The 71,679-nt window shown below is 44.4% G+C and overlaps 3 protein-coding genes and 1 long non-coding RNA gene across 7 annotated transcripts in view; all 4 read left to right on the forward strand.

Moving 5' to 3' along the window:
• The window catches only part of LOC144542422 (uncharacterized), a 3,480-nt gene extending 1,884 nt beyond the window's left edge, over positions 1 to 1,596 (forward strand). Inside the window, exon 3 of the long non-coding RNA XR_013507243.1 lies at positions 1,111 to 1,596. This is a non-coding gene — a long non-coding RNA (uncharacterized LOC144542422). The remainder of the gene's footprint in view (positions 1 to 1,110) is intronic.
• Positions 1,597 to 13,652: 12,056 nt separating this feature from the next.
• On the forward strand, positions 13,653 to 24,263 carry LOC139925542 (SLAIN motif-containing protein-like). Of its 2 annotated transcripts, none has more exons than XM_078289248.1 (9): positions 13,653 to 13,886; positions 14,444 to 15,108; positions 18,129 to 18,265; positions 19,536 to 19,658; positions 20,490 to 20,630; positions 20,898 to 21,227; positions 22,008 to 22,151; positions 22,691 to 22,988; positions 23,220 to 24,263. In XM_078289248.1, exons 2-9 carry the CDS (start codon positions 14,456 to 14,458, stop codon positions 23,272 to 23,274), a joined length of 1,881 nt encoding a protein of 626 aa, XP_078145374.1. In that variant the 5' UTR covers positions 13,653 to 13,886; positions 14,444 to 14,455; the 3' UTR covers positions 23,275 to 24,263. The 2 variants fall into 2 exon arrangements, with proteins under 2 accessions (XP_078145374.1, XP_071773066.1); XM_071916965.2 differs by having other exon boundaries at positions 14,447 to 15,108.
• Positions 24,264 to 24,729: 466 nt separating this feature from the next.
• On the forward strand, positions 24,730 to 31,773 carry znf711 (zinc finger protein 711). Of its 3 annotated transcripts, none has more exons than XM_071916942.2 (9): positions 24,730 to 24,869; positions 26,158 to 26,240; positions 26,371 to 26,468; positions 26,651 to 27,508; positions 27,649 to 27,795; positions 27,962 to 28,144; positions 28,271 to 28,408; positions 28,541 to 28,675; positions 28,927 to 31,773. In XM_071916942.2, the coding sequence occupies exons 3-9, from the start codon at positions 26,390 to 26,392 to the stop codon at positions 30,105 to 30,107; spliced, it is 2,721 nt and encodes a 906-aa protein (XP_071773043.1). In that variant the 5' UTR covers positions 24,730 to 24,869; positions 26,158 to 26,240; positions 26,371 to 26,389; the 3' UTR covers positions 30,108 to 31,773. The 3 variants fall into 3 exon arrangements, with proteins under 3 accessions (XP_071773043.1, XP_071773045.1, XP_071773044.1); XM_071916943.2 differs by having other exon boundaries at positions 24,761 to 24,869; positions 26,161 to 26,240; XM_071916944.2 differs by lacking the exon at positions 28,271 to 28,408.
• Positions 31,774 to 35,139: 3,366 nt separating this feature from the next.
• Positions 35,140 to 38,679, forward strand: kctd12b (potassium channel tetramerisation domain containing 12b). Its single transcript, XM_071916946.2, has one exon. It carries the CDS (start codon positions 35,810 to 35,812, stop codon positions 36,662 to 36,664), a length of 855 nt encoding a protein of 284 aa, XP_071773047.1. The 5' UTR covers positions 35,140 to 35,809; the 3' UTR covers positions 36,665 to 38,679.
• Positions 38,680 to 71,679: the final 33,000 nt, after the last annotated feature.

Genomic DNA, 71,679 nt, shown 5'->3' on the forward strand with positions numbered 1-71,679 from the left:
GCCTAGACGAGAAAGGAGAAAGTACAGCCTCAGTTGGGATACAGTTTGACATGAAGCAGCAGGAAGGGGAGAGTTTAACTTAAATCCTGATCCTTTCCCTCCAGAGGCCGAGAGGCTCCCTGCTGACTAATTCCTGCTCTCTTCCTGTTCTCAATCTGACAGCAACCCTGACTTGTAGTACATTGTCAGTGGGAAAGCACCCCAGGTATTAGCGCAGAAGTAGCGAGCGCTGCTGGTGCCTGCCAGTTTATTGACGAGACTTCAGCCGCAATCTGTGCCAGGAAAGCTGCGTTCATGCTGCAGTGGAGGGAAGAGCTCATGTTAAAGAAATGAAGATCCTGGGAGCAGACTGTTAGTCTTTTGCTGTGCAGTTTGTACCTGACTTTCAGGCATTAATGAATGTGATGTAATGACCAAATTGTAATTGTTTTACTGCAACCATTTGACACTTAAATACATATCTATTTCCAAACTGATTTTCACTCCCAAGCCAAACACTGGTTTCAAACACTGCTGCCGAAATCATACTGTAAAGTCAGACATTGTATATTAATCGTTGGCATTCCAGCCATTACACAGCTGATTCTCTAGACAGGCTTCTAAAACTGTGTGAAGAGCTTTGTTTAGAGCAGAGAGACACTTGACCGTTGACTGGAAGTTCTGGCAGATTAATAGTGACAGAGCCAAACTCAGGATTGGAACCATCTGTCGCACCAGCTGCTTCGGCCCTGCTTCGCCAGATCATACTCACCATCTATGTTTGATGCTGATGCCTCAGAGAATTATACCGCAAATGGATCAAATCAGCGACCTTTTAAATGTCAATAAAATAAATTATTGGTTGTCTCTATAAACCTGTTAAGTGTGATACTGAGTGTGATACTGATCCGGCCACTTATAAGTATCAGAAATTCAGTTTGTTAGTATCTTATCCCTTGAATAAGTAGACTAATCACAATATTCAGATGTGTCACTCTAGCAGAAATTCCCCAGATTCACATTTTTACAAGAACTTTGGGCGTGTTTCTGTGTTGCAAACCACACTATATTGATCATCTCATCTCTGTCTCTGTCTGTCCCTCTGTCCTCCTCTCTTTTGCTCACACACAGATATTGATGATGAGAAGAAACAGGAGAAGGCTCCACAACCTGAAACATAACGGCCATGATTCCTCTCTTCCAGTCCCGCTCTGTTACCTGCTCCTCTTCCACTTGGGGAAATGTGTCCATCATCTTCTGCCTCTGCTTTCCATACCACCATGTTTAACTGAAATGGAATTTAATGGATGCTTTATGGGCAAAGATCTGGGTGTCATGCCATGTAAAATTATCGCAACGGATGTATTTTATTGTGCTTTTCAATGCAGTCTAGAAAGGGGTGAACAGAGAAACATAAAGATGTAAGTGGAGGTAAAAAAAATAAAAATAAAAATAAAAAAAAGAAAATAAAAATCATAAATATCTGTGTCAATTGAATTCTGTCAAAAAATATTCTACTGTTGACAACATGCCTGTAATTGGTGCCATTCAGGAAATATTCTTTAAAATACCACAAAGGAAGATATTTTTGTTTTAATAAAAATCAATGTGTCAAAATGCCCTGCCTGGGTTGCTCTTATTTAGTTTTTGTCAAACTTCCTTGTTAAATGGTCTTGTTTGTTTTAGGTTTATTCAAAGCATATTTGAACAGGTCAAGTCAGGACAAGACTGTGTGTAATGTGAGAAGAATACGACCTAAACACGTGACAATCATGAGTGAAAATGAAAATATTTACATGCAACACATGTATTGCAACACATTTTCTTCCCAGAGTTCAGGCCAGGTGTAACATTTCTTATTTGCGTAATGGAGAGGTTGCATTTCCATGAAACTGGTATTTATTTCATAAGAAAAGAATTCTAACAGGTAGTAAGCACCACTATCCAGTTTGCATGCAAGTTGTACTTGAGTTGTGTATGGTTCAGTGAGACCCAGTCAGCATGCAGGACGACTTCTGGTCTTACAGCAGGTCTGGGCCTGCAGGTATTAATCATACATACCTGGTTGGAGCAAGGAGTTTTAATATCTGAATTTATCCTTTATGGATGGGGGCCTTGCATTTACTTTTATTAATGAGGAACATGCGTGTAAAATGCATGGTGATATGTTCACATGAATCTCAAGCCTTCGCAGTGTGTTTTTGAAAGCCCATTTTGAGAAAGGAAAATTGAGTATAATGCATCTGTGCTTGAGCATGTCTGTTTTTTTTCTGTGAATTTATTAAGACGGGGCCGGCTGTGTTTTTCCACTACAGGCCTGCTTGAACATGCTCGCACTGCAGCGTGCGACTACTTGAGCGCAAAGACATACTGTCTACTATCTTAATACCTATGTAAAGAGGTAGGTAGATTTCCACTTTTCCTTCAGTTGAAATGATGCCTGTCAGAAGATCTTGTCATGAAAAATATACTTTCATATCAAAGGGATAATGATTTCAGTAATAATTTCCTGAAGGCTCCAAAAACAGAAGGAATGTAGGATATGTTGTCTTCTTCTTCTGTGGTCTCTGAGGATCAGGCTTGGCTGTGCAAAGTCACTACATGCTAGACATAGCAGTAAAAGACAGGGGGTACAGACGAGGACACAAGTAAATGGAGGAAGAAATAGCCATACTATCAGATGTAATGCATCCAAAACAAGACAATAAAGTAAGTCATGGAGCCCTAAACACAAAATAAACTTTCACACTGTCTACTGGCCTAATGCCTGTCCCATTTGTTCTTCTAATTGCATCCACGTGTTGTGCTTCTGTCAATAGTGTGATAAAGCGCTATAGTCTCACCCAAAACAAGTTATACAGGAACGTTTGGTGTCGTCACTGCTTCCTTGCAAGTTCAGATTGTGTAACAAAAACAGAAAGAAATTTTTCCAAAATCTGTCCACATGTTGCCCATGATAGAGACAATGACACAAAGACACTGAAGACTAATCAGTCTTCAGACCATAGACTATTATGTGCAGTTGATAATACGATAAACTTTATAAACTAATTTCCATAACTTGATATCCATTTCTCCAGGCTATACACCATGAGTTGTTTTGGTTGTATTAATTCAGACCACACTTTAGTATTCTCTCCTGGGCTGTTCTGCCTGTATTGAGCAGTTCAGCGGCGGAGAGGGCCGAGATGGCGTATGCCCCACAACTGACTGCCCGCCCCCTGACAGAATTTATCAGGAGTGGCGGAACCGTATTCACTCCAGTTTAAATGCGTACCACCTCTGTTCACAGGTGTGACAGAGTCTGTCATGACTTCTGAGGAAGACATGGACGCTCTCTCCAGGGAGATTGAGGAATTGCTCTAGTAGGCAATTTCTGTGGTTCCCCAGGGAGACAGGGAGAGAGGTCTCTATTCTGGTTATTTTCTTGTTCCCGGAAAAACTGGAGATATGAGGCCTATTCTAGATCTCCGCCAGCTCAACACATGTATCACTCAGAGACCATTCCGCATATTTACAGCAAAAAGATGGTGGAACTGGTACAGCCAGGCGGTTGGTTCACCACAGTGGATTTGAAAGATGCTTACTTTTATGTCGCAGTGGCTCCAAGACACAGAAAATTTCTGCGTTTTGCCTTTCAGGGAGTAGCCTACAAGTACAACAGACTACCGTTTGGCTACTCTCTGGCACCCCGCACCTTCTCAAAGTGTGTGGACACAGCTCTCAAACCGTAACGACAGGGAATACGGGTCTTCTTCTATCTGGACGACCTGATTCTGAGAATCAGGGCGACCTGGGGCAGGCAGTAGGTGGTGTGTGGCCTTCAGGGGTAAACCGTCACATCAACCTTCTGGAACTGACCGTGGTTGTGTTGGTCCGGCAGCACTTTGCACCTGTTACAGGGGAAAGATGTGCTAGTGAGGATCGACAACTGGTCGACAGTGGCCTACATCACCAGACAGGGTGGCGTTGATCCGCACCTTTGTTGAGGGCCGCGGAGAACCTGTGGCGATGGGCCACTGATCACCTCTTTTCCCTCAAGGCGCTACACATTCCAGGCCTGGAGAATACAAGGGCCGACCTCATGTCGAGGGGCAGGCCCTTAGAGGACGAATGGAGGTTACACCCCGAGGTTGTGCACCAGGTTTGGTCCGGGAGGGCGGAAGTGGGCCTGTTTGTCACAAGGCAAAACACCCACTGCCCACTGTTTCCCCAAGATTCCCCCAAGATGGACACGTTCGGATACGTGCGATGGCCAAGAAAGCTGTTGTATGCTTTCCCTCCCCTCCATCTCATTCCCCCTCTGCTGGTGAGAGTGAGGCAGGAGATGTTGTCAGTCATTCTGGTAGCCCCGGATCGCACGTGGCGCCGTGGTACGCAGAAATGACACAGCTGGTGGCGGCTCCACCCTGGACAGTTCCTCAGTTTTGGGGAGCACTGTCTCAGGCGAACGGAATGATACGCGCGATGCCCAGTCTGGGTCAGCCTCTCAAGGTTTGGCTCCTGAGAGGGACAGACTGATGCGTGCTGGATTGGCTGCCAATGTGGTGCAGACCATCCAGGGCATGAGGGCTCAATCCACCATTGATAGCTACAAAACTAAATGGTTGGGTTTCCAGAAGTGGTGCAGGGAGCAGAACATTGATCCTTTGAATTGCTCAAATGGATCCGTTCTCTCTTTTCTCCAGCACCTGCTGGAGAGGGGATTGGCACATTCTACTATCAAAGTATATGCATCGGCAATCTCTTCCTGTCATGAGGGTTTTGGAGAGAGGTCAGTTTTTGGCCACCTCCTCTTGAAACATTTCCTACAGGGGTCTATAGCTACAGCGGCATCTACGCCATGTCCATTTATCAGATTTTATCTGTTGGATCTGTCTGGGTCTTTCTTGGGCTCTGTGCTCAGTGGTGGGACACAAGACCTGTGAGACAATGACCTAGTAGGCTTGAGTCTCTCGTGCTGCGGCAAAATGGAGACAAGCCCCTGTATTGGTCGGCGCTACATCACTCTTGTGTCAACATGTAGTGTGTAGCCTTGTTTTTTTTTTTCCGCCCCCACTCTACTGTTAGGTGGAGTGATAGGGACCATATCTGGCTGACCTGTAGCACTTGTGACTGTCAATTCAGGCTATGGCACAGCATGTTGTTCATGTTGGTGTCACAGCAGGGAGTGAAGTCATTGAGCTTCGCCCCCTAAGCCAATAGAGTCCCGTTAGAGGGCGAAGCCTGTGTGAAATAGAGCGATAGTTACGTATTGTAACTCTAGTTCTATGATACCCCATATGGTTGTATAGGCTCATCCTGATTGGCTGAGCACGTGCATGCAAAGTTTTGAGTGGCTAAGCCAATAGAGCCCCATTAGAGGGCAAAGCCTGTGAGTTACAATACGTAACTATCTTTATTTTGTTTGGCAATATGCTTATCGGATGCCTTCACTAAGGTTGGTTTGAAATTCTTGTCTCTGAAGACAACCGTACTGGTAGCGCTAGTTTCAGCAAAGCGTTATAGGTTATAAAGGCCAGATTTAAATCTATGGTCATTGGCCTCTCCGCTTTTCATCCTCCTCCTTTTCAGTCAGATGAGGAGGAGTGTGTCCTGTACATGTGCTCTCCATTTACTTGGAGCGCATGTGGGCGCTGCGGCGTTCTAATCAGCTATTAATTTGTTATGGGTCTCAGGCAATTGGTAAGGCTCTGTCTAAAGACCATTTATTACACGGGATAGTGTAGGCTATTGCTTTGACTTATTCCTCCGCAGGGCAGGTGCCTCCAGAGGGTCTTAGGGCGCATTCTTTCAGGGGTGTGGCTGCTTCTTGGGCATTGTTACAAGGTGTTTCAATGGAGGATGTGTGTGCTGCTGCCTCTTGGGCTACCCACACACAAGGGCACATTCGGTTCTGAATGCTGTCTACTCAGGTAATACATTAGCCCTGTTTTCTTCTTACATCAGTAACAAACTACCAGATATTCTGCATATGCTCTGACTACTAGACTACTCTATATAGTTTTACCAGTAGGGCGGTGAGCCTCTGGGTGGTCTGCTTTGCTACTGTCATTCATATGGTCAGGTAGTTTTCAACCTGTGCAGTAATACCCGTATGCTATGAGGGTGGATTGTTAATGTTTGTCAAATCGAGATCACAGCCTGTTAAGGCCAAGTTGAGACTTGATTGGGTGAAAAGGGCTTATGGTAAAACCTGTTTTCTGTTGGTACACCAATTCCACACCTTAAGGCTGCCATGTCAAAAGAGAGTCCTATAATATTGTCCAGCATCAGGCTTATCCAATGATATTCTTCCTCTGAGCTCTAGGGCCAATGAAAGCTGGCAGACTGATGTTCATGTTGGTGTGTAGAAGGGTGTGTATTCTCTATTTAAACTGTTTGCTTTGCACAATACAGACACATTTCTTTACCTGTAGCCTAAACGACATTCTCACTGTGCAGCCCTGCATCAGGTAAAATGACTCAGAACTACTCTTATTACCTCTGTTCATCAATTCATCCATTCAATAAGACAATGAATCAATGTAATGCAATGTAATACATAAATTATATGGTAAATTAAGTAATTATTATTTTGTAGACAGGTTATAAGGCTTATGCAATAGTTTTGGTAGACCATGTTCAGATATGCTAATTAATTCGGTTACATTGTTGTCTGTTTTAGCTGTCATTCCTTCTGTGCTGATTGTTCTGCTGTTTGTCCTGTCAACACTGCATTCCGCTACACGCGAGGCTATTCCACTGCTGTCTTGTATGTGGGCCTAATTATAATGTAATCACTGATCATCGTTGTCTTCTGAGCAAGCTTGTCATGAACGGGCCTGCTCAGGCATTTGAAGTGTAGCCTAATGTAAAGGGTGGGGCACTATGATAAACAAAACTACAGCCTCTTCAAACTTTTACCTGCATGGTGTGACATGCTCCTAAAAAACTGAAACATTTACTTTTTCAATGAGGTTCTTACTTACTTGCTATTTGCTTCTTTCACCCAGGTGTGTATTTTATATTTCCCCCAGCCTTCAAATAAACTTTTTCACGGGTGTGCTTAAATACAAAACATTGGCACAGTTACAATATGTTTCCTTCTAATCCTGGTCTGCACTCTGCAGAACTGAATACTTGTAATTTACAATACAGTGTAACATGACACCTCGGCTCTTAGAGCTTTTAGAGCTGTTTGTTCTCCATTGAGAGGAGGCGGGTTATAAAGTGTTGTGGGTGTGTGCAGTTTCTAGTGACTGAATTGCATAACTCCAGGACTTCAGCTGGACTGCAGTGTCTCTTTTTAACTGAGACTGGGCTTGAGTTTACCTGCATGGGCATGCACTGTAGATAACATCTTGAGTTGGAGGGATCTTGTGTCCACTTTTATTTTTCTCATGTCCTTTTTGCCGGGCCCATGGGACCGGCCTAGAAGAGCGAAAGTAGTTAACTGACTGACTGATTACCCATTGTTGAAAGTTGTGCGAGAAGTGGTGTCAAGACCTACACAGTCATGGTGGTATACCTGATATTGTGTTGTTTGCACTGCCATCTATAAAGATTACTACAAACTATAATGATGCACTGTTGCTCAAGCATTCGCACTACAACCATATCGTCAGCGCCGAAAATTCATGATTACTTTACCGACGTGCTTTTATTTTACTCGCTCTCGAACGTGAATAACGACATAGCCGAAGGATTTGGGTTCATGGATTGCAGCAAAAGAGAGGAGCTGGCAGAATCAATAATGCTCTTTTACGGCGCTTTCGTTTAGTTTAGTTATTAGCTTATTAGCTTGGTGACATTAGATAGTCACCAAGTGAAGCTGTTTATGTCTTTACCAGTAGGTGAATCTGAACACCACATCTACTGTGGAGGCTAGTCTCCATGTTGAGAGAAACACCTGGAACTTCACCGTGGCTAAACAGGTTTTCAATAAGATACTCGTTACCTTCCGGTCATAGCCATTAAAAAGATAGGATAATAACACATTTGCCCTCGGCAGATCAGGTTGGCCAAGACATGATGTTATTTTGGTAGTTAACAAGATAACTAGCAAATACTCTAGTTAATGAGTATATCCAAGTCAGTAAACACGCATTACCGCTAATCCCAAGAGCTCTTCCGATCCTGCATGTCACGTTTCTTTTCAACATGCCAAATTCTGCAAAAGCCTGCACCTCGCGGAAGCGTGGAAGCCGCTGTCCCAGTCTTATTACAAGCCAATGAAAGAGGAAACTATTTCACATTTTAACGATTTGTTGTCTTATTTCAGGCCAGGTGAGGGTCACCTGATGAAATTCACTCTGTCAACCAAAAATAGCCCAACATGTATGCTGTAAAAAGGATTTGATTCTAGGGTCACCAGAATCAAAGTTATAGGGGGGATACATTATTCGGCAGGTAGAAATGCAGACCTGCCGAGGTAGCCTAATTAACATTATAAAAGAGCAATTCTCCTCACAAATCATTAAAATGTGAGATAGTTTCCCCTTTCGTTGGTGTGTGGGACAGCAGCTTCCGCAAGGTGCATGCCTTTCCCGGCAGGCATGCAGAATTCGGCATAACAGTAATTTTGATGTTTTTATAGTTAGGTATTCCCAGTGTAGCTGGAGCCAGTTACTGAATTTTTGTAATTGGCTCTAGCTCAGCTTCTGATTGGTCAAATTTTTCAAATTTGGCACACACATAGCACACACCGTTAGCAGGTCTCCAAGCGGTTGTGTAGCATTTCGGCCACAGTTGACCTAGACAGTTGAAACTTGGTATATAGCTGTCATTTGGCATGCTGAACACATTTCCCATAAGGACCCATAAGGTCAGTCTGGGTAGATTGGCCACCATCTTGGAAATTTTGTGAAACCTTTAACAATCTTATTCTCCAGAACCATAAGTCCAAATGACACCAAATTTGGTATGCATGGTCCATGGACATGCCCAAACAAAAATACAATTCGTAATGATCGGGTAGAGTTATTAGCCAATCAGATTCTGACATTTTACAAGTTATCACAAGTCCACTTCACAGTGGCCTATGACCTTGAAACTTGGTGGGCACATTAGTGACAACCTTAGGGACTGTACCAAGTTTGGTGTTGATAGCCCAAACAACGACAATGCAGTACCAATTTCAATTTGTGCTATGTTAACCGCTAATGCTAGAAATCACACATTTACAGCATCGACTCATAAACCGTGACTCGCATTCACTCCTGATTGCTAGTGGACACTTCTCACACCAGTGATTTTCAGAAGCGGTCACTGTACTAGGCGGTTGCGCTGGCACTGTGAATACCTTTCGAGGCTGCTTGCAGCTTTAATTGTAGTTGTAGTGTGAACACAGACATTCTATTTACTTAGAACAATTTAAATCTTGTTATAGTTATATTTCTATCTAGCTATTGTTCTAGATGTGGGCCTTTAGAATTGTACAAAGTGCCACTTATAAAGTATATCACTCACTACAATGCATAGGGCAGTACAGAGCATGAATTATACTAGGGTGCGAAAGCCAAGAGGAGGCGAGACATCAATGACCCGGCTTGCACTAGGTCAACCTAGTCTTGTTAATAGTCAAAATCCCTGTTTTTATTCAAATTGACATTGTTCTCTCTGACACTTTTCTCCAATAGTAATCTTCCAAAATGGGAGACAACCCAGTCAAACAAGAAGTGCAGGACTTTGACAAAAAACGTCTAAAGAGGACCGTCACCAAAGAAGATAAAACTCTCCCCACCCAGCAAGGTACGTGTTGTATGCCCAGGGAGAAAGGAATATGCTCCTGGGAAAAATCTGTCTCATCCGCTCTTGCTCCAAGTCTCGCCCTGCCCTTCACCTCCTTGTTCAGTGCAGCATAACTCCTCCCCCTCCATCGTGCTAAAACAAGTCTGCAAACATGGCAAAGCAAAGATGAACTACTGATTAACTGGATGGCTGCTCCTGACACACCCAGCTGCCTGATAGAGAACTTGCCCTTGTTCCACTCAGTGCCAGCCTGTCCAGAAGAAGGAAATAAAAAACACACACACCCTCGCCTTACCAGCCTTATGTTAGTAGTTTTCACTCAATTTGCACCATGCATCGAAAGTAGCGGTTGCAATTATTACAGTATGATCGTGAAGCCGCTATGTACTAATCAGTAACGCTAACTATGGCAAGTAACAGGTCATAGAAAGGCAAGGACGCCAAGACAAGTCAGACGATCTGACAAATACTACAGGGAAACAGACAAAAATATACACTGAGAGAATGGGAACAGCTGGATGGGCCGGAAGGCGTCCAGGAGCTGATAGGCTGACAGCAGGCAGGTGAAGGCGGGACAAAGTCACGGGACTAATTGGCTGATGGCAGACAGGTGTGTTGTGCAGAAGGAGGGAAACCAGTGGGCAAGGCAGGAACTACAGAGAAACAAAGAGAACAGACAGAACACAGAGATAAGGCTAGAGAGAGATGGAGGTAGAGGGAGATGGAGAGGCAGATACAGGCGTAGCCATGACAGCAGAAATTCCCCAGATCCACATTTTGACAAGAACTTTGGGCATGTTTCTGTGTTGCAAACCACACTATATATTGATCATCTCATCTCTGTCTCTGTCTGTCCCTCTGTCCTCCTCTCTTTTGCTCACACACAGAAATTGATGATGAGAAGAAACAGGAGAAGGCTCCACAACCTGAAACATAACCGCCATGATTCCTCTCTTCCAGTCCCGCTCTGTTACCTGCTCCTCTTCCACTTGGGGAAATGTGTCCATCATCTTCTGCCTCTGCTTTCCATACCACCATGTTTAACTGAAATGGAATTTAACGGATGCTTTATGGGCAAAGATCTGGGTGTCATGCCATGCAAAATTATCGTAATGGATGTATTTTATTGTGCTTTTCAATGCAGTCTAGAAAGGGGTGAACAGAGAAACATAAAGATGTAAGTGTAGGTAAAAAAATAAATAAATAAATAAATAAAAATCATAAATATCTGTGTCAATTGAATTCTGTCAAAAAATATTCTACTGTTGACAACATGCCTGTAATTGGTGCCATTCAGGAAATATTCTTTAAAATACCACAAAGGAAGATATTTTTGTTTTAATAAAAATCAATGTGTCAAAATGCCCTGCCTGGGTTGCTCTTATTTAGTTTTTGTCAAACTTCCTTGTTAAATGGTCTTGTTTGTTTTAGGTTTATTCAAAGCATATTTGAACAGGTCAAGTCAGGACAAGACTGTGTGTAATGTGAGAAGAATACGACCTAAACACGTGACAATCATGAGTGACAGGCGAAAATGAAAATATTTACATGCAACACATGTATTGCAACACATTTTCTTCCCAGAGTTCAGGCCAGGTGTAACATTTCTTATTTGCGTAATGGAGAGGTTGCATTTCCATGAAACTGGTATTTATTTCATAAGAAAAGAATTCTAACAGGTAGTAAGCACCACTATCCAGTTTGCATGCAAGTTGTACTTGAGTTGTGTATGGTTCAGTGAGACCCAGTCAGTATGCAGGACGACTTCTGGTCTTACAGCAGGTCTGGGCCTGCAGGTATTAATCATACATACCTGGTTGGAGCAAGGAGTTTTAATATCTGAATTTAGCCTTTATGGACGGGGGCCTTGCATTTACTTTTATCAGTTAAAAGTTTGGACACACCACATTTACCTTATTTTTACTATTTGCCACTTTTTAGAATAATAGTAAAGACATCAAAACTATGAAATAACACAAATGGAATTATGCAGTGACCAAAAAAGTGTTAAACAAAAACAAAATCAAAACGATCTTATATTTTAAATTCTTTAAAGGAGCCATCCTTTGCCTTTAAATTCATACATAGGCATCACCTTCACCATTTGTCTAGGAAACAAATTTCAAGCATTTAAGCATAAGCCTTTAGATCAAAATGGCTTTAAGAAACTTCATGTTCATGAAAAACATAAAGACTGTAGTGTATGTTCACATGAATCTCAAGCCTTTGCAGTGTGCACATGTTTTTGAAAGCCCAATCTGACAAAGGAAGAAGGCATCTAATGCATCTGTGCCTGAGCATGTCTGTTTTTTTTTTCTCTTCTCAGAGTATGTCTGTGGATTTTTCCACTCCAGGCCTGCTTGAACATGCTCGCACTGCAGCGTGCGACTACTTGAGAGCAAAGACATACTGTCTACTATCTAATGAGGCTTTAAGAGGGATTTATTTATAATATATGTAAAGAATTAGGGAGATTTTCCTTCAGTTGAAATGATGCCTGTCAGAGGATCTTGTCATGAAAAATATACTTTTATATCAAAGGGATAATGATTTCTGTAATAATTTCCTGAAGGCTCCAAAAACAGAAGGAATGTAGGATATGTTGTTTTCTTCTTCTGTGGTCTCTGAGGATCAGGCTTGGCTGTGCGAAGTCACTACATGCTAGACATTGCAGTAAAAGTACACAAGTAAATGATAGGAGGAAGAAACAGACCTACTATCAGATGTAATGCATCCAAAACCAGACAATCAGTCATGAGCCATGTTTCTTAAGAACCTAAACTTTCACAAGTGCACTGTGTTGCGTTCAGGTCTACTGGCCTAATGCCTGTCCCATTAGTTCTTGTAGTGTGTTGATCCACGTGTTGTGCTTCTGTCAATAGTGTGATAAAGCGCAGGATTAATCTCACCCACAAACAAGTTATACAGGAACGTTTGGTGTCACAACTACTTCCTTGTACAGATTGTGTAACAAAAACAGAAAGAAATAGACTTCAGCAAAGCAGGGGTCTTTTGACAAAATCTGTCCACATGCTTCCCAGGATAAAGATGATAATAAACATACTTATTATGTGCAGTTGATACAACAAAATAAACTTTATAAACTAATTTCCACAACGTAATATCCATTCCAGGCTACACACCACAAGTTGTTTTGGTTGTAGTATTTACTCAGACCACACCTTAGTATACTCACCTGACTATCCTGGCCACAGCTACATAGAGGAATAATATACAGCCACAGTGTAAATGCCTCAAGACAAGGAAGGCTCAGCACATCTGCTTGCTTGTTAACACATGCTCTTGAAAAAATACAGATTTGCCGTCATTGACTTTTTCCAGGTCCACAGGTTTCTCATCACCTAATTTTAAGGAATCAGAAGTATATATATACAGACTTCCTCCTAATTTCCAGATCTATAGCCTACTTGCCTGAGCACATAGGCTACTATTTTTCTGTGGTTGATAGACTCTGAGAACAGAACAGATTCCGGGTTTCTGTTCTGATTGGAGTCCAGTTTGACAGTGAGTATCCAAAACTGACCACTCACACTTATTTATATACACTCAGACTATTTATATATTATTACTTACTTGTGTGTTGCTTAACAACCACCTACTTTACTCGATGGTTTACCTTCTGTCCAAGTAATGTTTTTATTGACAGAAGAATGACAATTATTATTACTTCTTAATTATTACCGATGATTTATTGAACTTGTGTGTTCCTCACCGTTAGTACAACGGTATGTTACCGCCGTTTAACAAACAGCGACACCTGGTGCCTACAATAGGGACTACACCACCTGAGATCGCGGTACTAGATGCGTCCCATAGGGGGCGCCAAATAACAGGGAAAACACGTAGGGGGAGGGTCTAGTACTGCTGTAGGTCTGATCATTGGGCTAACTAAAGTCTATCAACAAGCTAGTTAGCAAAATAGAGATGGTGAACGCTATTGGGGAAGCTGTAGCAACAAGAGGACATGGACTAACTAAGGCTTATTCCGGCGTGTAGACAATCATACAGCTTTGGACCATTTCAGTAACGAGTTACATAGACAGCGGTTGTAATTAGCTGCTTGATTCATGCAATCACTGGTGCATAGAAGAGTTTAAGCTCTGACCAGCGGGCAAGATCAATCACCTCGCAGGGACAACACGGCTCACTCACCGGTAGGATTGTTTTGCTACTGTACTAGCACGCTAGCTGAGCTAAGCTACGTTAGCGTTAACCAAACTGCTCAAACGTGCTTATGAATTAATATATTTCATTACAACTAATGCAGTCTCCCAGCTCGGGATTGTATTTGATGCAGTGCATCAGTAGCTAGCTAGGATTAGTTGCAGTTGCAGAGTTACTACGGCAAAATGATTGGCGTGAGGTAATTATTGATTGCTAGCTGAAATTAGCTAACGTTAGTTAGCGTTATCAGTGGCGCGTTGAACTATGGACAAGGTGGGGAAGCGGTGAGATCCCGTCCAAACGGTTTGCATGTCTCTGAAGTAGATATTTTACTGAAAACCTCTCTAGTTTGCAGTTGTCTTGTGTTGTGTAGCTGCTCTATTGTTTACAATCTTTACAGGGGCTGATACTGTAATAGTGCATTTACTAACAAGTAATGTGAATGCATGTAGCCCTATCAAGCGTGGTCCCCCATGGTGTTTCTTGTGTTGTAACTGATCAAGCTAGCAGTTGGCTGTGTTATCATTGTGTGACTCCTTCCTCCCAGCAGAGCAGGAGCATGGTGGTCCCGGACAGCACCACTGTGGTCCAACAGCCTGATAATGGCAGCTCCAGTGGCCTCATGGAGACCTCCCAGCCCGGGTACGAGGAGGAGGAGGAGCAGGACTTAGCAGGGGTGGAGCTGGAGGAGGTGCGCAAGCTGCAGGAGCTCGTTCGTAGACTGGAGGTCCAGAACCAGACGCTCCGCAACAGGGGAAGCAAGAACATTCTCCACGGAGGAGCCAGCAGCAACAGCAACTTCACAGCTGGCACCAATATCAATGAGAGGCTGTCCTGTGAAGGGGTGACCAACTCCCACCTCATGTTGGAGCACAGCGGTGAGCTGGGCAACAGAGACTTTGAGCTGTCGCCGCCGCCGGACAGCAGCAGCAGCGAAGAGATGTCTCCTCTCCCTGTGGCCAGCAGGCTGGAGGAAGAGGAGGAGGAAGAGGGGGGCGGCGGGCCGTGCGGGGGCTTTCTGACCTTGCCCTGCAGTAATGGACCGGGACAGAGCCAGGTGCAAATCCAGACGCCGGAGAGCCCCTCTCAGGATAGCTATGATTCAGAGACACTTGCAGAGAGCGACTCAGGGGTGGACCAAACTGCCCTGGACGAAGTGGACGTCCTAGATTTGGAAGATGAGTGTGCAGAGGTAGACGACGAGGACAGTTGGTAGGTTTCATCATCTGCACTCTCTGGTCTCCAGTTATGCTCTGACAGCCTCTCCTTATCCCACCTGTTTGTTTTATCCTTCATCTAGCTCTGTCAGAGATGAACCGTTTTTGTAATCATTGCAGATGAGAGAGATGAGGAACATACAAAATATGTAGAGCATATGATTTTAGCCTCAGTGGAGAGACGTGGTGAATGCTGTCTACACAGTTCACTGATGCCACACTCGGGATTGTCTGTTATGTGTGCGTGTGTATACGAAGAACAGCCCTTGCAGCCAGATGAGTCACTTGTGGCTGTTCAGTTTAACCCCTCTCTTTAAAGTGGGTTACTCCCCCAAGGGACAGTGACTGTAGCATTAGGTTATTTGGAATTGAAATTCGACTTAATGCTTGGCAGAGAGAGCATTTCTTTTTCTCCCATCCACAGAAGCGAGGAGAGTCTTATCTGAGCTATTCTTGTACACGCAAAGCTCTGCTTGTCAGTGGCAAACTCTTTGATCAGCAACTCTGAATGTGTGGCGAGGGGGGAAAGAGAAGGGGCCAGTGATGGAGAAGTGAGAGAGAAGGTGGACACTGGAGTGAGGCAGAGGCAGCAAAGGAAAGGAAAACATCCTGGTTTGCCAAGGCTGTGTGATTTAGTCCGGGAGCTGTTGACATGTGAATACAGGAGCGGGAGGAGGCTGGTGCTCCCTTTCAGCTGAGCTCGGCTCTTGCAGACTACAGTAGCTCTGATAGGCTGGGTAATCAACAAGCATGACCTAACTGCCGCTTGCTTGGCAGATTTCAGTTGGACACAAAGCGACTGTTCTTTATTGTTGCTTGGCAAGACCTTTACAGAGTGAGAAATGCGTTAGGCGCAGAAAACAACCATTTTTTGGGGTTTGTTTTGTTTTAGGAATTCACTTCAGATGTGTGTGATTTGAGTTGACCAGGCCTAGATCTGTAATCCCCAAGCCTTGTTATACAATGTCCTAAATATCCACAAAGCTATATCGGCATTAGTTCATTCCTGAGTGCTGGTCCAGTTGATGCTTACCAAATTCCAGGCAGTCTTGTTTTGGGACAAGAAGAGCTTGGCTGATTTGCTGGAATTGAATAAGCAGGATTTAATTACCCAAAAGGAACAGTAATAGAAGGCTAATTACAAATAAGCCATCTTAATTTTATTTTGCCTCGTGCTGCCAGAGATCAGTCAAGACATGTTTGTGTTGGAGTATTGTTTACGCTGTCCATTTTGCATTGTCTAAAACAGGTAGCATATTGTTTTCCTGGTAGCTACTTTAGCAGCTCAGCCACGGGGCTTAACGGCCAAACCATTCATGACTTATTTTCAGTTTCGGCATCATTAGCCATACCATATGTGCTTCGCGAGGTTATCATAGCCACAACATCCAGTAATCCACACAGGGACATAATCTGATCTGCTCTGGGCTGGACGCTGCTGCCTGGCTAAACTGCTTTGGGTGGGATTGCTCGGCATGTGATCCGGGGGGGCCCACTGTGACCGAGACTGGAGCAGAGACAGAAATATTGGCGCTAAGAGGAACGTAAGGAACTGTTGTCATTGTGGGCTTTAGATAAGTAGGACCCCATCTGTGCAAGAGAAGAGTGAGCCTCCCAAATGACACACAATCCAAAAGCTCTATATGAGTGTCCACAAATGTATGATTTAACTCCGTTTCCGACTAAATTGTTTGAGTTGAGGGAGGCGTTTTTCCCTACTTTGTATCTTTACTTATGGAAAATCATAACTTTATAGTCTTGTAAACTTAGCAAAAACTACATGTCAAGATGCCTCCAACCTATTAGATTCCACATGTAGGCCTAAAAGACACAGAGAGCGTCCTAAACTCCAACGCTCCTGACTTTTAGAAGTAGCTCTCACCCCCCCCGCCCAGAAGCTATGCTCTCCGGCAGGACGTGTGACCTGGATATCGCTGTCTGCATTGTTGCTCATCCCAGTGGGAGATGGGCCCTTTTGTGTTTGCCCAATGGGAAGATGATTAGTAGTTGATTGGTCCAGAACCAGTCAGTGTGGGCCTTTGTGTGTCCGACTCAAAGGCCCAGCCCATGTGACCGCCGGTTCAAACGTTCTGGTGGACCAATGGCTGTTTGCTGTCATTGGGGCCAGACGCTAGCATGGGGCAACACTGGACAAATCTCAGAGAACGCATCGGAGACACCAGCAGGCTTGGCTGGCATGTTGGTCCTTAATGGATGCGCTGCTCCTGTTTTTGAGTCTTCTTGCAGTGGAATTTAATGCAGAGTGACCGCAGAGCCCAAGCAGAAGACGCCTCATTTAGAGATAGGATAATGCAGGAGACAGAGCGTAGCACCACTGCTGCCAGGGCTGAGTGTGGTTAGCCACTACCTTGGCTGAGATGTAACTGAAGCTTGATATGTTGGGCAGGAGTAGACAGGACAGATTTGGACCGACCTCAGCTCAACGGGGTAGAAAGAGCAAGATTGTTTTAGGCTGTGATGGGGTGCAGGCTGCACCACTTACTCGAGGTATTTACTCACTTGCTGTTTGCTCTGATTATATCAGTCAGTTCAGACAAAACACTTGTGAGCCTGGGTGTTTGTTTGATGTGAAAACTTTACTCCTTCACAGAGTCCTTTTGTGAGATAACCCTTCAGTGGCGATCCGTAGGTGATTAAGTGGTCTGAATGGATAATGTGTTTCTGCCTCTGCTCAGTCATGCCTAAGTCATGCGTCTCTTACACACCCTGTGTTATTAGGTGCATACTTTACAGGCCAGTGGAAAACGTTAAGCTCCTGGCTTGTTCTTATCCAAACATTCTGCTCTACGTTTAGTGGCAGGCGTTCTTGACAAGCAAGTTCAATAAAATGTAAATTAGGCTTACTTCTTTACTTCTACTTCTGCCTCGTACTTCTTTTTCTCTGCCTCTGTTTTCCGTCTCCTCATTGCTTTGCTCATTCTCCTCCTTCTCTCTCTTTCCCTCTTCCTTTCAATATTCATTTTAATGTGTTACATTTCTTCCTTCTCTGTTCAGGTTGTATGTGTCTCCAAAAAAGCAAGTGGCAGAACCAGGCCCAGAGTCTCCGCTGAAGTGGTGTCGGAAGGTTCTTGACCACCCGAGCCCAGAGACAGAAGTGGCTTGTCGGACCCTGATCAACCGTTTGGACCAGTGTATGCATTCAGTATCATATAAGCTATACCAGTGTCGTAGACCTTTGCTATAACACATTAAACCGTAACTAAAATATCCATGCATTTTTTGCATTAAACACTTTTTTTATGATACTTTATAAGGCAAGGCAAACATTATTTTTATAGCGCTATTTCATACACAAAGCAAATTCAATGTGCTGCACATAAAACACAAAAAATGCATAATTTGTCAGGTAAAATAACAAATACAAAATACCCAAACCAAAGTATTTCTTCTCTATGAAGCTAATTCATACCTTCAGTCTATAGCAACCTTTAAGCAACAACAGCAGCCTGAATTCTGAACAATCCCATTCCTGTCTAAAGGTCTTCTGTCACCTGTGTCACCGCCTCAGAGACACCTGGCCTAAGTCATGATCAAGTTCTAAGGCGCCTACTTCAGCACATTCACTACAGGGCGACCGTCTGCCCCCTTCTGTGAATGCACTGCAGTCTTATTTACAGCTCACCTCGGCGGTGCATGTGTGTGCGCGCGTATGATCATGCTGAAGAACTTACAGCGCGTGCGTATGTCTGCGTGTGGACAGAAGTTGTGTTTGATCCAACACACCCTATTCATTATTTATCCTGCTCGCAGCTCGTACTTCCTGCATGCTGCGGAACTTGAACAACAAAGCTATTCACACCAGGGCTGAATGACCGCATGAAGTCATGGGCTGGGTTGGATTACCTTCCCCCTGGGTCAGCTCTCCTTTTTAAATGGCACCATTACCCAGCTGTAAGGCCATGAAACTGCCTGGTGGCACAGAGCAAGTTTTGGACAAACAAACAATACATCTGGCCTGACGACAGAGCCAACAGTAACGGTGTATGAAATAACTGAAAGTAAAGAAGATAATGCCCTGATTTTTTTTTTTTTTGTTACTTATGTAAGCAAGATATCTGCCGGGTTGTCCCCAAAACTCTTGTGTGAAATGACCTACCTATCTATGCTTTTGGGATTTTTAATTTTTATGTACAGCCAGCTTAAGTGTTGTCCAAACCTTTTGCCAATATAAAATAAAGTATACAAGAGCACACCTGCTATTACACTGTATATCACATTAGCTAAATACTGTATGAAGTTATTGCATTGAACTTCGCTCTTTAATGAGACTTGATTTCACTTTCACTTCATTTGTTGTCCTTTATGTTGTTTCTTTCTTTACTCTGGTGTATGACTCATCCTATTGAGGCATATATGATGTGCTCATAGGATATCTAATGTCTCCCCTCCGGTTCTCTGCAGCTTCTCGATGGAGGAACATGTACAGCAGCCCATCGGCGGAGGCTGGCTCGGCAGGCTCGGGCCTGATCTCTCCTGGGTACCACAAATCAACTAACAAATCCCTACTAACCTGTGGCAGCTCAGGTATGGCATGACATTAACACACTGTGCTCCTCTATTTCTGCTCAACATGGCAAAAACACTGGGATTGACGTCAGGTGTTGTAAGGATGCAGGTCAACTGATGTGTTTGAAATGTGCACTAATGCATCGAAATGTCTTCTCAAAGGATCTGAGTAGTAATATTGAAGAGTTGACATTGAAGATACCACATTATCTTGTGTTGTGCATTACTAAGCTCCCTGAAATGTGTGATATTAATGAGCTTGGCTTTATGGTGGTGATGGTTACATATACTTTGCACCCTTGTTATTCCACACAGTGCCGCACAATATGTGGCACCAAGCTGTGCAAAGGCCAACAATGCTCATGTTGTTGTGCAAACATTATAAATAACAAATCTTTGCATGAACTTGTAAATGCTTGGCTTGTGGGCGGTGACCCTGTCTAATCCCAGACTTTTTACATAACCAAATGCCCCTGGATGTTGTTGTCATTACCGGTTTGTCTCAGTCTGAGTGTTGGGCCTGTGTGTCAGACAGACATGCCTGGCAGGAGAACTTTGCATACAGCTTTTCCTGTGCATCATCAGCAGACAGTCCTTTCGGGACTAATGCCGCTGGACAAGGCTGGGGTGAAGTTAGGGTGTCTGGGCTGGAGGAGCATGTTCATCCAAACACGGGCCACATCTGATTGTCACACAGAGCCATAGCTGAATCTCAGACTCTGTTCACATTCATAATCGTTTTTCTCCCTGAATGAAGTGGAAATAACTTGCAAAAAGAGTGATCTATATTTTATTGCCTTCGAGGGGAGAGATGCAGTGTGTAACAGAGTTATCCCTTTGTGTTTGCAGGCCTCATGAGCATGCACTCAGCCCTGAGCTCCCAGTCCTCCATAGACAGTGAGCTCAGCACATCAGATGATTCCATCTCCATGGGCTATAAGCTGCAGGACCTCACTGACGTCCAGATCATGGCTCGCCTACAGGAGGAGAGTGAGTACAGGTGTTATGTACATGGTGTTCTGGATGGCAGCCATGAAGTCTAAAGAGTGCAGTACTGTATATGACAGGTAGCTGATGAAGAAAGAGACAAACCAAAGTCAGGCTTTGTGCCAACATTTGCTTGTGCCTCAGATAGATCCTGTTTGTACCCAAATGTGTGTGGTGTTCATTCAGTTCCCTTTTTGTGTGTATATGTATTTGCATGGCTCTGCGTGTGCACAGGCGTCTTTTTAACTCGGTGTGTGTTTTTGGTGTCAGGTCTGAGGCAGGACTATGCTTCCAGCTCGGCCTCTGCGTCGCGGCGCAGCTCCACAGCCTCCCTGCAGTCCCTGCGCCGGGGCGGCACATACAGCGACCAGGAGTTTGACAGCTATAGTCTGGAAGATGAAGAAGATGAATTCTGCTCCCTGCCCCAACGTCGGCATCGCTTCACTCCCTCGCCCCTGGGCTCACCCCGGTGCCTGTCTCCCTCCACCTCCAACCACGGCCAGGAATACAGCAGTCGACTAGGCGCCCCACGCACAAGAACACCCAGACGCTCCCTCCAGGGCCCCAGCCCAGAGCTGCTCAAATTTGCCAAGAGTGAGGGTAAGCATTTATCAGTAAGCATGCAGTATTCATACAGTAGGTGCAAGCCAGACAGATCAGTGTCACCAACTCAAAGATTGCTGTTGTACCAAAACCATAATAATATGTACGATTTAGGGCTGAACGATATATTGAATTCATATTGATATTGCGATATCAGAGAATGCAATATGTAAATGTCGCAATGGCTGCAAGTTGTTTTTTTTTTTATATGGAGTGTCTTTCCATTTGTTCTAAATGCAAGCAAAAGGGTCATGCGTAGAGCTTGCATGTGCAGTGAATGCTGACCAATCAAGTCACCCCATTCCATGTTATTTAAGATTTACCTGCTGTGTGACACTAGCGCTGTGTCAAGATAGACTCTACCGAAAAGTCCCGTGCCGTGCTGAATATCAGCAAAGATAAATGTTTGTTTAGTTACAAAGTTTGCAAATGAAGGGACTCCTTTTTGCTGTTTGTTTTATTCATCACATGCTCACACATCACATGCTCAGACACTACAGTGAGTTTGTGTTATTTAAGATTTCATTCAGTGTGCAGTGCACTTGGTTAGGTTGATTCTGAGGATTACCATGGCCAAATTTAAAGTTAAACTAATGTTGGAATACAATATACTGTTGTGGCAGAACTTAAGCCACTTCATTAGTAAATGTAGCCCTGAAGCAAAAATAAGGTATATCGTAAGACATATCACAATTGTAATATCACAATATATTTTTTTCCATATTGTGCAGCTCTAACACTATTGTTGTTGAATGTGGTGTGTATGTGTGGTTCCAGAGGAGTTGAGGCACAGCATGCCTAATCTGGCCCCCCGCACCAGCCTGCGTTCCCTGGAGGCGGTCAGAAACAGCCGCAGCATGGAGGCTAACCTCCAGAGCTCTGGCAACCGCATGTCCCGCCTGACTCACTCCCCCTCCACAGGTAACCCTACCCTCCTCACCTGGCCCTCACCAGTCGGTACCCTCATTTGCCCTACAGATGGCCCTCTACATCGTCACACCTACCCCACAACCTCACCCACCCCCAAACTGCTACAAAACCACAGGTGTCCTCATCTATTAACCAACCCATACATGGGTCACAGCTACTTTTATGTGTTCTCCAAAACTACCCAATCATTGCCCCCCTTCTTCCCTGGCTACTCATCCTCCCTCACACACCCCAGGTTATGTACAGGTAACCTTCCTCACCCTGTTACCACCCAGAGAACCCTTTCACCCACCTGCCACACAGGTATTCCCCCACTTTGCTCCACACTTACCTTTGGTACCCCAGTACTGTCCCTGCCAAGGTACAGGCTTGCCTACAACTCCTTGCTGCCACAAATGGGGTTCGGAACTCGACTATATTGACAATTCATGTTGTTTTTCTGATGTATTTCTAAGCTACTTTTTTTATGCCATTTTCCGACCTGTCTGAAAGAAATTCCATTATACCACCATGCCTTTCTTCCACTCAAGGTATGACTTGTAGTCGGCTACGTAGCAGCGGCCAGTCTCCTCTGTCCCTCCGGGCTCCAGTGAAAGCCATGGGTCCCGTGGGCTCCATGACGGCGGCTCGTCAGCAGTCCAGAGGTCTGCCGGTCGTCCAGGCGCCGCCAACAGGAGGGGTCCGCAGGGTCCAGTCGCCAGGCTCCGCCAACGGGGGGGCCTATCTACCAGGGAGAGCCTCGACCGGGGCAGGGAGGCCGGCAGTGGGCCGAGGACAGGCTGCGCCCACGACATCCACCAGGAGCAGACTTTCACAGCCGCCCAGGAGGTGAGCGCTTCGACTGAATGAGAGAGATGTAGAGAAATTGTTTAGTGTGGTTTGCATCCTTTAACCAGTGCAAATTTGTTTCATGCTCTATGCATGTCACAGTTTTTATACATTTTTTTTAATTGCTGTTGAGCAAATGTTGGATTAGTGTAACTCACAGACTTGATGAATTACCTTCATGTGTATAGCCTCTACTGTGAATTGAAGACTAACTTCATATTTTATTGACAGGTCTTTGGGCATGACTAAAATCTCAGATGAATCGTGGAAAGATGGGTGTTACTGAGTCTCAACAGTGATGAAGGATGATCACTGCTGAAACCTCCACCTCACCTCTCTCCTTTACCTCACGTAGTGCAAAGAACACAACCACTGTACGCAAGTGTACTGTACTGCCTCTCAGTCGTCCCCCAATTCAGACTGGAGCACTGGGCTGCACTGGATCTGTAGTTAAGAGTCATCTCTTTCCCTAGCATGAAACATTGTCACCCCACAGACACAGAGAGAGGGGGGGAGGTGCAGCGAGACGAGAAGGCACACATACACACTCCACTTGTTGTATGGACCAATTCAGAGCTTCCAGAAGATTTGTTGGTGTCAATTATTTTTTTATGGTGATTGTGAGAAACTGCTGGAACAATAAGAGTTGTAATAACTTTGTCCTGTTGTTGTAACTGAAATGAAGACATGGCTGGTTTGTCCATTTTTCTGTGTGAATTCCTACTAGATGAAGGTGACATGAGTGTTGCATGCTCAATTTTGTTGTTTTTCTTCTTCTCTACAATATATGGAGCAGCCTTTTCATCATTATGTAATTGCAATATGTCCAATTTTCCAAATCTCCCACAATGATCTGTGTGTGGATTTATGAATGTTTGAGTGGTTCATTGTGAAATTCTCTTTAGATTTGTGTTGTATTTGTGTTTTGCTGACACAGCAATGCAACTTCTGTAGACCACACTGCCCTTATAACTACTACTATAAAAAGAGGAAAATTATTGTTTGTGCCAAGGTGCATTTCAGCTGCAGCACTCTTTCTAATTCCAGAGGTAATCTTAGTCAAAGAAGGTACTGTTATGGTACTGCATTTTCCAGGCATTTTTACTGCATATCTAGAGGTGGATTTGAGTGTTTGCTTTTGGATACCACTGTAATAAAGAAAATGTTTATGCACGAAGGCCTTGTGCCTTATAGACAGCTATGCACCCTCATGCAGAGTGCCTCTGAAAATAAGGAGCTGTTATGAAAATTAATAAACTCTACCCTGAAACTATAGTTGCATGTCTAATTATTTTTAATTCAGAATACATGCAGCCAATGTGTATTTGCATCACAGGCATATCAGTCACATCATTCACTACAGCAGTAAACTGGAGGTAAAAGCAACAGCCCTACTGACACCATCTCCTGGTTAATTGCTGGGTGCAGCTATCAACCAGTTGTCAAATGAATGCTCACTGCTGCCCACCACTTGTGACAAAATGGCCTACAGGCCTCATCTGTGCACACCGACTCAGAGCGCACAGTCAGTAACCACATGAAAAGTTTTATTAAGTAACCTAATAATGTATCAATTTTGTAACTGAGAGTGTCCAATAAATAAGTTCTCATCAACAAAATGACTGTTAATGTAACTCTGCTCTCTTATGCATGACGCAAATAGTAAGGGATCAGCGGTAAACGAGGCCACGCATTGTCTGCCCCCCGCCCTCCCTCTGCTTGTCAGGAAGCAACCTGATTGGCCGAGGCCTAGCAAAGAGTGCCCGGGGATCCAAAACTGCAGGCCGCACTTAGCTTACCGTCAAAAATAAACCAAAACAATAACAGACAAAACCGAGAAGGGGGAGAATCGCCGATAGACTCGGAAGACGTCGTTATCAGGTAAAATTATTTAGAATCGATTAGAAACGTATATTGAATACGGCGCAAGGGCCCAGTCGGCCGTAGCGGGCCTCTTTCAGCCTTCTCTGAAAACAACATGGTAGATAATGCGGCACAAGCAGCTGTGGCTAGGTTAGCAAGCTAGCTAGCCAACCAGACGGTTAATGTCGCGCAAATAAGCGCGAAATGCAATGAAAACAAACTAGGGACATTTATTGAGTTGTTCCTGGTGTTGTTTATTTCACGAATACTGTATCATACGGTGGAGGGAGTGCTTAAATGCCCATACAGGATCGGTTAATTAATTTCTTATATTAGCCATTGTGCTAAACAAAATGGCGATGGGAGGAACAGCCCTAGCCTACTTGCTAGTTAGCCCCAGTGGGTGGAGGGCGGTAGCCGCCCTAGTATGCATTGCATAACGTTTGCAGTGCATTCATTGGCGGCCATAAACTCGGAGCATGTGTAGTCTGTTGCAAAGAGTCCTGGGTGCAAGACTTGTTCACTGTTTAAGTGTAACGGATAGGTAATAACAAAAGTGTGGCTGCACAAATTGTAAGCGCTTCATTCCATAATGAGGTATCCACCCTTTGAAAAATAGAGACACATACTCCGAATCATTGCAGACATGAGACTTGGGGCATTTTGGACCGTCATGTGACGACGATGCATTTCCTCCGACAAAGCAATAGTACCATTCCTCTCCCAGAAGCCACTAACTCCAGTGTCCGTGAGGTCGTTCCCCTGCACACTGAGCTTGGCAGCCCTTTGTCTCAACTGCGCTCCGGCTATCAAGCTCAACTAGCTCCAGGTGTATCTGTCTTAAGGTTGGAGCTGCCTGTAGTGCTCCCGGCAGGCAGCGGGTGGAGCCAGTGGGCAGAAAACATAACCGCCATCCACTACAATGGCATCAGACAGGGGTTTTCCGCCGTTTCCACTAAGGTCGCACCAAGGCAGTTAATATTGTGGTCGCACCAGTAATTTCCAGAACATATGATAAAATCCAAGTCATGCAAATAAAGTGAGTGCACTTTTACAGCCACGCTTTGATAAGTGGTGTGAAAAAAGCTAATATGAAGCTTACATCTAAATAACATGCCACAACAAGTGTAGGCTGTTTGTTGCAGTACTGAATGTATACAATGTTTGACAATAAATATGGTTGCATTTATGAGACTATTAGACTATTACAAACCCCAATTACCCACAGCATGCTCATTATAATTCTATGATCAGCATGCTGCATACATGCTTATTTGTACCAATTGTTTGTGTATTCCCTTGTCAGAAGGATTGTTTCCCCTGATGGAAGGAAGCACGATAAATAACCAATTGGTTTTATTCTAGAGAGTCTCGGCATCAAATGTGAAGGTATGTATTATACTTTTCGATCAGATTGGCCTAGTTGGCTTTGTCAGTTGCTGCATTCACTTTCATGTTCAGTATTGCACACAGACAGACTGAAGTAATTGCGTAACATAATGTATACTGTATTTTCCAGTCTTTTACAGAGTAAAGACATGGACCAAGGCGGCGGGGTGTTGGAGCTACACACACAGGAGCTGAAGATGCCCCATACTATGATCATGCAAGACTTTGGTAGGTGGACATGTAGGTTAGATGACTGCCATTATAGTGTAAACAGCACTTAATTTCATAGATGCAATCATAGTTTATATTTTGCTGTAGAAATAATGCCAGATGCTATTGTCATTCCATCATTTAAAGCTCTTTGTCATGCATCTCTATCTGCCTGCTCCCTTCATGTATTTTTGTTGCAGTTGCGGGAATGGGAGGCCTGGCTCACATCGATGGGGAGCACATTGTGGTGTCTGTGCCCGAAGGTATGCTTCTGTCTGACGTGATGACAGACGAGGGCATTCTGCTGGAGCATGGCCTCGAGGTGGAGGGCCTGGAGACCCAGGTGGTGGAAGGCCTGGAGACAGAGGTGGTGGAAGGTCTGGAGACCGAGGTGGTGGAGAGCTTAGAGACGGATGTGGAGGGCCTGGAGGCAGAAGTGGTTGAAGGTCTACAGACCCAAGTGGTAGAGCTTGAGGCTCAGGTTGTTGAGGGCCTAGAGGGGGAGGTGGAAGTGGAGGGTCTAGAGGCACATGTGGTAGAGGGCCTGGAAACTGAGGTAGACGTTGAGGGCCTGGAAGCTCATGTTGTTGAGGGTCTTGAGGAGGAGGTGGAGGTGGAAGGCTTGGAAGCAGAGGTTGTTGAAGGTCTAGAGGTGGATGTAGAAGGCCTACAATCTGAAGGGGTAGAGAGCCATGAAATTAATGAAGACATGGTGACCTCAGAACATAGTGTGATCATGCCTGATAATATTCTGGGGACAGAGGTCGCTATAGAGGAAGCTCTGGACGCCCATCACCACCATGTCCTGACCTCAGACCTCATCCAGGACCCAGACCACCACCATGATGATATGCCAGACCAGGTGTTTGTTGCAGAACTACTGTCTGAGCACCAGGACAACACCCTGGACCAGCAGCTTGTGTCTGAGGGAGTGATGGTTGCAGAGGCCAACTCTGAGACCATTATCCATGAGCAGCTGCCAGCTGAGACTGTCGCCCTGCAGACAGATGAGGATGATGATGCAAGAAGCAGCTCTGAGGATTACCTCATGATCTCCTGTGAGTGACACAGCTTGCTGTATGGCAGCACACCTTTGATTTATAAACACTGCTCTTGTGAAATGTAATATTTGTCATTGCTAACATACAATTTTGAATAACCAAGGCTATAAAAGGAACTTATTTTTGTGTCACTGTAGTGGATGAGGTTGGGGAGAAGCTGGACATAGGAGACACTCCCCTGGAGATCAGCACTGAGGTAATGGAAGACAAGGAAGTCAAAGAGGAGGATGGATCTGAGGTCATCAAAGTCTACATTTTCAAAGCTGAAGCAGATGACGATTTGGGCAAGTGGCTTTTAGAGTAACCAATTTCACAATCTGCTGACAATATATCATAGTACTTTTATTTCTGCAATGAAGGTAAATACTTAGAGATTTCTTCCCTGAACAAGTGTCTGTGGATCATGGCTTTGACTAAATGTTTTCTATTTTTATTTCATTCTTTTTCCAGGGGGAACAGAGGTAATAACAGAGGATGATTACCAGAATGGCCATCCTGACCTGGAGGCTGCATCTTCAGGCAGACTGGGAGTTGGCCGTGACAAGATGGTGTACATGGCAGTCAAGAACCATCCAAAAGAAGAGGAGGAGGATGATGATGACGACAGTGATGATGATGATGACGATGACATCAGTACGTACTCTTGTGAAACAATTCCCTGATCAAGCACTTTCAATTGACACTTCGTCAGCCAGGTCCCACTGAGTGGTCGTAAATCAGTAGGAGGGCGTTAAACAGATTGTCTCTGTGGCTTTATAGATGAAAGAGACATGGCTGAGCAGGTGTATATGGAGGTGGTAGTAGATCAGGAAGAGGAGGCTACAGCACAGGAAGTCCAGCTAGATGACTCCCTAAACAACAAGATGTTTGTGCCCGTGTCCTGGGCAAATTCTTATGGTAAACGTCATGGCTTGGATGTACACCACTTTTATAGCATGAAGTATCACAGAACAAGCAGGTTCTCTGAGCAGGTTTCATGATGAGAGAGGTTTTCCATTCTGTTGATTGTGAACTGATATGTCTGTACAGGCAACAGCATTGATTCAGTGAAGAATGGGACAGCCACGCCTTTTCTGCAGATCCGAGAGGGACTGGGCGCCAACCGTGCTCTCAAACCCAAGCCCAAGAAAAAGAAGAAGGGAGAAACGCGGCAGTGTCAGACTGGTATGAACAGCTGTTAACACTGGGGTTGATTTAGAAGGTTGTTTGATGATGGGAATGGCTTTAAAAGTTGTCAGTTTTTGTACTGCAGGACAGAGCAACATTGCACATACTGGTTGACCCCAAAATTTCCAATTTTTCTATTATGATTTGATAATTTTGTGAAAATCATGGGAGAATTTTACACAGTTTATAAATTGTCATTCACAGTATTATAAACTAATACATGCTATCCATTCAAACCTCTGTCCCAGCTGTCATCATTGGCCCAGATGGCATGCCTCTGACCGTCTACCCCTGCCACATCTGTGGAAAGAAGTTCCGCTCACGAGGCTTCCTCAAATGCCACATGAAGAATCACCCAGATCATCTGCTAAAGAAGAAGTACCAGTGTACAGATTGCGACTTCACCACCAACAAGAAGGTCAATTTCCACAACCACTTGGAGAGCCACAAGTTGCTGAGCCACCACAGTGAGCGGTCTCCCGAATACACAGAGTACACACGCCGCTACCATGAGTCCAGCCCCCTGGGCTCTGACAAGCTCATTGTCAAGGACCGGGAGCCCAAACTGCATCACTGCAAGTACTGTGATTATGAGACGGCCGAGCAGGGCCTGCTCAACCGTCACCTGCTCGCAGTGCACAGTAAGAACTTTGCTCACGTGTGTGTGGAATGCGCCAAAGGCTTCCGTCACCCGTCTGAGCTGAAGAAGCACATGCGGACCCACACGGGCGAGAAGCCCTACCACTGCCCGCACTGTGAGTTCCGCTGTGCAGATCAGTCCAACCTAAAGACTCACATCAAGAGTAAGCATGGCGCAGACCTGCCCTTCAAGTGCAGCCACTGCCCCCAGGCTTACGCTGATGCACGGGAGCTCCAGCGTCATATAGAGATGGTGCAAGGCCACAAGACCCACCAGTGCCCGCACTGTGAGCACAAGAGCACCAACTCCAGTGACCTGAAACGCCACATCATCTCTGTGCACACCAAGGACTTCCCCCACCAGTGTGACGTGTGTGAGAAGGGCTTTCACAGGCCCTCGGAGTTGAAGAAACACGCGGAGACACACAAGGGCAACAAGGTGCACCAGTGCAGGCATTGTAACTTCAACGCTCCCGACACCTTCACCCTGAGTCGCCACATCCTGTCCTTGCATACGAAGGACCTCCCCTTTAAGTGCAAGCGATGCCGGCGAGGCTTCCGGCAGCCCGCGGAGCTGAAGAAGCACATGAAGACACACAGTGGTAGAAAGGTTTACCAGTGCCAGTATTGCGAGTATAACAGTACGGACGCTTCTGGCTTCAAACGCCATGTCATCTCTATCCACACCAAGGACTACCCCCACCGCTGCGACTACTGCACCAAGGGCTTTAGGAGGCCTTCAGAGAAGAGCCAACACATAGCCAGGCATCACAAAGACATGTTGATGTAATGTCATCGCACACACACAAACACACACTCCTCTCTCCCGAGTAAATCTGTGTCACACATCCAGAGTAATTTTAGTCTATTAACAAAGGAATGACGGATATAAACTGTTGATGACGACGACAACGACGACATTCTAATTGACCATTCTGTGTTCTGTGGTGAAATGGGTCTAATCCCCCCCAAGGGTAATGCAAGAACGCATTTTTAGGTGGGAGTGAATTCAAAAAAGCAAGTGTATACACTTAGTGGGACAGCTGTAAATTTTGTCTTGTTTTGTTGCAGAAAAATCACATATGAACATATATTCAGGGTTTCAAATTTCTATATTTTTATACCCACTCAGCTGAAATGCTGCAAGATGATGACTGTGTCCTGTAATATAGAAAGTGGTGCTTTGTGAACGTCATGCCAGTTCTTCAGACGATGTGGAATGAGTACAGGAGAAATTTGCCTCCAGAGTATCAACTAGTATCTCTTTCCCCTTACTAACTAACCAGCTTTTACCCTGACATTTGTTTTGAATGCCATCATGTCAATTCAAGGGGCAGGGCCATTTGTGCGATCAAAAATGGTTTGGAACAATGTTTACATACATAACGCACCTTAAAAGGATATTCATAAATCTAACAGTTGTACTTCTGTACACTATGATTTTTCTCCCAAGCCTGAACACTCATGGAGTGCCATTAAAATAATCATGTATAATGTGTATTCTGTTAAAAATGTCTAAAAATTGAATCTGGGTTTTATAAATGGTCAGTTCAGCAGTGTCTAGAAAAGAAAAAAGGTGCAGTTGATATATTAGTGGAATATCCCTTTAGTGTAAACAACACGTTTCTGACAGTAATCTGCTTTTTCCCCTCTGATGGTGCAGATTATTAATCAATGTATTAATGTTATGTGAGCTTGACAGAGGGTTGACTTCAGAATGTTTGGTAACCTCTGAAGTGGTTGTATCTGACTGCCACTGGAAGATGCATTATGTGTGATGTCACCTATGACACGTATGTGCTCTCTCAGCTAACCGTTTGATTGCAATCATGCCTTACATCTGTTGGTCTTTATTCCTCAAGCACTGAACTCAGCTAATCAGAAAACAAGTGATTTTTAAGTCTCAAACATGCTGTATCAATACCATTCTCTCAGAGATTATGTATGTTTGAGTCAGTAGAAAGCACTTTAATTACCGTTTTTTTTCTTTTAATTACATGTATGGGGAGTATATATATAATATATATAGTCCCTGGATAATAAACAATTTCTGAACTTTGTGAGTGGATAAAGAGTGTTTTGAGTATTGTCTCCTAGCAGGTGGGAACGTACCATTATTCCATCAAAATTGAATTTGTCATTGAAAGTGGTGAGTGAAACCATCCGTTCTGTTTTATGGATAAGTGATTGGGTTTTGTGTTTGTTTGTGCTCACTAACATCAGTTTCCCAGACCCTAGTCCTACGTAACCGAATCCCAAGCATGGGATTACCCTTGAACTCCATGGTCGACATATTGGCATTAGTCTTAAAAGTATGCACATATGCTGTCTCCATAAAATTAATTGTGGTATATATTAAAGATCCATGCATTTCGTGTACCTTAGTCTATTTTTCTTTCAGTCTGATTGTGGATAAACTACTGGTGGGGAGGAACCAAAATAAACAATTATCTTTTTACACTTGTTTGTCCTTTTTGTCCTGCAAATAGTAATTGCCTCTAGATGGCAGCCTGTCTGTTCTCTGGTTCTCTGGTTTAGTCTTTTATCAAAATGAAGGTGCAGAACAGTTACATTGTTCCATATGTTCTCATCTTACCATTAGATTTGTTGGCCTACCTGAGGGAGCATCATACTAGAGAGTAGTAGTTTTGATATACTCCAACAGAAGCTGCTGTTCAGGCTGGAGTCTAGGTTTGCTCTGCTCTACATCAGTATTGATTCTCCAGGCTAGATAGGTTGATATCTCTCTATCTTGGGTAGAGATTCCCTTGACTAACAGCATTTTGTCAACAACTAAGGAGATATTTCCTGTACAGCATTGCAGTAGGTTGGTTCAGCAGAGGTCTGTCCATTTCAATAAGATTTCATTGAATGAGCATCTATCAGTATCACAGATTCTGAGTAAAGCTGACAATGACTGCACAATGCGTGCTATTTGTAGCCCTTAAACCACTTCTTGTCTAACCTTTTGTGGCAGAGAGAGCGGGCATTTTATTTGTTTCAAGAAAAAGCAATGTGCTTTTAAACAGCTTTAATTCAGCAACATTTGTTGATAAGAAATGTAATGGACGGATATACAGTTGGCCGATGTATGTGTTCTGAAGTTCCCATGGACAAACCGGCTTGAAGGCCTAAAGTGCGTGGCGCCTCCTGCTGGTGCTGAGAAACAAACCTCTTCACTTATCAAAAGGAGAATCGACTTCAATTAATTTCTTTACAGAGTATGAATGAGCTGATGACGTAGAAATATCACACTGCTTTCATCCCGGGTTCCTGGATTCCTCCTTGGATTACCTTCAATCAGTCAATCAGTTGTGCAGCTGCAGATCTGTCAATGTCACTGCTGTGAACTCTTGACTCAGTTTCATATTCATCGAAAAAAGAAAATTCACAACTGCATCTTCTGCCTCGACCGAGACCCACAAAGGATGTGGCACACTAGTAGAGAAATCTAACCATATGTGTTAAAGAGATGTATTGAAGACATGCCTTGCTTTACATTCTCTGTCTCCTGTCACAGAAGATGTATGATGCCTCATGCTGGGGGAAATGAAGCTGTGCAGATGAGTTCACATGGGCATCTCAAACACCTGAGAAAATAGATGCAACAGCCTGTCCGTTTTTGTTGCCTCCACAGAATATCTCCCATAAATCACTTACTGGTGCAGCTGTCAGCAAAACCGCTGAGGACAAGGAGATCAATATGCAGACACATCCATGAAATCCTCTCTAAGTAACCCTTCTTTCTCACTGTATTATCCAGCAGGAGTTCAGTATGAGTAGCATGTCAGGTTGTTTTTTTCTGCATACAGGCAGAATTATTAACAGTGACTGCACAACGGCAGCAGCCTAAATACATTTTCTCATTTCCTGTCTGTGTATGCCGATCTTCTATCTATATCTCCCATGGGTTACAAGCTTGTTCCGCCCTTTTTGCATCAGTGGAGCTTCAAACACACAGAGAGACACTCACTCACACACAGACAGACTGACAGACAGACATACACACGCAGAAACATGCATACACACGCACACAGGCACAGGCACACACACCACACACTTAATAGCCTCTGAGGAGCCATCACTGTGATGAGAATTGACAGACATACACAGATAATCCGGCCTTTGCAGAAGGTCAAACTAATTTACTTGATGTAGTCATTTTTGTCCATATTTCTGAGGATCAATGGGCTCTGGCCTGGATGTGATTAGAATAATGAAACTGCCATCGAAAATCCAGGGTCAGATGCTAATGTTGTGCAAGGATTTTGAGCCTGCCTACAGTCAGTGAATGAAAAGGTGATGATCCAAACACAAATACCACAGTAAATATGAGGGGGGGGGGGGGGGGGGGGGAGTGTTGCATGGTTCTTCAGTCACTGGCAAGTTGATAAGCATTCCAAACATTTAGCCTGCCAGATATGGTGCTGCTTCAGAGCATATTTTTGGGAGATTTTGTTTTGGACTACTTGGGATTCTGTGTGTACAAGAACATATTGCTCTTGCATATTTCAGTTAAGGGAATAACAAATGGAGCTGGGACTGTGTCATCAACTCATTTCACTGGCAGACAGTTACACTCCTCTGTTATCTCCAGATCCTGTGGTGGCCCACATAGCCAGTGTAGGCAGATCCAGATTGTCGGCGACAGGGCTAGTACTGGTGCCAACTGGAGACCATGGGCCCCTCAGGGAAATCAGGGCCAGATTGCTTGGAGCCAGGCAGAATGGGGCTGCTGATTAGTCAGAGAAAGGTGTGTTGACCACACATGATGAAGAGAAAGAGAGAGAGAGAGTGAGAGAGAGAGAGAGAGAGAGAGAGAGAGAGAGAGAGAGAGAGAGAGAGAGAGAGAGAGATACCAAGCAGCCTGTTGACTATGACAGGTCTCTCTGACTCACCCATGCTGCCTACCAGTGCGCTGTTGGCACAGTTCTGTTTACACTCTTTGTGTGTTTCTGCATTGTGTCATATGATGCACCTCAATCCCAACAATGGTTTTTCAAAGCACTGCATTAAAAGTGGATTATTTTAACTCAGGATTTACTGAAGAATTACACATTGGGACTGTACCATATTGAAATGCCAATGAGAAATACCAGTTTAGAATATTTAATAATGACATATCCATGTGTACCCATATGGCATGAAATAACTCTCTCCATCTTTATCATTAAGACTTGATTTTTCAAAGAGAAAGCATTTCCTTTTGAGCATTCACTAGATGTCACTGTTATCCCATCATACATAGACACATTATTGTAAGCGCCCCATAAATAAATGCATATTCTACATACCACCAGGAGTGCTTGAGGGGGTTTCAATTGGTCTCCGGCAAAATGAGAAGCAGTATAATTTTCTTTTTATTTCACTCCATGGAAGTTGGAAGAGGAAAATGTGCAAGAATATGGCTGTTTGGATTATAGGTTTTCAGTGTAACCTTCCCACACAAAGTAGCTTATAGACCGTTATAAAATGAAAAAATCATAGGCTACAGCGAAAAACTTCTCAGGCGTGGTACTTTAGGACAATCTTATCAAATAGGGTCCGAGGTCTAATAGGTGCTTGGCCAATATTTGGGGGTCCGTGGCGTTAAAAGAAAAGTTTAGGAAACCTTGTCACACATTATTATCCTCAGTCAATTAAGCAGATAAATTACCTGCCTATTAATCCGCAGTCAAATGATAGCCGAGGCCGAGATATGTTGACCTGCATCACAGCCCAGACACGTCATCTGCAGGTAGGTGTGGTTAACGGGGATGAATAATACTGTAGTCGCCGTTACGTTGCAGCAGAGTTACAGTCTGACACGAGAGAGGAGCAGAAGGGTTGGACGGCTGACCACCTCGTTTCATTTTGGGGCCAGTGATGGAAAAGCTGACCATCTTCTTGATCAGTGCTCTTACCGCTCATTACATCTGGGAAATCTGCTTCTCCATGTGGCTTTTTACTAAGGAGACACCTATAGGAACTACCTACTATGGATTGCCTGATTGAAGTTGGGCCACCTGATCCTGTTTGCGCCAAGACAACCGACCACAGTTAGAGAAATAAGTCGTTATGGACAGTTGTGTAGTCCCTGCATTTCCAGCTAGGAGAATTGCGATTTTGGTGTCAATAGCAGATTTTCATTTTCAGGATATCACGTCTGTGTACGCGTAAAGGACATGGACATAACGGCTCCGTCCTCTGCTGTCTGAGGTTCAGCGCTATGTTTTAGTCACTATGGTAAAAACCTGTAGTTAGAGTAGATGCTATTTGTGCGACTGCTTCGTATCCGCTGGCTTTGATGTGAACGTAGTGGCGAGCTTTTTATCGCGCGCGTAAGGAATTGTGCGCTGCAGTTTAGACGCTCCGTTATCCGCTCATCACTGCATCAGGACCTGCAAGCTGTATAACTGACAACAGGCCTCACTGACCGCTGCGAAACGGTTTCATATTGTTTCAAGTCGTGCAATTTGAACTGAAACTTCTTTAAACTACAACCCAGCTGACATGGCTTTACCGGATAGTGGCATAGCCGGGGAGGAGGTAACCTTCCCAGAGATTATAGAGCTCAACGTTGGCGGCCAGGTGTACATCACCCGCTATTCTACCCTTACAAGCGTTCCAGACTCCCTGCTGTGGGAGATGTTCAGTCGAAAGTCCACCAAAGGACTGGCCCGGGACACCAAGGGACGGTTCTTTGTGGACCGTGACGGCTTCCTGTTCCGTTACATCCTGGACTACATGCGCGACCAGCAGCTGGTTCTGCCAGACCATTTCCCCGAGCGCGGGCGCCTGCAGCGGGAGGCCGAGTTCTTCAACCTGCCCGAGCTCGTGAAGCTGCTCGCGCCCAAAATCAGCAAGCAGAACTCCCTGGGCGACGAGGGATGTCAGAGCGACCCGGAGGACTCGTCACCTGGGATTGACACCGCCCGCAACCTCGGCTCCCTGGGCGCCGCCGCCGCCGCCGCCTGTGCCAGTCTGGTGCCCGGCGCTGTGGACGGCAAGCGGTCCGGGTTTATCACAATTGGCTACCGAGGCTCGTACACCCTGGGCCGTGACAGCCAGACCGACGCCAAATTCCGGCGGGTGGCACGGATCATGGTGTGCGGGAAGACCTCCCTGGCCAAAGAGGTGTTTGGGGAGACGCTGAACGAGAGCCGCGACCCGGACCGCCCACCGGAGCGCTACACGTCCCGCTACTATCTCAAGTTCACCTTCCTGGAGCAGGCGTTTGACAAGCTGGCCGATGCGGGCTTTCACATGGTGGCCTGTAACTCCACGGGAACCTGCGCCTTTGCCCACGAGCAGACGGACGACAAGATCTGGACCAGCTACACTGAATATGTGTTCTACCGTGAGTGAGACTATACCGGCTTTGTCCCCCTCTGGCCCCCCTCCAACCCGACTCCAAGTGCCCCCCCACCCCCAGCCTCCAGCCGTCCCGTCTCTTTTCTCTCTGATGACTCCTGCACCACTAGATGTAGTTCATCTACCCCTCCATCTCTCTCTCCAGCCTCCAGCTTTTATCCTATGAACAAATACCCACCAGCTGCTCTGACTCTTCGTACCTCATCTGCAGGTTGAATCTACAGCCCCTGACCCCCCCCTCACCCCCCACCCTCCATCCTCAGGTCCAGCTTCTGCCCCAGCCTAAAAGCCCCAGCTCCACCTACTTGTAGCCCCAGACCCGATCCAGCTCCCTTGACCACAGCAACCCCACAGCCTTTCCTACGGAGACTGATACCTTCTATGTACTTTTTCCCCCTTTGTATATTGCATCTGCCTTGGTGAAGCACAATACTCTATCTAAGAGCTAATTTTGTTAAATTGAACCCAGTGTGTCTATATGACTGTATAGTCATAAGGGCCTAATAGAAAAGGGCTTCAAAGAGCGCCCGTGATGTACAGTGCTGTACTTTGCCTCTGCTTACTCAAGCAGATCAGACTCTCTCCTGCTCCTCTGAACTAAATTACCAAATAATTGGACATCTTATCAGCCTTGAGGGATGTGAGCAGCCCAGCACAAGAAAGAAGTGTTACACGAAAATCTAATTTCCTTCAGTTTTTATTAAACGTGTCCTGCACCATGAGGTTGGGAACATGCCATAGTTTTCCTGTTCAATTGTTGTCTTGAATGATGGTTTAGTTGAGCCTCTGCTCGTAAAGATAATATAACCACACGGACAAGAAAAGCACATTGAACGTTATTATGAAAGGAAAAGACTGGCGTGGACAGCTTATAGGACAATCCAGTTGTAGGTGTATGGAATTTCCTGTTCAGAAAATGCTGGCTCTGTGTCAAGCTAGCAAGCAACAGGCTTTGATGAGAGCGGAGGATGCTCAAATATTAAGTGGTCTTGTTGACTGGAAGAAAAAAAAAAGGTTGCTAGAGATGCCAGATGAAGTGTGTGTATTGATTGTGCAGTGGAGTTTTCAGTATTTCAATCACCCACGCTGGGAGGGCAGAGGAGATGGAAGGTGTTACATCACTCACAGCCCACTGCCCTCTCTCCTTTGCTCATTGTGCTTCTTTAGCATTTCTTTGCTCAATTACACATATAAGAGCATTTCTACAGTGAAGCGCTTCTTTGGAAAGGCCCGCACCATGCCTACGCGGCTCATGCCCTTTCTAAAAACTGTGATTGCCGTCGTAGGGGATGATTTTTTGAGTGTTTTGTAAACAATAATGTTATTCTTAATACTCAGTTCAGTATTACAGTTCAAGCTGTTGCATATTTGATGATCGCTCTCACTTACTGTAAGTGAATACCCATGAGAAAGGGTAGGATTACGCTTTAGCCAGCCAAAGCCCAATGTTTTCTCACCACTGTAGCAAGGGCATTGTGAGGGCAGTTTGTAGTGACCGGGTATAACATCAGTAATAAAGGAGTGAGTAAAGATAGAGGGTCATTTTCAGATATAGCCTCAGGACAGGTCTGCACATCATATACCTCAGATTAAAACACACAAACTGATGGCACTCAAATCCAACAGACGATTTTAAATCCAACTGATGAAATTGAAATGCAGACGCAGATAGGGAAAAATATAAAATTTGTAGATGCTGTCATAATGTTAGGGAGAAGAATATAGATTCAATATAAAGTGAACTTTGAGAAACAGCCGGTGAGGTCGCATCGCGTAGGATTTCACTTGAGCTAAGGTGTCAGGTCATAGTTTTTGGCACAACTTTTGACAGTGACAATAAATGTGTTGTGTAATGTCTAGAATGGGGCAGTGTACTGTTTCAGTGTGATGGAGTGCTGCTGACACCTGCGCCAATATGTTAGGCCTGCTGCAGACATAGACAACACTGAAATTCAAAAGTGTTCAGCAAAAAGCAAACTGATGTGTCAAATAAAAGATGTTTCTTTCTATTTTGTTTGTATTCTCCATTCATAACAATTGCTTGTCAATATACAATGGCATTCAGCAATTCTAAATAAAGAACACGGTGTCCGCCCACATGATATTATACAATTTTAATGAACAGTGACTGTAAAACTCTTTCACAAGTAAACCATTTAAAATTTCCATCATCCCATTTTCCATGGAGATAGATCCATAAAGGGAAATGTCCTTGAACATAAACTGTACTTCATACTAAATGATCAGGACTCTACCCTCGGGCAGCCTCTCTCTCTCCCTCATCCTCCCATCTGCTTTTCCGGCTCTTTCACATTTCTCCTTCTCTCTTTTTTTTTTTTTTTTTCTCAGCTGGATCTTGTATTGAACGGTTGACCAGAGAAGAGAGCCAGAATAGAAATGAGGACACGTATAGATAACAGGCTCTGTCAAAGTAGATTACAAAACCCTTATGTTGTTGCCAATAATCTTCCTAATTGGTCCTAACAGTAAAAATCTAGAGGCAGATTGGGCGTAATATCCAGGACTGTGAAGTAGTTGTTAAGGCTTCAAGCAGAGCACCGATTTCTGAGAGATAAGAAATGGCTGCTGTCTGTAGTCAAGAGAAAGGATATTTCTCACTGAACACACACACACAGACAGCAAAGTGGGCATTATTTATACAGAACAGCAATCAAACTGATGCTTATGTAGGTGAATCAGATCGGTGCCATATATCTTTTTTTGTATCTCGAGAGATCATGAGATATTAATTAGCATAGACTATGAGCTCTAAGCTGATCTCAACCTGGCCTAGATAAAAAAAAAAGGATAGTTTTTCAGCTTGTTAAAATCTCTTAAAATATTTACGTGTCTCCGTTCTGTTTAAAATAGAATATTATTTTGTTGCTGTCTGGAATGTATGACAAATCCTCAGAGAACAGGACAACAGAGTGCCTGCAGTGCCTCTCCAACCAATCCCACCCCAAACAAACACAGCGAGGGGAGGATGGGAGGATCGCAGGCAGCGTTCCTCCCATGTCGGCGTCCACCGACGCAGCCATTAGCACAGACATGGAGAGACACGCCTCAAGTGGGGAATTTCAGATGCCAGTGTCTGTACCGCTCTCCATCCATACCTCCATGGGTTGCCTCGAGACTCAACATTCAACAGTAGATGTGTGAGAAGCATTGACGCCCATAAATAAAACAGTAGCGGCAAAGGCCAGGTTGTGAAAAGATGCTACTTGGAATTTCCTAATGCTCTGTTGTGAAACTTGTGGCTGAAAAAAGTGTAGCATGCCTGCTTATGTGCCATACAGGAAGCAGGTTCCTATTGTGTCACCATAGTGGTATGCCTGTTCTAACCAGAGTGTCACAATAAAGATATTTTACCATGAAGTTTGCCTCTCTGTCTCTTGGGGGAAAAAAAGCCAGGATCAAATTCAATTTGCGTGTATAGCAGACAATGTACACACACACTCACACACACACACAGAGGGCAAAAATCAATCAGCGTAATTGAAAAACGGACTGACTTAATTAATTCTTTTATTTCATTTTTTATGTTGTTTTCCCTTATCATTTCGCATTTTATCTGCACTTCTAACAAAAGGTATAAAGTTAACATATTTTCCCCTTGAGCTTTTGCAATTCATAATTGAACTGCTGCCATAAAAGAGCGAGGCGGTGGAGGAATGTGTGTCCTGAGAGTACAAGACTGTTTTTTCCATAACTGCTAGAGCGCTTTACCTTGAGGCAGTGATTTGACCCATGTTTACTGCGTGTGGAGCCAGTGTCACAGCAGGCTGCTCTATATGGCGACATGCCTCGGCCAGTCAGCTTGCCTTTCTTAGAATGATCCCCTTGTCTAGGTCAGTGATTCCCCTGTGAGGAGGAGAAGGGAAGAGACAGGAGAGCAGGAACAGATCTACGTCATAGGAAAAGGGATTGGAAATGGAAAGAGAAAGGGATGGGGCAAAGAGGCAGAGAGCGATGATGGACAGATGGCTGGTGGAAGTGAGATGAGACTGGGAGAGTATTTAACCAACAAGGTTTTGGTGTTTAATCTCTTCCTGAGCGACTCGAGCATGAAGTGTCCTGTGCTGTTTGGTGAGCTGCTGCATCGTCCTGATAAAAAAAAAAAAAACCTTCCCTGAGCTGTGCTATGTTGTATTCCTATGTGTGAGATTCTGTTACACCGGACAAATATTGATCCACAAGATTACTCATCATGATTATGATTAATATTGGTCCATATGGGTACATCAACAGAGAGGGGGGGAAAGTGACATTTTCCATCCAAAAAATTTTTTATTTTCTTGAGTGCATGTGCGTGTAAGTGTGTTTGTGTGTGTGTGTGTGTGTGTGTGTGTGTGTGTGTGTGTGGGTGTGTGGGTGTGTGGCTGTGTGTGTGAGAGCATACATGTGTGTTTATTGCATAGCTGTGGGGCATGAACTTCATTGCTATGTTGTACATCCATCGGTAATAACCTTATCCTTATAAGAGCATACCTTTAAATGGACTACAACCAATCCAGGTTTCCTGACCGAGTATACGTATATATATATATATATATATATATATATATATATATATGTACATATATTTAAAAAATACTCTTTTATGAATAGACATCTGTGTTGGAGTGACAACACAGAGCTCCACAATGAGTCACTTTCTCACCATTTTCTCAAGTGGGCTATCGGACATTGTATGGCAGTGTCTCTGTTTCTGTTCATTCTCAGCTGCAATCATCTGTGGCTCTGTGCTTGTTTACATGACCAGTCTTTTCAGTGCTGTGTCTACTTTTGGATCAGTGTGCTACATTACAGTGTGTTTACCACTGTGTTTTGGTTCTGTTTTTGCACTTGTGCGTGTTTGGAAGACAGGTTTGAGGGGTGTAAGGTTTGTGTGTGTGTGTGTGTGTGTGTGTGTGTGTGTGTGTGTGATTGGGGCCTCTGCCTTGGGTCAGCACTGGCTGGTATGGGACCACGCAGGGGTAATGAACCAGGTGCACTCCTGGGCTCGCTAATGTGCTGAGCTGGCAGTTGTAGTCTCTAAAGGCATGCCCACACACACACACACAGAGGGAGTGAAGTTGCTAGGAGGAGATCTGCAACAACCGCCTGGAATTCCCCAAGTGGAAAAGCCTGAGTGGATGGGGACAACATGTGAGGCTGATGATGATACTTGGGGCTGTGAGGTTTCAGATCTAATTGGCTGGCTTCTGTTCTCTGTTCTTCACGATCAGTTAAAAATGCATTAGCAAGCAAACAAGCCATTTGCCTCTCCCAACCTCGCCTGGCAGCAATAACCAGGAGAAGTCCACGCTAATAAAGAGAAGCATCATGGCTCCTAATTACCTGGGAGCAGTGTCAGCCAACAGAGGGTGTATGGACTGGAGAGGAGGAGAGCAGGGAGCAGCCTGAGGCCCCGAGGCCCGCTGAAAGGACTGTTGCCGCTGCTTCCTCCATCAATGTGTGTTACATGTATGTAAGGGACGGGGGTGTATGCATGTGCATGTAAACTGAGAGCCTGCATGCTTTTGTGCTTTTGTTTATATGTAAGTGAGTGGGTATTTGTCTATCTGTCTGTGATGAACACCGTTCGCCCACGCTGGCATGTCAGCCCACATGCACAGAGTACAGTAGCGCTGGCTCGGGGCGTCTTTGTCGCATTGTGCGTTGGGTTATTTATAGTGAGCCAGGCATTGAGCCAGATGTGTACCTTTACCGCGCTGCTCTATCCTCCAGCGTGGGCACGCACGCTCTGCTGCTCCTCCTCCCCACACACATCTCCGACGAGAGCAGCTGTCACAAAACATATTGGCCCCCAAACACCAGGGGGACTCCGTCATGCAAGGTCAGGGGGGGCATTCATACCCAGCGGGACAAGAGGAGAAGTTAATGTGAGACAAGATCGAGTGGCCGAAAGAGAGTGGATGAGGTCACAGTGATGTACAGTATCTCTTGCCTTTCTTATCTCTCTCTACTTGCTCTTTCTCTGTCTTTGTCTTTCGCTCTCTCTCTCTCTCTCTCTCTCTCTCTTTACCTCTCTGCCTTTACAATTGCTTTGTTTCTTTTCCCTTAAGCTCTCAGGCAGAGGGAGAAGAATTGACAGCCAAAGTGGTAAGGGATGTATGAAAACACAAAGCTGAAGTAGGATGGGAATGAGGGAGCAGAAAGCATGAAATTAGTTGAAGGGAGTGTGTCGAAATGTCAGGAGCGAGTTGTAGGATAGAGGGCAAAAGTCACTGAAAGGATAACTGGAGTGGCTAAGTTCCTTGCTAAATATGGATAACAGGAGGGAGGCAGGAGTAGGTTACAAGGAAAGGAGGGGAGAGTGGTTGAGGACAGGACAGCCATGTGTCTGTTGTTCTATTCTGGTTGACCTTCTTCTGTTAGACTTAGTTGAAGGTGACATCACCATTTCATCAGATTATATATCCTTAAGTAAGTAAGTCTCAAGACAGTAAATAACTTGCATCTAATGGTGAGAGTTACTTTCGTGATTTCAAATGGAAGATATCTCATTTTGGAAATGCTTCATATCTAGTTGTCATCTAGTTATGACAAAACAACATTGCATTCCATGAAATGTTATAGTAATCACACTACCAGTCAAAAGTTTGGACACACCTGATTAAATGTACTATGTTTTTCATTGTCTTAAAGCCATTTTGATCTAAAGGCTTATGCTTAAATGCTTGAAAATTTAAATAGTGAACTTGATGCCTATGTATGAATTTCTGGCTTTGCTTTTCCATCAAGGCAAAGGGTAGAAGATAGTTTTGATTTGTTTAACACTTTTTTGGTCACTGCATAATTCCATTTGTGTTATTTCATAGTTTTAATGTCTTTACTATTATTTTAAACTGTGAAAAATTTTAAAATATAAAGAAAAATGCATGTGTCCAAACTTTTGACTGGTAGTGTATTTGTTATAATGGTGTTGAACAGTTGGAACTGTTATGCAACATGCTCACAATAATCAGCTTTGTTACAGCAATGTGTGCTGACCTGGGCATGTGAATGAACTCTGAGCAATTATTATGTCTCTGCTGCTGCCAGGTTTGTGAGTGTGAGCAGTGAGTTGTAAATAGTGTCTGTCAGTGCTGTTGTTGTCAGGACTGGGATTCACCTTGGCCATCTGGAGACCAGCGCTTTAATCCCCCCCTCTAATTATCAGTAATCTGAACAGCCAAGCCTGACCTCAGTGTCCCAACCATGGGCACTGAGTGTCCTGGCTAGGACAGGGGAGAGGAGGGGGGCGGCAGGGGACTGTGTACCCTGGAGGCGCCGAGGGATGCTAGGATGGGTGCTTTAGAGTGCTTTGGTAGGCTGGTAAGGGATGTGGGTGCCAGGCAAGACGTTAAGGTGTTTAAAGCGAGGGAACTTGGCAGGAGGAAGCAGGTGGAGCATGAGAAGCATTGGAGCATTTATATCAGGTCTAGGTCTTAATAAGCAATGTGAGTCTGCAGAAATCAAATTCATAGAACAGCTTTCTCCAAATGGATGAGGAAAAATGTATCTTATCTTTGGGTTAATCATTGATTATTGGCTTTCAGGTTAATTTAAAATGTGATTTTTTTTCAATGATACTGTACCTCCCTCTCTACCTCTTTCTCTCTCTCCCCCCTCTCTCTCTGTCCATATTACTTGACAGCAACTTTCAATTCTTTTCCTGTCTATCTCATCCATTTCCTCTACGTTATGAAGATTGACACATTTATAATTGCTCAGAGACTTGTCAGTGCACTCCAGTGAGTTCGATACGGGAGACAGTGCTCATGCCTGGTATGGAAAGTGACTCGGTAGGCCAATATTGTCATACCACGTTTGATTACGCCCCCATATGTATTTGCTCTCAGCAATCAGAGAGAAAAGACAATGAATGGTGGATGGGCGGTGAGGCCCACTCTGTCATTAGGCGGCATACAGATCATTTCACAAAGCAGATGTTGGATATCTGAGCTGAATGGTGGGTAATTAGATATAAAACATGCCGTTATTGCCAAAACTATGTAGCGTGATCTCCTTTTAGAACAGCACGGTAGAGCCATATGTACAACTTCACGCTCGGGATAAAAAGCTCCTCCATCTGAGAGACTTTACTATGCATTTGTGTTGCTGTGTCTTCCCGCACATTGCTGTGGAGTTACCATGGAGATGATGCTGGCCTCTTGTTTGCCAGTCTCCTTATCCTCAGGTCACAACACCTGTCAGTGGCCACGGTGAATTTTTAAACAGTGCCTACTGGCTGAATGACCTGGTCATATTCAAGGTATTCCAGTTATACCCGATACATTCATTTTTAAACCTCTTATTGCTACATACACACAGTATTAGGCATTAATATAAAAGGAACTCCTGTATGTATGAGTTAGGATGATGGGACTTGGCAAGGCTAACACAATCTTTCATAAATAATAACAATAACAATATGTGTGGAATAGAAAAACATGTATTCAGGTGGGAGGAAAATGACATGCACACAGTGGAGGAGACATTTTGTCACTGAGAGGTGCTAAACCCTGGCAACACTGACACATTAGAGTTGCTAATGGCAGTAATGATGGCAATGGAGGGATGTGTCACACTGAACAGATGGGAGACTTTCAGAGAGAGAGGGAGAGAGAGAGAGAGTGGGAGAGAGAGAGAGAGAGAGAGAGAGAGAGAGAGAGAGAGAGAGAGGATGTGTGAGAAAGTGCTTTGGCTTTTGCGTATATCTCTCTGGAGATACGGCCGGGGGAAAGGGGTGAGTGCTTCTTTCCCTGTTCTCCTCCATAAGGCTTAGAGAGAAGGATGGAGCCCATCCCCCAGTGGATTATTCCTCTGACACTACTAAGCCCACGTACTCCCACGTCCAGGCAGCCCTCAAACACATGTATTCATTATGAGACACATTGTATGTACTGTACACACACTCACGCACAGGCATGTGCACGTGTGTACGTGCACACACGAGCGCACACTAGAGAACATGCTTCTGTTACACTCTGCCACCCCTCTTTTCATACGCACGGTCTCCACCCCCTTCCTCCCCCTACGTCTTTCTTTCTTTCTGTCTTTATCTCTCCCTCTTTCAAACGCCAGTACATGCCCAGAATATAGCCACACACACACACACACACACACACACACACGTGCACTAGCACACACACTTGCATCCACACATGCGCACGCATGTGCTTACGCATCCATGCACAAACACACAAGCAACACAAACACACACTCTCTCTCACACAAACTTGTGCACTCTCTCACACTCTCTCACACGCTCTCACACACACACACACACACACACAAACAGACACACATTCAGTTATTCAGAACGCCAAAGCAGTGGGAGAATATTCTGTGCCGCCTCCACTTGACACAAGCAGCTTTTCCTGTTATATAAGCTGGGTTACCGTGACGATGAGCCCTGCTGGAAGAAGGAGTGCAGAGGCCTTGTGTGTTAGTATGTCTGTGCACATGTGTGTTTCTGTGTGTGTGTGTGTGTGTGTGTGTGTGTGTGTTTAGGGTGTGTGGTCGTACGCACATGAGTGTCTGCTGTGTGTGTTTTAATATACTTCATATCTTTGCATGAGGGGCCGTGAGAGAGACTGACTGTGTATATATGTGCACGCTTAAGTGGAGAGTCATGCAATTTAGCTTTAATACAGCAGCATGTATGTGGCTGTTTAAGTGTGAGTGTGAACATGTGTGTGATTTAATCTTGTGTGACTGTACACTCGGGTGGTGGGAGTGCATGTGTGCATGCAGTGCTGCCATTATGTCCTAACACTTAAATTTGCTCTGAGTTTGCCGTGACTCGCTGAGCCAAAGCTGCGGTTACAGTATGTTCCATCATGTAATCAATGCAAATCAGAGGGAAGAGAGATGCTGATAGCCTGCACAGTGGTTTCCACAAAATAAGCTGTTTTGTAAACAGAGAGGAGCCAATTTAAAATGGTAAGTGGGTTTTCAAATACCCCGAAGTACAGTGTGTGCCTGCGCCATTCCAACCATTCCAAGAAGTTGCACCACAGCAACATCCTCTGTCCTCACATAGATGAGAGGAGATGAGATGAAGGATCGACATAAAGTGAGAAATAGCTCATCTAGTTTTAGCCACAATGTTCCAAGCCATCCACTCTGTCTAATATGCCTGTGTAAGATAATGTGGATGCTGGTAAAGAGAAATAAATTTGTACAGGGAAAGAGAACATTCTGAAATTAAATGAAACTCTCTGCTCTCTTTTCCTTTCCTCTCCTGCTGAGCTCTCTTTCCCCTGCTAATTTCTTTACCCATAATGCTCCTACACACTCTTGTGCCAGGATGTGTTTACTTTTGTACCCTTGGAAACAAAAGCTCTGAGGCTGAAAGCTGAGGTGGTTGTTTCTCTGCCAGCCACACACTACTGACACACTTTGATAAGGCAAACAATAAAAGAATGTAATCAAATTTTCCCTGTGAAGTTCCCCTGATAGCTAGAACCTTTCTTCAAAGAGACCAGACACCTGATTCTGAATATGATTTCTTTTCTCACCCCTACTCTTATCCCCTTTTTATTGTCTTTATTGATTCCTCAGCACTTTTTCACTCTACCTCCTAAATGTTGAATGAATTGGATTTTAATTCAACTTGAAAATGGTCCGGGCTGAACCAGACTGTGTAATTTTTGCAATACTTTCTTTCTGCCTCAGGTGGTTCATCAGTGTTTTCCGCAGCACTGACTTCTGACCCCCCAGTCTCCAGTGAAGCGGTGACGTCTAAGCCTGCTGCTGCTCGTGCCGCTGGACCCGCAGCAGACCCCCCCAGCGGCAGAACCCAAAGCCTTCCGGGAACCAGCAGCAACACGACGCTAGATGTACGAAACCCCCTGCCCACGGACTCTCCTCCTCTTCCAACCCCTCCTCTTCCTCCCCCTCCTCCTCCTCCACCAGCTCCGGACAGTCCTGATCTCCCACCTCTTCCGCCTCCTGTCCCGGCCCCGGTCCCGCCTCCTGTCCCGGAACCGGTCCTGCCTCCTGTCCCGGAACCGGTCCTGCCTCCTGTCCTGCCTCCTGTCCCGCCTCCCATCCCGCCTCCAGTCCTGCCGCTGGTCCAGCCACCATCCAAGCCTGTGTCCACCTCCACTCCTCCTCCCACAACACCACCTCCGCTCGAGAGCCCCCTGCGACCAACCACCCTGAACCTAAAGACGCTGCCACGCCCCACCGCCAGGGAGAACGGCGGCCCCCCGGCTGGAGTGGAGGAAGACGAGGAGGAGAGGAAGATGTTGGAGGATGATCTGAAGAAATGCATCGAGGACTTCAAGAAGATCCGCGTGCCCAAAGCGTTCCCGGATCGCAAGAGGCACTGGCAAAGTGACCTACTCAAGAAATACAATGCATAGAAGAGCTTTGGTTTTGGACTCTGGCATAGTGGTGAAAAAGTGCAACGGTCCAACAAATCATCAACTTGACTTTATATTCACGGCGCTAGCACTCCCATCAGAACTATGTGAGGACTTTCAGCATGCGGCAACAAAGTTTACTCCAGAGACTTTAGCAAATGTGGTAGCTTTTGCATATCAACAGATCTGAAATTGACTCATTAAATATAGTGCTTGAGCTGAGCTGGTCTAGTGATCACACCTACAGGACTAAACCACTGAGAATAGCCTTTCCCATTATAGAAAACAACATCCTGATAGAGAATGTTAGTGACACTCCTTTTTTCCACAAAGCTATTTGGAAATAATAAACGTTATTTTCACTCACTCGGTGATAAAGGATGATATCACATGTCATGCCATTAATTAGACATTTCTGACCTGCTCTCCATGTATCATGTTCAGTGATCAAGCAGCTGGCTAATGTAAGATAAGTGTGAATTTTTAGGTATTTGACCTTGCTGATGCAAAATAAAAGAAATAAGAGAAATCGCTGGTGCTAGTCATCTAAAATGTCTCACCTCATCAATATTAACAGTATGACTTCAAAGCCTTTTTCTACTCCACTCTCTGCCAGTAATTCAAAAGCTCTGCAGTTTGGTTCATTTTACGATTGTGTTATCTTCAAGCTAGCAATAAAAAGAATTCGAAAAGGGAATGCGGTGTACCAGGAAGCGAGGTGGGTAATTACCAAGGGCCAGAATGTGGGAATAATAAAAATAATAATGATAATGATGATGACTCCATGATCCAATGCAGAATGTCATTTATTCCTCTATCTGTTCTGCAGAAAATGATCACCCAGCTCTGCTAATGAATTATCGGGTGTGTGTGTGTGTGTGTGTGTGTGTGTGCGTGTGTGTGTGTGTGTGTGTACATGCACAGCCATTATTGTGTAGTTCCAATTTTAATTACAGTGGCAAAGCAGAAGCAGTGCCTTGCCCTGGTCTCCACCGTGGAATATTTCAAAAGTCACAAAGAAATGGAAAATTACCTTTTCACCTTGTTAGCTATAATTCTCCATATCATAACGTACACCTATTTAACAAACAATAACAAAAAAAACTTCAAAATTTGTATTTTCTTGTATTTTAATATTGAAATCATTACTTTTACATTCTGGAAAACAAAGTAGTGTTATTGGATACTTCATCATGTACCAGGAGGCATACAAAAAAATTCAAACCAATAATACCATCACAGATTTTTGAACAGTCCCCTCCACCCCTCCCATCATACAAAACCTGCAACTTCACAACTTTCAAAGTGACACACTCACCCCCAAAAACCCTGTTTCCTTTTCCTAAGACTCCATGGTTGCATCGCAGTGACTGGATTTTATTCATTTTGAAGAATCCAAAATTATGCACAAAGCATCTTTCAACTTTTAGACGCTTTTGAACTGTCTCTCCCCACATTTTGTCTCGCCCCAACATCCTGTTTCTAGCAGAAATATGCTGAACTACGGAAGCAAGACACCATCGAATTGCCGCTTCCTTGTGGCTTTAAACATTCGCACCAGGCGGCTGATTTATTGACTGCAGCCTATTTGTCTGTTTTGATCTCTTCATGTCTCATTAGGTTTGTCTTTCACTTGCTCTCTGACCTGAACTGACTTCAATCAAGGTCCAACCTGCTGCTCCACCTTTGATTATGCTAAGCCCCGTGGCTGTCCTCACACATCACTGGCAAAAACATCTTTTAATGGAAGTCCTGATGGGTTTGTCTTGTCCCAGAGCTTCCCATCAACACTGTGTCTCTGGTAGGAGCCGATGCAGTCCTGCTCTCTGCATTGCCTAGGGTTAATATCGAGGTTAAGGCGTTAATCCTCAAGTGGTGGCCAAGAGGGAAGTTTTATCTTATTAAACATCAGACAAATAGAATAGTTTTATCAGGGACACTGGTAACCGCCAAGGAGCAACAGCGATATCCTCGTTGCTCTGAGTGGAGGATTAACAAGAGATTAAGGGTTTGTCACAATCCTAAAGAAAACGCTGCACAGCGGGCTATCCGTCTCACAAGCTACACTATAGTCCCCGTTTCTGCTGTCCTGGCAGTCTTAGTGAAACATTCCCCAAACCCCAATGCTCAAGCCATCTCCAACTGGCTGGTCATAGTTGAGAAATCCATAGAAAAGATTGTACTTTGCAACTCATTAGAGCGTCTTGCCTCATCAGCTCCTTTCCTCATATTTGGCATCCAGCTTTGGCTTGTAGAGAGACAGTATGCTGGCCAGGCTCCCGGGCCCAAAGCCGTGTCATCGGAGCGCGCCTGAGTCAGGATGTATGCAGAGGATAGCAACAACAAGTCTTCCTGATTTAAAATTCCTGTTTACTGTAGCAGAAGCCACGCAGGCTGTTCTGCTGGATTCCTGTTAGACAAAACAGACACCCCTAAAACCAAAGCCCTTGATTTGCGTTTCTACATAGGAATCCGTTCATTTCTGAATTCTCTTTCACCCTTTGTCTTTATCTTTATCTTCCTCTGAAGCTGGCCTTTTGACTTATTATGAATGCACTGTGAGGGTTTGATCTCTGAAGAAGAGCGGCTCACCCTTCAACAAAGGGAATACTTATCTTTTGAGATGGAGAGGTAAGGCAATCTGGAGGGAACAGGACTTCATAGAAAAAGCATGCTTTCACAGAATATCCGAGATCAAACATACGAGTTCTTGCTGTGGTGATAATCACTGGACAGATGTCTGGCTAACCTTAGGGTCTGTCGGTCGTTAATGCCACTTCCTAAGGCTTTCACTGAATTGGCACCAAATGTACAGCGGATGAGGACTAAATGAAGCCCTTTCCCTGTGATTTCATAACGATAGTAACACCGTTGGATTCAATCGTGACACTTTGACCGAATGTTCCCCTGTGTCCAAATTAATAAGCCTTACTTATGAAAATTGCAGATAAAGCAAAAGCATAGTCATCTTCCATTAAGTGACATAACTTGAAGAGAAATCAGGATCAGACAGAGAGACAGAAATGTCCTATTGAACCCAGTGGCCTTCAGCAAGTACAGAATGTCAGAGGAATCCTGAGCATAAATATCCTGGACGTGTTCTACAGTCTTCTTTCTTCAAATGTGTCTTTTTTTCGCTGACACACAGGATGCCTTACATTTGCATGAAAGAGCACCTTGTAGATTTACTTGGAATGGTCAGCAATACATTAGCATCTCATTTCTTTAGGACATCAGTTATCTTCTTCCCCTTTCTGCCCCCCCATGACAACTGAAGCTCAGCTGAAAGGGATCCTGTGCTTAAAAGGAGTTCTTGTAAAGCGCAGTATTGCCTTGCAATATGTCATGCAATCGGGAGTTTCACACATAAAGACAAACCTTGTGTGCAGGCAGTAAGTATGTGCTAATGAGATGTGGCTCCAGGAGGATATAAGAACAGCGAGGCAGCAGGAGGTGATGTCAGTGACTTACTATATTCATTCTGATTGTTCCACCTAAAAGGAGCTGGGAGTGTTACAGTTGGCAGTCAAGCTGTCTTACAACTTTACTGTTTCATACCAGCGTGAGCAATCAGCAACCTGCACAGTTTCCTCCTTGTTACCAGTGGTTCCAATTAAACAACACGCTCTGACCTAGACCCACTGCTTTAATACCTAAATTATTATTACCTGTGATGATTTTACTACTACCTTGTTATTCATGGGACTCATTAGAGGAACTGATCCCCAATTTGTCGATGTATGTGTGTGTGTGTGTGCGCGCACCAAATGTGGGTGCAAAAGTGCAATGCGGACATAGCCATGAGACCGTAACACGCAAAATTTTCGCTCACACAGAATGTGAAATACAGAGGATCCAGTCCACATATTATTCGTTAACCAGGGCAGTCGGGGCTTTAGCAAACATGCGCTCGCACACAAATGTTCTTAAACAAATGTATGTTATTTAATGGAGAACACAGTCATTTGGCAGAGCTGGCTCTCGCCGGAGGCCATCCATGCAATCAGCAGGAGACACATGCTCAGGAGAGAGGCAGTGAAGAGGAGAGGAGGGCCAGAGAGAATGTGTCAGACTCTTTTCTCTGCTTTTCCATTTCCATCATTAAAACCTGAAGCCTAATCCTGCAACTACTTTAATCTCCTAATTCTGCACCTTTTTCTCTCTCCATACACTCGTATCTCAATTGCGCACTCTCTCCCGCTCTCTCGCTTTCACTCTCTCTCTCTCTCTCTCTCTCTCTCTCTCTCTCTCTCTCTCTCTCTCTCTCTCGCTTTCACTCTATCTCTCACACTTTCACTTCCCCTGCTGCTGTACTGATGTACTTCTAAAATCACGTATTTCCATCACGACCACTATAGAGAATCACATTATGAAGGGGTCTGCTTCCAGAGCCCCAACACGCATACAGACAGACACTCTTTCTCTCTATCTCTCTCACACACACACGCACACACACACACACACACACACACACACACATACTTATGATATGAATTTCAATAGGGTCATTTTACTTGCTTTTAAAGTATTTACATGACTGTGCTGCCACGTGATAAGTGTGTATGGAGAGGTTTTGATGCCCATTTCTACCATCTATGTGATCCTTGTAAACCCCTGACAATGATTAATGGTATATAAGAGGATATACAGCTATATGATGGGCATAATGGCAGGAAAGCATGCATGTGGAGACGAGCAATACCAATGAAGTAAATGGAAACATTAGATGACTTGATTACCAAGCATCGCATGAAAGAGCGCATAAGTGGAATGGCATGGCAGATGGCCTGATAGCCAGAACTGAGAGCCAAGTGCCTGGCCTGCTACTTTTCTCTATGGAAAATATGACATGCTCCGTCTGAATGTGAGGCACGCTGCCTTGTTGCTGTTTTGCAGAGGATGTGCTAGAGAGTGAGGCGTGATTGGAACAGCCTTCCTTGCTCTGCGTGGAACTTATCATTTTAACCCACCACACCAAATATAGAAACAAATAGGAAACATCATGAGTAATATAATTATAATAGCTATGCAGTAGAGATGCAATGCCTCTTACAGCATGACATCTGAAGGTGAATTGATTGAATGATTCATTTCATGCTTTCCTTGGTGCAAATCATTGCACTTTGCTTTACACTATTCTCTGCCTTTTGCAGATAGTTGCGGTTTTATGCATATCAATGAGTGCCCTGCTGACATGTTATGCTGCTGCAAGCCATCTGCTGTCAAAGGGGAGAGGGGTGGGGAGGAGAGAGGAGCTTGTCATGGGTTTAATCTACAGCATCAGAGGCAGCCATGTGGTGTGCATTATCCCCTGTCTGGTCGTGTGTCTCTGTCTGCACCGGCTGTGTTGCATGAGCTACAGGCTGGTAATGCAGTGGAGTCATGGTGCAGAATATGAACAGTAATAATGTCAGTGTCCTATGTGTGCATAATGAGGCAAAGCATACTGCTGCTGGAGCGCTTTTTGATGTTGTTTGAAGCAGTATTAAAAATATATATCTCAGACTCAAAGTACCAGAGAGGAGAACGTCTCACTGCATGCCAGCGATGTTGTTGTAAGGAGTAGGCATTACGATGATGATAATAAGGTTGATGAGAATGTGGATAACGACAGCTGTAAAAAATGCCTGTAAAAACAACACATGCAATATTTACTTCCTAGGGTGTCATCTCACACTTGGGCTTGTGCACTTAAAAGTTGCTAATTGTGCTTAAAACACCTCTGCTACAGGCTAGCAAGGGAAAAGGCTCTCAAGGTCCAGAGACAAAGCTGCTTTTTAAACAGCAATTAGCCCTTAATCCTGTTTGACATGGCTTCACCTTTAATCGCATTTTAAAGGCAGTTAAACCTCACCTGCAAGTCCCTTGTTACCGGCAGTCTTATCTATAATTCAACAAAGAACAAACAACCCTGTTTTACAAGTGTGCAATATCTGCATTTTCCCCCTTTGCAATTTAACTTGCCAACATGTGATTAAGTGAGGGTACATTTAAAAAGCCACATGCAAAAACCTAATAACAATTATTATATGCACTATAACTGGGCCTTACATAATAGAATGTATATATATTGATGCAAATTTGAGATTAATGGTTAAACAGAGGACTGCACAGTGATTAGTGATGTAATTATAGCTGAATATAACAAACAATGCTTTTATGCTCTCTAAAACATTATCATTAAGTGGAGCTTGAAATGCCACCTTGAGGAAATCTCCATTATTCAAAAGGAGATCTTGAAATTCTCATGAGAAGATGTACTTTGCAGCATCAAAGTGACTTAAGATCACAACATTGTTTCCTTTTTATATTAATCACTGAAGTCCAATCTATATAAAGCATGAAAGACTGCTTCACATACCTGTAACCCTGCTGCAGCTGATAACATCCCACAGCTGAATCCGTAATTATCCTATTAATTCTTAGGTATGCATGAATTGCATATTAAAATGCGGTGTGATTGTTATTGTTTGAAAAAGAAAGTATTCATGCAAAGCTTTGTAGAGTCTTGGACAGTTCAGTCTAATATGTGTAAACAAGTCTAAAAGCAAGAGATGAGACAAAACCAGACATTGATGTTGTCAAGAGATACAGTGGATATTGAAATGATTGTCTCACTGTGGAACACATACATTATTAAGACTAAATTAAAAACCTATTCCCATCAAAATGTCAGAGAGAGCAGAGAGGCTACGTGACATTAACTATAGCGATGGTTCCTGCTGGGAACAGATGCAGTAATTCACTCTCATCTGTATTTTCCTCCCCCCGCAACCTGAGAAGATTATTCTTCTCCTCAGTTTATTCCACATTTGTGTGTCTCTTCTCCTCCATGCGCACGGAGCCTTTGGAAAGCGGGCATTGAAAGCTGTAAAGCTGCGGCGCTTCTGGCAGAGGAGAAGATAGGTAGGTAGGTAGGTGGAAGCAGTGTGGTGCATAGGGACAGGGAGCAGTTTCCTCGGCCCTGCGCTCCCGCTGTGTCAGCCTAAGTCACTGTGCTCTCCTGGCATCGCATACTGCTGAGGAGGCTCCTCAGCGCAGCGTGGCTGTACATCATCATCAGTTCCGATGTATGTGTGTGTTTGTGTTCTTGTGTGTGTGTGTGTGTGTGTGTGTGTTGCCTGCTCGTCTCCCGTGAGGCCCCACAGGCTCCTGAGTAGCAAGCAAACACATTGCGGCAACAACAGCGACTGCTGTAGTCCCCTGCTGCTCCCAAATAAACCCAGGAACAATGCTGCCTTCCTGTTCCTTTGCATCCACATCGGCCGTATGCATTAGTGATGCTGCTCTCTCGCTGGCAAACTGCCAGCCGCTGCACAGACCAGAAGTTCACATCTCAAAAGATGTCCTGGAAAAAGTACAACTCCTACTCGCAGAAATAGATACTTCATTCAACTCCACAGCTTGGTGGAAATTTCAAGTAAGCATGCAGTATTGTGTCCTCTGGGAAGTCTGACAAATATGTTTGTGGGTGTTTTAAGTACATGCAGATTCAATTCAATGACAACTCATAAGAAACCTGACTGCTATGTGATCACCATTTTGCATGTGAATGTAAACCGCATTACTCGTAATTCCTGGAAGCAGCCTCTCCAAGGTGGTCTCCGGTATTATTAAGGTGCCTGAGGAATAATTACCTCTAAATTAATTGGGAAGGAAGAACAATGCACTTCAGAGGGGACTGCTCTAGTGTCATCTATTATGTATAGGCCCTCTGACAGCTTTGAAGTGAAGCATCACACTACTGTATTCTTCTCCCAGAGCCTTGTCAAGTCTCTATTATGGCCCATGGCTGTGTTTCTTTCTCCGACACACATCAAGGTAAGCTGTGAGAAAAGGCTGCTCTCTCCTGCAGCCAAGGCTAATACAGTACAAACTCAGAATTCAATTAAACTGAAGATGTTGGAGTTATTGGTTTGATTTAATCTGACACTGTCACACTGAAACACTGTAGACAAATGTAACCGGTCAATGTAAGACAAGACTGAAAGAGCAAAATGCTAAATCTTGCCTGTATCCCCCATGTATTGTTGGAACTGTGAACTGCATTTAGAACTGCAGAAACTCTATCTCAGTACAACTGTTATATAAGTACTAATGCATTTGGGCAGCATATTGCTTTTTGGCTCATGAGCATGCACCCCAGCATAAGCATCCATTCAAGCACGCACTCATTGGACTCTCTCTCTCTCTCTCTCACACACACACACACACACACACACACGCACACACACATACACACATACACACACACATTGTCCAGGACAGAGTCCCTTCAGAGCCGACAGAGGACACCGCATACAAGCCTGCTACAACCTTGTTACTATCTCAACGAATGTGACCTTGATCTCATTGATCTCGGTCTCAAGTCATTTAAAATCTGAAAAGGCCCATTGAATCATGTCATTCATTTCAATATCATGGTTCTCCTGTGGTTTTAGTTCGTTTTGAGGCAAGCACAGATAATTGGATTTCCTAACCTCAGACTGTCAGCACTGCTAGAGAGGTTTGGGGAAATTAAAATCTTCCCTGTGCGCTGAATCAATAATAAAAACAATCCTCTCACTCTTAAAATGTGCTAGACATGCAAGGGAAAGTAATTAACCCACTGCAGGAATTGATTTGGTCCACTTTGGCTTATCTCTTTTGGCATGGCTAGGCTTTTACATACCCGCTGGGAAGATCAAAAGTTTTTCTTGTTTCAAAACCTGACAACATCCCGGGATTAGCACTGATTTTATCTTCACCAAGCAATTACCTGCTATGGTAATCAATGCAGGCCTGCTGTCTTTAATAGTCTTGGTATCGCCTCCTCTGCAGCCTGGGCAAATTACAGTGATTCATCACAGCGCCACACTGCACTGTGACTGTAGAGTATGCCAGGAACGCAGAATCAATTCACACACACACCTTCACTTTGTTTGCTGCCACTAGAGTGCCTGCTAACTAGCTCTCTGCATCCTGGTGGAGAAGTTGCTAAGAGATTAGGCCTTAATGCTTAGTCTTTAAAAAGGAAACATTTCATCAAGAGGATTTTAGCGAGGAATAAATAAATTAGCAGCAAGAATGGAAGCTTTCACAGGCATTCTATCTCAGACCAGCAGATACACAGACACACACACAGCCTGCCAACAGGAGGAAAACATCTTTGTAAAGTTGGCTTTCCAAGTTTTGTATCAGCTCTGTAATCCTACACAGCGTGTCGACACCAACATATTTGAGCAGCCCATATTCACTGTCTCATAAGTTGAAAGCAATTTGACAATGTGTCACAACACAAGTAGGAAATCAACACCGGTTGGGTGGACAAAACCGGCAAAGCACTTTGAGAGCTGCATGTGTTTGGAGGTTGAAAGTTGCACCGATGGAAATAGTAAACAGATGCAGTGAGTGAAAATGGAGTGAAATACAGAAAGGCGAAACTCTGAAACAGAAAGACAGTTGACGGGAAGATGGACTGCGGCTGGTTGGATGTGGGTTGGAGAGGACGGAGCAGAAGCCCTGGAGAAATCGTGTATGAACTCTGAGAGGAGGTCTTCTGCTCCAGTGAACTGCACTGGTACACATCTGTCCATTCTCCCTTTTTTGCTTCCTCCCCACCTCTTTTATGCACACGCACCGGCTTGTGGTGGAAATCAATAGCGATCCCACCTGTTCCTATCTCTGGGCGACACCTGCCAACTCCTGCAAACGCAAAAGATTTCGCATCCAGACAGGTTTTCGACAAACACGCAGCAGCGGAGCAGCGCTCAACAGGAAAGAGGTGAGACGGGAGAAGTCAAAACAGGAAAAGGCCTGTATGCTTGCACAATTGACGAGCTGGACACACGCTGGGGAGGCGGGGGAGTGTGTGTGTGTGTGTGTGTGTGTGTGTGTGTGTGTGTGGGGAGGAGGGGGGTCAGGATTGTGCAATGAGCTTTGGGAACAGAACAGAACAGAAGGGCGGGAACAGGAGTTAGCTAAACTTCCTCTTCTGCTGTCATAACATTATTATTATTTGAGCTGGGCTGTTCATGAACCAGGGAATCCTACTTCACTTCTCAATAACCAGCAATGAGGCTGATACGTAACCTATAACTCAAGTCAGGGATCACCACTACAGCCACTGATATAAACCAAAAATAAAACAATATTTTCAGATTAGAATGAATTATTGCTTTATCTTCTTCTATGAAGCAAATTTTCATCTAACTATTTTAATTTAACTTACATCTTAGTTTAGTTTAGTTTATTTGTTTATTTGTAAGGGACAAGTACAGAGAAACATTGACAATTGCAAAAGCAGTGTCCGATGTACTGTACACATGTATATAGCCGAAGCTAATTTCCAACACCAGTCCCTTGATGGGCATTGATGGGTCAAGCAATCATTAAAATTACATGTTGCAGTTTAAAATCAGTGCATATATTAATAAAGCAAGATAGCATTGATAGTTCAAGCAATAAAGTGCATATAGTAATAAAACAAGAGCAGCAATAAAACAAGAGCAGCAACCATCCATGACAACACACAAACAAACATACAAACAGACAAATAAAACAAAACAAAACAAACCACGAAACAAAGAAAACAAATCCAAACAAAACACAAAACATTTTTTTACCAAATAAAACAAAACAAGACAAATAAAAGAAAACAAAACAAATCACAAAACCTTTTCAGCATGAACTCAAATACACAAATAATGACTAGTTGGTGTCATGATTACAGTTCTGGCCAAGTTTTAACCAGGACTTGACTGTTGTAGAAAACGTTTTAAAATCCTGAATCTGCTTTGAACTGGCAGGTAGGGAATTCCAGAGGGTTGTGCCTTTAATTGAGAATGCAGTTTGTGCAAAGGAAGTCTTACAGTGTCTAACTCTACAGTTTCCTTCTGATGTATTTCGGGTGTTAATGGCAGTATAGTGAAGTCTAGTTATGAAAGTGTTGAAGATGGGTGGAGCTAGATGGTGAAGACACTTAAATGTAAGTGTGAGGTTGGAGTAATTAATGAAATTGTCAAAACTAAGAAAATGATACTTTTTTAAACTATTGCAATGATGAAATCTCAGTGGTTTCTTGGCCAGAACTTTGATAGCTTGGTTATAAAGGGATGTTAGTGGTTTAATGGCGGAGCCTGATGCCTGAGACCAAGAAGTTATGCAGTATGAGAGATGAGAAAAAATCATTGCATGCATAAATGATAGCTGTATGAAATGGTAAGCAATGTCTGATTTGCCTAAAGGTTTGAAGAGTGGCCCTAACAGATCTACCTAGCTTTTTTATGTGTTTGTCAAACCTTAGCTGGGGGTCCAAAACTATTCCAAGATACTTATACTCCTGTACTGCCTCTAGTTCATTATCTTTTATCCTCACTTTAAAAGTGTTTGTGATTGGGAGCTTTCTGATTGAGAAGCACATAGAGACAGTTTTTTTAACATTCAGTGTTAGGCAGGAAGTGTCAAGCCAGTATGCCGCCTTGCCCAAGCAGTCAGTTAGTTTGGCTGCAGCAATAGTAGTAAAACTGTATCGTCAGCATACATTTGTAGCCCAATTCCTGTGCAACACTCAGAGATGTCATTGATATATAAACTAAACAGCATCTGACATTACTCACTTATAAATTTATATCATAAAGTTTATATACAGTTACACACGTAAAAATGCAGCTAAGGTGATCAATATTTATTTATTCCCATAAGAATAAAGTGAGAGAAAGGGCAATGGATCACCCTTAGAGATAGCATAAATGCCTCAGAGGAGAAAAAGAGTATCATTACAGTGCCACTTATCCTCATCAACCTTCAGTTAATCTATAAGAAGTGCATCAACTCATCAATACAGCACACTACTCTCAGTCTCCCCCCAGACTCCCATCTCTTCTCTTCCTTCGCCCCTCTGAGGTGAGACCCGTGCCACCACAATTTGAATTTGAATCACGTGTTGAATTTGTATGTGATCAGTAAAAAAGTGGAACGTTGGCATTTGAAGATGCATTTTTAAACTTGTATTTACTTGGTTGAAATTCAATTTAACTGAAAAACAGTTTCAAAATATATTTATAGAAAATGATTATATTAGAGGAAACTTAGATATTTGGATCCTCCAAGAGAATCCCATCATTTCTTTCATAGCCAGTTCGATTGTATCTGCATGCTGCTGCTTTTCATAAGTACCTGGATGTTGCCACAATCTGAAAGCTTTTCAAGAGGTGAATTTGACATTGTCGTTTTGAAATGTTGAGTAGAGTTTGCAAATTGATACTATATATATATATAACAGTAATTTTGACACTGTCTTTCAATTAAATTGAAACTGAATGCTGTAAAACTGCGATACAAGTGATTTAAAAAAGAAAAAAAACCCTGATTCAGATGCCAACATTCAATTTCACTTATCGCATACAAATTCAGAGCACATCATTTAAATTCAGTTGTCTGGTGGCCCAAATCTCACCCCGTTCTCTCTCTTTAACACTTTTCGACGTTCAATAACTTGCACGGCCTCTGACAATTCCCAAGGAGAGCCGATGCGTCCGTGGCGACACTGGCGCCTCGCAGAAACTGCTCCTTGTGTGAGTGGATTACATCTGGATTCCTGTCTTCCTATGTATGGCAGGCATGCTCCATCAATGGGCTTAGCATACAGATAGAAAATTCACATAGCTTAATCAGTGCTCTGTTCGACACAATGGGGAATCGTGTCTGAACAATATCCTGTATGCTATTTGGTAATCTAAGCAGATTGGTGGATAAACACTACCCTGACTAAATCCATGGCTTGCAATTGCAACATTTTCTCTGCTCCAGGGCCCAAGGGTGAGGGATCAGCTGTGTGTGCATCAGCAGCCCAATTTGATTCTTCATGAGGTAGAAAGCTGTTGCATAAGCAGCACTTGAGATGTCCACAGGTTGTATGCCTCATAGTCAGAGACTAAAATGCAGAAAATGAGTAGAAAATGCCGGTTTGTCATAATTGAGGGGCTTTTAGTGTCAAAACACCTTTAACTCTTACATTTAGTCAGAAAATGGGTCCCATGGGTGCCATTAAAATGTAAATGATGTTGCCATGACATTGAAGCATGCTCTTAAGTGCATCTACATGAGCAGAATACACTTTGAGCTCCTGAAACAGAACAGAATTACAGTGCAGTGACACCAACCCATCGATGTATTTAATGGCAGTATAGATCCAGCGTGGACTGTAGAATGGAGAGAAGATTGCAGCACACACAGACACACAGACACAGACACACACACACACACAAATATATACTAACACTCATGCATACCCATGTACACGCTTATATGGGGGTATAGATGAGAGACCATGCTCAAGCCTTCTTAGCTCCATACCATAGAAGGAGGATTAGAGAGTCAGTAGCAGTCTCCAGGCAGAGCTGAGTGGAAACCCAGACTGACTCTTGTTTTACTTATGGGATGGCTGGCTCTGGACGTGTTTATACTGCCTGTCAACCAAGAGACAAACAGAAGGTGAAAGCACCTCACCGATGTTACCAGAGGGTGAAGCACCGTTCCACTGTTTACAGTGAATGAGAGGGCCTATTCAGTGTTTAACTGTGGATTTCCGCTTGGCAGCTCTTCCCTACACGAACATGCCAGCCCATTTTCTGCAATGATAACAGTTTACTTTGCTGCAGGTGGGGTGTTAGGAAAACGTTGTGTGAGCACGCTGCAGTAAATTCCCCATACAGATGGATGGATTCCACTGCTTCTCACACGGAGGAGATGAGAGCTAATGAAACAATTTGTAATCACTTCACATCGTTCAGCCCGTGACCGGCAGCGATGTGGGACTTTTGTTTCGAGCAGTCAATCCTATCTTTGCTTAAGAACACCAGCGTGATTGGGGGCTTTGCGTGTCAGCGGGGATGTGTTGAGCGCTCAGATAGGAACTGAGAATGTATGTCAGATCCTGTGCTGGATCAGAGCAGCCATCACTCTCAGGCTGTCAGGGAAGACTAAAAGCAGACAGTGACATCTGGCTAGCTGGCTGCTGCAGTGGCTCAACTCAGCTCAGACGTCTTTCTCATCTCCGTCATCTCCCTTTTTTTCCTTTACGTCTTTTCCAGTACATGATTTTTATCTCTTTCTCTCTCTCTCTCTCTCTCTCTCTCTCTCTCATTATGATCTACAGCACGAACAGTGAGTCAGGGATCACAGAACATCATTGTTTGTTGTGGGTGCTTGACAGAAGACCTCACAGGGAGAGGGAAGGTGAGAGGGTGAAAGCAGGGTGGCTGAATAAAAGCAACGCTGAATTCAGAGCCTTGGGTTTTATGTGTGTTTACATATTCAGCGATGTGAACATACTCTGAAATGGCCTTCTCTTTGCCAAACAAAACAAGACCAAAGGTTGCCTGAGATAGAAAAGACTTGTTTTGGACGGAGCAAAAGCTCTTAAATCTAATCACATCCGTTCTGTTTATTGAGGTAAAGAGCAGCCAGTGATCCGGTGGCACTGTGAATGAGTTGTGAGTTTGTGCGAGGACTTAGTGGTCAGTAATGGGATCCCACTGCTCCTGATCTCACTGAGGTGCCAGAGCTACTCCTTCAACAAGTTGGGGCCAAGTTTACTTTTCTAAACACCACTTAGCCAGCAAATACTGCATGTGGATGAATGGTTATTAATAGGCTCATCTGTCTCCCACCTCCTTCCCTCTCTCCTCCCTGGCTCCTCCACACTTTATTATTCCAAGTAGGCCTATATGCAGCTTTCTCACGACAAAAGTAGCCACCAAGGCCATAGAAACATGTGACAGCACTTAGGAAGCACCATGTTTCCCTCTCCTCCTCTCTCTCTATATGAAATGTTTATGTGTAGCCTACATAATAAGCAAGCCAGGTAAATAAGCCAGCACAGCTTATATTAAGTAATAGCAAGGTGGCACGAGGACCGACTACATCTGTCTCCTGTCTGGGCTGGAGAATATAAGCTGTACACAAGTGATTAAAAATACATTAGCAGAAGCAGCCGTCGACCGACTTCATTCTCTGCCGGTCCCTTGGGTTCCACCGGCTGATGCGTGAAACAAGCTAGCATTTGTTTTGTTCGACGCAGGTAGCTTCGGCTCCCATGGGATTTTTGGCGTTAATGACTTAGCAGAGAAAGAGCGGGGGTGTAGGGGTGGGATGGGATTAAAAGAGAAGGGAATAAAAGCGAGAGCGGCAGCTAATCACCAAAGGCTAATTAGTCTTTAAAATTTATGCAAAACTGTTCAGGTTTCAAGTCTGGCGAGATTTCATGCAATCTGTTCGATTTCAAGGTAACTCAGGCAATGACAGCGTTGTTTATTACTGTCAAATTATTGTTGCATCTGACTTATTGTGAGCAGATTAATTTTACGTGGAATACGGTACTTGAGGCATGGCTTTAATTAACTGAATATACAGATACAGTGGGTGCTGTGTATTGATTTATCAGTATGTTTGTAACCCAAGACAAGACATATAACCCGCTCTGAGCCACAGCTGCAACTCCTATTCTCTTCAGAGCTGATATTAAAGACCTGGCCTCGCAACATCCCTCGAGTCGATTTGTGAATTATTCCTAAACTCTAACCCTTGCACTGAGCCTCTTTTCTCAGATTGAATCCCTGCCCCAGTGGTCACCTTGCCCGCCAGCCATCGGTGGCCCGTGAAATCATCAGCGGGCCCGTGTGTCGGAGGCCTGGATGGAGCGCGCCTGCTCGCCGACGGCCCGGTGGGACCGCGGCATCCGCCCACCTACTGGCTTTATTACCTCCATCTGTTTCCTGTGAGCTAGCCCCAGCTGCAGCAAAATAACGACAGAGCGTTTGGGAAAAGCATCAGCCTGATTTAGGAGTCACGGCGTTCCCTTCGGCATCCCTCCGCTCTCCTTTCGCGCCGAGACTCGCTGCTGCTGCTGCTGCACATTCCTCGCTGTTTGGACAAGTCTCCTCTCTCTCTCTCTGCTTTCTTTTGCTGCTTCATCATTTGACCTCACTCGCTCCCCTATGCTTCTGTTGCTCTCCTCTCCCTCTATCCCAATATCTCTCTCTCTCTCTCTCTCTCTCTCTCTCTCTGTCCTCCTTCTCTGTCCCATCGCACTCTCCCCTGTCTGTCATGTCTGGGTATTATTGAGGACGCTCCTCTCCCTGAAGGCTTGGACTTGTTAACAGGCCTGAGGCGACGCTCCCCTTAGGGTCAACCTCATCTATCCCTCCCCGCTATAGATCCAAATCTCAACATTCTCCAACTTCCTGTGAGCTCACACACACACACACACACACACACACATACACACACTACAGAGAAATCCTTATCCATTCCCCCTGTTCTCTTGTTCCTGTTCTCAGTCTTATCAATAATTCAGGCCTCGCTGATGGTAGCACAGGCAGGGAGAGGCAGTTATGGTAGCTCAGGGCTTTGAACAGAAGGGCAGGCCTCACCAGGGTTTCTGGGCTGGCATTAATTAGATGCTTCCCATTGCCCCCTAAACAAACACCTCCGCACTGGGGCTGCTCTCATTACCCTTCCCCTCGCAGCAGGTCTGGAAGCCACTGACATATCCACACAATAACATCAGCCGCCCCCACCCTTTACCTGGTCACCTGGGGCGAACTCTGCCTCAACTGTTGCCCCCCTCCTGTTAAATACACACACACACACACACACACACACACACACCTCACCTCTATCTGTTACCAACCCCAGACACCCTGTAGCAGCTATTCCTGCCTCCCACCAATATCACAGTCTGTATGCTCTTCCTCCACCTCCCTACCCCCCCCCCATCCTGACCCCCAGGCTGACCTCCGCTGGGCTGATCTCCCCCCCCATATCCACCCACCCTAGCTGCTGTCCCTACAGCTCATTACAAGAGTGATGGCTCACTCAGGCTCCCGATCAGGCTCTCCGAGGCGGCAGCCTCCATCCTGATCAGCCCCCATCCATCTCCGCGGCTAAATGGAGGGGAAGAGGGAGGATAGTAAAAGAAGAGGATAGAATAGCAGACAGATATATTAAAGGAGAGCTAAAGTGGTGGCTTTAAATACTAGACAAAAACTACTTAAGTCTTGTTAGATGGATGTTGGAATAAAACAGCTCTGGGTTTTTATTTCTGTAACAAACTGTCTGCGTTGCCTATAAAGCCACTCGGTCTGAAACACATACTTAGGGGTATCACAGTTACTGCAATACCAAAAAATACCACAAAAATATACCACTCCCTGCTAGCTTGGGCACCAAGAGTAAAATGCTTGACTATGTTTAGCTTGCACCAGCATGCTGTACTACTACATTTTTGCAAGCCAAACTGTTATGCGACTGTAGGCTCATGGTTTGGAATATGCATCACTAATATTTCTGTATGTGGTCTAGTTATGAAATGAATGGGTACCATAGTTAAAGATCCAAAGATTTTAAACTTTGATCAAAACTTCAGACTCAATGAATTTTTCAGGGAGCATGACTGTGCTCACATCGCAAGATCAGACGAAAAATGGTAAGTTAAGTCTTTACAACTGCCAAAAATGATTAGAAGTGCAAACTCTGTGGTTTATCTGCAAGATTACAACAGACATCAGAGCTTTCCATACCTCTCCTATCGTGTCTTGCTCCAACCTCCAGCAAATCTATCTAGATGTCTAACAACTGTGGCCAAATACACTGACACATGCATAACTCTACCACGGGCTAGCAAGACACAGTTTATCGCTGAAGCTGCCAGGCAGGAGAGTGCAGAGCACACACTTTGCCTTGAGGCATTGTCTTTCGGCCTTGTCTTTCCAGCAAGATAAAGGATGATGGGGCTGTCTTGCTTCCTTGCATAGTAAGTCTGATTTAAAGGGGAAGCTGAGTGAAGCCTAGACACCTCTCCCTCCCCTGCTGCCTTTGCTATTGATTGAAGACTAGCAGGGGGAATGAATTGGCTGGCTAGCCACTGGTATGTCATCAAGAGCCAGACGGGAAGCTTAAGATTGGAATCCTCTGTTTCTCCCAACACCTGGGGTCTCCAGCATACTAAAGACCGCTCACATCCGAAAAAAGAATCACCAAGGGTATTTTCTGCTGGCTAACACACTCTTTATTTTACCCGGCGCCCAATGAGTGTTTTTTAGTCCATTATCCCTGACCTCGAGCAGACAATGTCACCACGCAAAATATTGGTTGTCATTCCCCTCAAAGCTCCTCATTTCTTTTTAAATCCACAGCTGAAAGCAAAGGCTGGAGGAATTGGATATTAATTGCGTTCCATCAGAGTTGATTGCTAGAGAGGTGCGCACATGTTTGTTTGTGTGGCTGCATGTGGTGCGTGTGTGTATGTGTGTGCACGTGTGTGTGTGTGTGGAAACTGCGTGGGCTGATGAATCACAAATCTATTTTAGTATTGGAGAGAAGCGACGCTGAGCATATAATTACAGTCATCTCTGTCAGTGATGGGAACTCCTTCGGAGAGTAGGACATGTCCTCTGTAGGTAGATTAACACACACACGTGCACAATAAAACACAAGCGCAATGTGCAATAACGTACTCATATATTTATATTACATATATTCACGCGCGTAAGCAGGCCTCCAGGTGCACACTCTTCCACAAACACACAGCAACACAGTTCCCTGACTCACTGACGATTTCTCTCCGAGGATGAAAAAGCAGATCCTCCATTCATCCGCCGTAGGAAATGATACTTTTAAAAGCACAAGAGAGCAGAGGTCAGAGTGCCCACGTCTTACAGGGCATGAAACGGACTTGAACAGCCTTTATAGATTTCCCTTCTTGATCCTCTTTTCACCTCTTACGGCTTACATTCAGCTCAGCTCTGTGGGCATTGGGGAACCACACTGGATGTTTTATTCAGTATAAATCTTGTTCATTTACCAATGTGCTTTGTGCCAAGTGGATAGAGTTGTCTCCTCTCCTCAGCTGTGAAATTAGAACTGGGGAGAAAATAACTCTGGAGGGTATTACAGGAAGACTGAGAGGGATAAATGTGTGCCCGGCCTTATATGTGCGAATACATCTGTGTGCAGTGGTGCATGCACATACAATATGTCTGTGTCTGTATGCTATACACAGCACACTCAAATGTTTGAATGTCAGTGCTTTCATGCATGAGTTTATACTGTAATTACAGTGTATACTGTGTATTGTGACAGTGTCTGATGGCATATTTGCATGCGTTCTTATGTGTGTGCATGCTCGAGTTAGTTTAGTTGAGAACTGTGTGTGTGTGTGTGTGTGTGTGTGAGTGTGTACAGCCATCCTGACCTTCATGATGGGACCGCACAGAGAGAGCAGGCAGGGGTCAAACCCACTCTGCCGCTCCGCTTGGAGGGGAAGAGGGGGGGGAGGTGGCAGGGAGGAGGTAGACTTTATTAGCGATTAGTGCAGAGCCCCAGGGGGAGCCAGCTTCAATTACCGCACACAGCTTGCCTTCCCCAGCCACCGGGGAGCCTAACCGCACACTACAAAGCTGCAGCAGAGATACCACATCTGGAGGAGACGTCTCACTTGTCAAGCCAAACACCTTCAAGATAGACTTCTGTGGAGAGGAGGGAGGAGAGCTCAATCAGAAACGCAGCTGAGTGGGGGTGAGGGAGGGCAGGGCTGTGATTTGTACTAAGGGTTGAATTGAGGATAGGGCGATGTCTTGTTTCTGGGGAGAAGTAGGATCCCATGTACACCCAAATGTCAGTATGTGTAGTTCTCCTCTCCTCTCCTCTCCTCTCCTCTCCTCTCCTCTCCTCTCCTCTCCTGTGTCAGCCTGCAGATTACTGTAGCTTGTGCACGGGCTAATTTCCTGTTTCCATGGTCACAGAGAAAGCTGTCAGTCTCAGTATGTCAGATGTTATAAAAGCAACCCACCCATTAGCGCGGGCAAACACACGCTGTGTACACACAGTTTTACACACAAACATGCACACACACAAACACATGCTCTAATCTCATACAATCTTGTGCAAAGAAAACAACGTTGGAATTATTGTGTCCCCCCCCCCCCCACCCCCCCACCCTACATGTCACACACATATTTCCTGAAATTTCTATGGAGTTGATATTTGAACATTTATGCATTTTATCAACATGCGGAATATGCATCACTTCAGTTTTCTCCGCATTCTAGCTCTTGTTGTGAGATATCCACATATACAGCAGCAGATCATATTCAGATATGTTCAAACATATTTTGTGATGTCTTTGATATGCTCAAAATATGAGTCAGATAATAGTTAATAAAGAGATATTTCTGGATTCATGGGGACTTTTTGTTGGTTTTGTAATGGAACCATTGGAATGCCCCATATCTTATCATAACATGACCAAAAGCCATATTTGAACCCAATATTGCCCCAAATTTGTTTGTATTATAAAAAATACTGATATGCAACAGATAACATTTGTATTCTAAACAGAGAGTCCATGTATCCTTATACACAACATGAGGTCATATTTGAAGCTTGTATATGACATGTGAAACTTTTTGGATGTTTGTGAATATCCCATATACTGAGTCAATGTTGGCCCACATATAGTGCATATCAACAGAACTGCTCAAAATATGATCCAGATTCCACCAAGAATTATAAAAATATCCACCCAAGATATCTCTTTATTCTTGGGGATTTTGTCCAGTGAAAATGGTGGATCGATTGAGAGAGAAACAAAGAGATTGAGAGAGGGCAATGGAAGGGAAGAGGGAGACGAAAGGAGAAAAATGATTCTCTTTGCTTACTTTGAGCGGAGCAAACGCCCCTGGGAACACAGTATTTTTCTTTTATCTGAATTAGCTCTCACTAGCTGCCCAGCTCTGCTGCAGCTTGAGAAGACACCAGTGATAGCACTGATAGACAGAGTGGAGAAGCACTAACTGCTGCGCCGCAACACAATGACACCAACGTCAGACATTTTTCCACGGGGGAAGCGGCTTCTCCAAACAGTAGATCACATTTCATTTTGGATGTCTTTGTGTTGAAATGCAGCGTTCACACTGTACTGAGAACAAGCTGTGAGGTTTATGTATTGTAAGCCAAGCGCAACAGTCTCCATGCCAGTGACGTGTTCCCAGTCCAGAAGAGGCTGAACTGCATAGGCTGACCCCCCAGTAATCTATAAACATCTGAGAGATATGCACTCCCACACACACACACACATACACATACACATACAGCCCAATCCCCTCTCCTCACATGGGACTAAAGATAATTGGATTAACGCTTGGACTCTAAGAACTCTTTCCTGGAAGTACTGTGACAGTGTCATCTTCCACAACAACAATAGCCTGACGAATTAAACTGAACCAATGATGGCTCTAAAAAGAATTGAATGTGTAAAATAGAGCGCGGCACGCATTTCAAAGAGCAGGAATCCTTAGTGGAAAGAGATTGCTTCCAACCACATGAAGAAACCAAGGCCAGATACAAAAGAAAAATAGCTCCCCCCCTCCTTTAGAATGCATTTTCCACCTGGTTAAACCGTACAGTCGACTTCAGAGGGAGCAGAATGGTACAATCTGTGCCTCAAAGAGGAGAAAGGGGGGATCAAAGCTGGCACGGCGCTGTAGGAGAGCAGTAACCAAGGCAGCAGAGGATGTTCTGTCTCAACACACACGGAGGCCAAAGTTCCAGCTGCAGAAATACGCGTCGATGTGCCAAAGCAGCTGTAGCGAAGCATCAGGACTGGAGATGATTTGTGACACAGCAGCCGGCTCACAGGCAGCACACTGATGGGCTGAGGGTTGGAGATGTATTCAGAGTGAGCGGCGTTTGGGTCAGACTGATTTAGTACCGGGGCGGCCTACATTGCCGGGTGACCTTTCGCTCACCGGCCGAATCGACAGGTTTGTGAAAAGGCTCCGCTCGCTTCCTGGCAGATCCCTCAGATCGCTGACACTGACGCAGGCCAGACAGCAAAATAAAAGAGCCAGGAAGAGGACGAAGGAGAGAGAGGGAGAGAGATGGAGGAGAGGAAATGTGGTTTGTTTAGGCTTCATAGTGTTTGGTTTCACGCCGCCTTGTCGTTTTAGAGATCTGACATCTGACAGAGGATCATAACACTGAGGTTACAGCTGCTAATTGGGCAGGGCCAAAGGCTCTGTGTGTGTGTGTGTGTGTGTGTGTGTGTGTGTGTGTGTCATGTGCCTGTGGGTTTATCTAGGCAGTCATATGTCCTGACCAATCTTACACTTTTTCTCAATTGACTTGACATATTTCTCCACACTAAGGTCCATGCTCTCAAAACAGTTCAGTTATTTGCAAAACTAACTGTACATTTCCATTGTTTTCACGCAAAATACAAAACTATGTATATAATCATTTTTTCAAACGCTACACACAAAACTCTCCAAACTAAGGTCCATACTCTCAAAACTGTTCACCCAGCTGTCTCCCTTCATAACTGTGCAAAACTAACAATACCTTTAACTAATAGTCTAATAATACATTTTTATTGTTTCCACACAAATAACCACAAATCCTCTGGCTTGTCAGAAATAAAAGGGTTGTTGGGGAATTGAGCCATTGGTTACAATGGTAAACTTATTTGTGGTTTCTTTTGAAGCAAGTTGTGATTTGTGTTCATCAATGCTTCTACTTCCTTACTGTATCACACATAGACAAACATGTAAAACTAAAATTGACAAATCCCCTACATGTGAAAGTGTGTGACGAACAGACATTTTGCTTATTGTACAGAAAACATTTAATTTCAACAGATTATGGGCAAAATTCAATAAAAACAGATTGTGGAACTTTCTGATAAACATCAGTATCATCAGTATTCTTGTGTGAATATATCTGAATGTATTATCATATCAATAGATGACGTGTGTAGTTTTGATGTGATCCGAAAGGAAAGCAGCTCTTCATTTTGCAGTGGAGTTGGGCTGTTTTGCGAAATGAGTCTGTGTTGAAGGGTGTGTCAACTGTTTTGAGAGCATGAACCTTCCAAATCAATTGGGAAAAACTGCAACGATGAAACAGAGCAAAGATCAAACTAAGCTCGTCAATACAATACTTGCTCATACAGTTTTCACCACAGCTCATCCCACAAAGATCTCCTCTATCTTTCCATGCCTTGGAACCGCACGGAGGTGTGGGTGAGTCTCTGAAGAGTGTCAGCGTTAACTGACTTCGGCACCCTCTGCCATCTGGCCTCTCGTCACCGGGGTGTGGGCGATTTAGACATCAGCGGCTGACAGCGTGTGAACAGCCTCTTGTGGATTTAAAGGGATTGCGTATCAACAATGCACAGCCGCATACACAGAACATCTAATCAGCCCTGTTTAATTCTGCGTTCGCTCTCTCGGAGGCAGGCGGGAGGGGGTCTGAGTGGCGAGGATGCGAGGAGGACACTTGAGGACTTTCTGTTCCCGGCGTCGTTACATCAGAGCTTCGCAGGCAGCAGCTCTCCACCTCCGAGCTGCAAAGCAACATAATTAATGCTCGAGTAGACCTGAGTGTCTCCTCTTTTCTTCTCTCTGCTCTTCTTTTCTCTTCACGCTCACCCCTGGTTGATTCTTCATCTGGGCTGGCTCCACTCAGCTCTGCGGAATACTAATACAAGCATTACATGACAATAAACAACTCATTTAAACTCACCACTCCGCCCATAACACCTCAGGAGCTGCAAAAGGATAAGGTCACCTTGCTCCTTCTTTCCATATCTCACTCTTTCCTTCTATT

This window comes from Centroberyx gerrardi, chromosome 16 (assembly GCF_048128805.1).
Source record: "Centroberyx gerrardi isolate f3 chromosome 16, fCenGer3.hap1.cur.20231027, whole genome shotgun sequence".
Classification (NCBI taxonomy): Eukaryota; Metazoa; Chordata; class Actinopteri; order Beryciformes; family Berycidae; genus Centroberyx; species Centroberyx gerrardi.

Bases quoted from the DNA above. Each gene is read 5' to 3' on its own strand.
- kctd12b (XM_071916946.2), top strand. From the start codon at position 35,810: ATGGCTTTACCGGATAGTGGCATAGCCGGGGAGGAGGTAACCTTCCCA.
- LOC139925542 (XM_078289248.1), top strand. From the start codon at position 14,456: ATGGTGGTCCCGGACAGCACCACTGTGGTCCAACAGCCTGATAATGGC. The intron at 15,109-18,128 runs GTAGGTTTCATC...TTCTCTGTTCAG, and splicing joins GTAGACGACGAGGACAGTTG to GTTGTATGTGTCTCCAAAAA. The intron at 22,152-22,690 runs GTAACCCTACCC...CTTCCACTCAAG, and splicing joins GACTCACTCCCCCTCCACAG to GTATGACTTGTAGTCGGCTA.
- znf711 (XM_071916942.2), top strand. From the start codon at position 26,390: ATGGACCAAGGCGGCGGGGTGTTGGAGCTACACACACAGGAGCTGAAG. The intron at 26,469-26,650 runs GTAGGTGGACAT...TTTTTGTTGCAG, and splicing joins TATGATCATGCAAGACTTTG to TTGCGGGAATGGGAGGCCTG. The intron at 28,409-28,540 runs GTAAACGTCATG...ATGTCTGTACAG, and splicing joins GTCCTGGGCAAATTCTTATG to GCAACAGCATTGATTCAGTG.